This window comes from Xenopus laevis, chromosome 4S (assembly GCF_017654675.1).
Source record: "Xenopus laevis strain J_2021 chromosome 4S, Xenopus_laevis_v10.1, whole genome shotgun sequence".
Taxonomy (NCBI): domain Eukaryota; kingdom Metazoa; phylum Chordata; class Amphibia; order Anura; family Pipidae; genus Xenopus; species Xenopus laevis.
The window spans coordinates 44,328,758-44,387,050 of NC_054378.1; the positions used below are offsets into that span (position 1 = coordinate 44,328,758).

Below are 58,293 nucleotides of genomic sequence, written 5' to 3' on the forward strand. Positions count from 1 at the left end.
CAAGTCAATGTCACGAATCAGGCGTAAAAAATGGGATGTATCTTTAACATATGATTCGCCTGATTGAACAAAAGGCGGTAACACCTTATCCAAAAAGATGGATAAAGGGGATAAGACTGAATTAACACTAGCCACTATGGGGCGCCCCGGTGGGGATTGTAAATTCTTGTGTATCTTGGGAAGGGTGTAGAACACAGGTATGCATGGAAACTCCTTCGTGAGATAATCTTTTAAGTCATCAGTCACTACACCCTGCCCAAGATAACGAGACAGTACCTCAGATATTAACCCCGTGATTTTGTCTGTGGGATCCTTGACAAGAGATACATAGGTATTAGTGTTGCTCAATTGGCTCAATATCTCCTGTATGTAATATTCCTTATCTAGAACTACTAAAGCTCCCCCCTTATCCGCTGGCTTGTATATCACATCCTTATCATCCATTAATGCCTTAAGGGATTCCCGTTCAATTAGTTGTTGGTATACCGCATGTTTCTTAACCCCTTAGGATCTTGTATGAAATGATTGATATCCCTAGACATCAAAGATATAAAGGTCTCAACTGGATGGAAAGAGGTGGGGGGAAGATATTTACTTTTTTTATACAAGTCAAATTGTTCAAACGTAAGAGTCTATAAAACCTTTGCAAATCAATGTCTAATGAAAAGGTATCCAATTTAGTTGACGGACAATAAGATAGACCTTTTTGCAATAGATTCAGTTCAGGTTGTGTCAGTACCTTTTTGGAGATATTAATCACGATTGAAGTCCCTTCTTGGGTGCTGACTTGTGAGTGCCTCTCGTCGGCCGTGGTTTGGTCGCAGCTGTTGCGCCAGATTCTGGGGCGCCCCCTTCGCGTTCCCCGCTGCTTGAAGGAGCGCTGTCGTCGCCTAAAAAAGCCGAAGACCGGGAGGAATCCGAAGCGCGTTGCGAAGACGTCTCCCCTGAACTGCTGCGTCCGGCCTCCTGCCGTACGTCGCGGCGTGCCCCACGTGGCTGTCGCGCCTGCGTCTTGCGGCCCCGAAAGAAGGGAGGAGTAGCGTAGGAACGTCCCGGTATCCACCGGTACACCCGTCCACTGTTGTAATCTTCTGCGTCACGTAAGAACTTATCCCTCTTCCGGGTCTCGAGCTCCAGCCGGAACCTCTCTGAGATACTCTCAATTTGCGACTTGGTTTCCGCCCACTCCTCCTGGCTCGATATCTGCGTCAGTTGCGTTTCAAGTGTACTCACTTGTTCCGACACCGTAAGTAATTCTTTCTGTATCTGCTCAATTGTGAGAGTAATTATGTCCAGGGAACATTTGTTCAAAATGCCCTCAAACTTCTTGCAATACTCCAGATTATCCGAGAACAGGGTAGGTTGCAAATGTACTCGCAGGCCCCTCGGGATTCGTCTCAGCCGATAGTACTCTGCCAAAGTGCAGCCATGTAATTCCAATGATACTGCTTTCTTGGTTAGACGCTCCAGATTCCGGCTGCGTGCCTCTGGATGGGCTGTATGCAAGAAATCCCGTGAACCCCTCGTCAGAGTAGCTATACTTGCAGCTTCCACCTCCGTGTAGGCAAATATGTCAGCCTGTGTACTCGGCAAAGTGGTAGGTTGGGACATGGGTGCCTCCTCTACACTCAATATATCATATATCCAAACAAAATGGAGTGGAGTATGCACCAGTCCGTTACTTTAGTCCAATTAAGGACACAATGTATAGTTATCAAAAAAAGTCCAGACAACTTATCTTTGTGAAGAAAACGAAAATTCTTTATCCAGCATACATATGCATGAATATGCAACGTTTCGAAGCTCCCGCTTCTTTATCAAGCAATCTAAGTTTACAATGATTTCACATCCTTATAACAGGTTACAGCTGTAAACACGCCCCCAAGGGGGTGGTATAAATTACAAGCGTGGTATATGACCTCTTGAAAAAATCTAAATAATAGACCATTAACGTCAAAGTGTATACATAGAAACAACCAATGGATTAATCAATTGTATCATAATGCGAACATAAACCACAAAACATGTGATAGAATCATTTAACACGTTATTACCTCATATATTCTAAGGATGTGGCTGTGTCCCAACCTACCCCTTAACTGCATAGATTAACTAATAGCCTCACTATATGAAATATATATATATATATATATATATCTCAATAAATACCTAAGTAAAAATTGAGGTAAAAAAGTGCAAAAACATAGAGTAATGGTTGATGCCCTCTAACACTGCATAGTCTAGTGACTCGAAATACTGAACTGGCTGATATGGTTACACTCCATGCTGACAGCTGGTGTAATATGTAAACAAAGGCAACAAATCCCAAAAGCAGCAATCAGACACTTTCTTTATACTCCCCACTGACAGCTGTCACCGAAAAGATTAAAGATGCTCGCTGTCCATGACTCCACCCAAATAGAGGCAGCCTCTCATGGCAGCATAATGTTACTGCAGACAAAATATATGATGATTGGCCAAAATAAACATAACTAAAGAAATTGAAATAAAACAATATAAAATACCCCATACAGGTGTAAGTAATATAATTTACATTGGCTTTCAACATTTTCAAATGGTGTCACCATTACTTTTCTCACTTCATGCATATTGTATAGCGCAGTGATCCCCAACCAGTAGCTCGTGAGCAACATGTTGCTCTCCAACCCCTTGGATGTTGCTCTCATGGTCCTAAAAGCAGGTGCTTATTTTTAAATTCCAAGCTTGAAAGCAAGTTTTAATTGCATACAAACGAAGTATAGTGCCAACCAAGTAGAGCCTTTTGCAGGCTGCAAGTCCACATAGAGGCTACCAAATAGCCAATCACAGCCCTTATTTGGCACCCCAAGGGACTTTTTCATGCTTGTGTTGCTCCCCAACTCTTTAAATGTGGCTCACAGGTAAAAAAGGTTGGGGAGCCCTGGTATAGCGTTAGTAAATAAGGTGGCGACATCTAACCTTTACATACAGGACATCCTGGCTATCCCAGGATCAGCTGAGGGATTGTTTTAAGTGCTGCTAAAAACAAAAAGCTTGTTTCATTTGCTCACTCTGTCACTGGGACCTGCTGCACTTTGTTTGTCTAAACGCAGAACTGATCCTGTCAGCAGGGAATGTACTAACAACCAATTATGCAATTATTCATATCAGCCCTCTATGGAGCAGCATATTCTAGAAAACAGAAAAAACTATGACTGGTATGATGCATTTATGATTCAACTATACGACAAAAAATAGGTACCTATAATACAAGCACTATACTCAAAATACTGTATATGTATATAGTTTTGTTCAATATGTCATATATAACACACCCCTATACACCCAACTAGTTTTAATTGCAACATGGGACAGGAATTTCGCTGGAGGATGTCCTAAAATGCGTTCTGTATGGTGAGCCTAAATCTCTTGTGAAGGATGAGAGGTTAAGAAACTAGTGAATTGGTATCGCTGGAGGGGAGAGTAAAAGGGGCTTAGTGAGAAGCCTGAATATTCCAGAGTGTGGAAACCAACCTGTATGTTGAGAACCCCAGTGTTGGGGAAAAGTCTTTGACTGCATGCTGTTAAAGGACAAGGAAAGGCAAAAAAATAAAATCCCATTTTTACTTTCTTAAATGAAAAAGAAACCTATCTCCAATATACTTTAATTACAAAATGTCTACCGTTTTTATAAGAAACCTGACTCTATGCAGTAAATTAATTTACTGCTGTGGATAGGAATTATCAGATGGTCCCTAACTGCTGAGCAGGGAAACAATCATAATTATAAACAGCAGGGGGAGCCCCCGCCTTACTTCCCAGCCATGCAGAACTCAAGCAGCTTTGTTTATGACAATCCCTAAGCAGCCCAGACCACACTGAGCATGTGCAAGGTCAGGGTCAGGAAATATGTTTAACAAAGTTACAAGATGACAGCCCCCTGTGGCCAACTTTGAAAGCATAAATCATTTGTTTGATTAGACTTTGTGGTACAGTAAGTTCATGCTTATGATTAGTATACAAAAATACAGAATTTCTAGCCTTATTCTATTTTAGACTTTCCTTGTCCTTTAATTATATAAATACAGTTCTGTACTTGATAGACAAGAAAGTTCTTTTTACTGCTGTTGCTGAACTCCAGCTCCCAGCACGCTCAGATATAACCGTGGGTGATGCTGTACTGTATGCTGCCTTTATGATGTTGTCCTTGTCTACTGTTATATACCTGTATATGGAGACGTGCTATATATGATATTGTGTTTTAATACATGTATGCATGGGTGTGTCTGTATATTTGTTTGAAAGGGTATTTGTGTGGCAAACAGCATTCAAAGAAATAACAGGAGAGGCAACAAGCACTGCAATTACTGTTGTACCCTATGCACACTAACTAAGGTGCAATAAGTCTGAAGTGGTGCGATAACAATAAATAAACATGGATTGACTTTTCTTAAAATTCAGCCATTTTTTGACCACCCTGGTCCAGGAGGCCCCAAAAAATAATCTGTTTGGCCTATTAACCCCTGAACCAAACCAATCAATGATCCATTTTAGAATCTCTGTAGTCATTGATCTGGAATTACATGGGCACTCACTACCCACAATTCCACCAATCAGATTTAAGAAAGCAATGTAATTTGGCTATTCAACTTGTTTGCACCAGCCCAATCAGGACACTTTATTGGATCTCCTTGGCCCATAGACAAACACATTTGTAAGAGAGTACACAGAGTAATTGGTGTGAGTGTTACTGTTATTGTAAATGTGTTAATGTTATAAATTTGTGGTTAAAACAAAAGTAACGGAAATAATTGTAATGTTTTAGAATGGTGTTATGGTGTTAAAGCAATGTACGTTTAGTTGTAATGTCCACTAGAGTGGGATAGAGTACAATAGGTATATAAGGAGAGGACACACCCAAGGTGGGGTTCTTTTTCTCCTGGACAGGATCAGGTAGAGTGAGGGTCTCTTAGTAAGAAGTATTGGGTACTTCAGTTAGTTAGGGTAATTGCTAGTATGGGTAGCCCAGACCCCAACCAGGAGGTAGTGGCCTAGAGGCCATGTCTAAGCCAAAGAAAGGGCGTACGTTAGAGTTTAGGCCAGAGAAACCATCTTGAAGCGGGGACAAGAAAATTCTTATCTGGAGTAGGGCAAAGAGGTAAAGAGCGTATTTTGGACTGCTAGGAACAGAAGGTGGCACACTGGAAATTTCCTATCCTGAGCAGGGCAGGGGGACGTAGAGTGTATGCTGGGCTGCTAGGACCAGAAGGTGGTGCAAGTTCCTGGACCTTTGATGGTTGATGAGGGTTTTTTTGCTAAAGGGTTGAATTCTCCTTTAAGATTACAGATGTATTAGTGGTTTGAAATTGTGATTCTGATTTCCAGACTGCAGTTTGTCTTCATTAATCTGTACCCTATGAACAAATACTTTACACCAAGCATCTGGCTTTGTTAGAGTTAAGAAATGAATTATCTTAACAGATCACCAAATGTTTTATCCTGCAACAGAAGATGTTTTTCCATCCTGAGAAAACTGGCAGGCTTTGCAAAGTGTGACATTACCAAAAGCTTTCCTTAAAAACCTTCAGATGATCTGTGCAGTTTTTTCTGAGTTATTATGATTGTTTTTTTATTCCATAATCCGAGATGCAATCTGTGTCACTGTGTTGATGACCTGTAGAAAGTAATTCTGCATGCGTGGCTTTATTTATGGATGCCGGGATGCTGCACATTAGTGTGGGTATTCGGCAGCATAATCTAAGTGCAGCATCTGTTGTTGGAGAGCATTGCTATCTGTTAGCTGGAAGACGAAAGTAGAGGAGGCAGTCAGGACATACAAATGGGACTATACTGATTATACATGAAGGCAATGGGAACAGAGGAGCTTTACTTACACCCTCTGTTGTATTACCAATACCAAGCAGGCAAACCTCAGCTCTCTGCTATACTTGTCATCTATACATTGAATCAGGAAGGGAAGGTTCAGAAAAAGAAAATAAAAGCAATAGAAAAAAACCCATATCCCTATTTAAATTATGAGAAATAAAATATTACACTGTACTTCTAGTAACTTCATGGTGAGTTAAACAATGATTGGAAAGACAATCAAAGAAAAGTGCAATAGAGAGCAGTTACTTCAAACAAACAACCTTTCAGCTGAACTACAATTCCCAAACACTGCCCATGGCCACTGAACATATGATCATATAACACACAAATAAACAAAAAATAAACCTTCAGAAGAAAAGTCATTAGTGATGGGCGAATTTCTCGCGTTTCGATTTGTCATAACATTTCCCACGAAACGGCGAAAAATTCTCAAAACTTGAATTTTGATGACCGCAACAATTCACAGCAATGTTGACACCAGAATTAGTCAATATATATATATATATATATAGAATCAGAAGAAAATAATGTGCATTCTTTTTCTTTTGGTGGATGATTTGCTGCTTTTCTTGTTGCCAGATTTGATTAAAATGACAACAAATAGGCACAAAAAGATATTCCCCAGTAGAAATCAAAACATTCTTCTTACATAGAATCCCACTGCTTAGCTGCTTTCATTGGGCTCTGAACCACAGGGGTGGGATAATGTACAATATCAAAGAAAAGTGACAGAAGAACAATATATAAGGAAAGCAGTGAAACTACCCAGGCACAAAAACATTGTCTTAGCATGGGCTTTCAGCAGGGATTTTGTAACCATCCCACAGAAGGAAAGGGAAGAGAAGAACAAATAGGTACCGGAGGGTGGATGATATGAAAGGGGAGGTCAGAAAGTGAGTGAGAACACATGCAGAATCAGAGGGAGGAGATACAAAGGGAGATGTGAGGTGTAGAAACTGCCTTTATTTTGCTTTGAGCAGCCAGTGGACACAGTTTGTGAGTGTTTGAGGAGATGGACATGGATGGTTTGTGCTACTGGATGAAGAGGATACGGCAGGATCCTGTCCCACGATTATGGTGAGTAAACTTTGCAATGCATGAGCTTCTCCTTCCCTTTATTTCCACATTGTATTGTGTATTGTATGCAGCTGCACACCAGTAAAGCAATTTAATTGTGTGCTCTGGAGTGAGTAACAAGGCATGTTGAAGACATACAGCACTTTATCTGACTGAATATAATATCTCCAGCTTTACTAATGCAGGCAAGTTGTGCATGCATCTAGAAAAAGCATCTTAAAATAGAGAATCTCTTCTCTGAACAGCCCATGGTTACAGGCACTGATACAGCATGTATTATCCCTCATCTATCTATCTACAATCTACAAATGTAAGCATGCCTTTGTCTGTTTATTAACCCAACAGCAACCACAAAACCTATTGCAGGACAAATCACACACTCTTACAAATAAAGAACATGCCAAGCAGTAAAAGGGGATTCAGATTCCTCAGGGGCCACCTTAATTAATAGAAAAAATAAATAAATGGCACATATTTTTGTACTTAAAAGATTACTTTACAGAGGGGAATTGCTGAAAAGTAACTCAAGGAACGGTAAAGTTGTAAATAACTTGCATTATTATGTTGATTCCGTTTGACGTTTATAATTCATATGGCTTAATGAACATTTCTAAATATTTTCTTTTTTTAATAACAGATCCAGCTTCTCAAGTGACATACATTGGTCAGCGATGCCTATAATATCTGGAAACAGTGAACAAGACTATAATAACCTAAGCTACTCCTCCAGCAGCACCTTGAACCATTTCTTTCCAGTCGCTGTTGAATCCCAGACACTTAAAGGAGTAAAGTATCAAAGGGCTCAAAGGATCTATAACACAGATGAAGTCTATACAGCCAATCTGAAACGAGAAATTATTATTAATGTAGGAGGCATTAAATACCTCATGCCTTGGAGTACTCTGGATACATTTCCTATGACAAGACTTGGGAAATTAAGGTTTTGCAGCAGCTATGAGGAGATCATCCAGATTTGTGATGACTTTGATGAAGACACCAATGAATTCTTTTTTGACAGGAACCCTTGTGCTTTCAGCATGATTGTCAGCTTCTTGGCAGCAGGGAAGCTGAGGCTCTTGAGGGAAATGTGTGCCTTGTCTTTTCAGGATGAGTTAACTTACTGGGGTATTGAAGAGTCCAATCTGGAGAGATGTTGTCTTAGGAAGCTTTTCCAGAAACTTGAGGAACTTGCTGAGATCAGGAAAGAAGAGGAAGCCCAGAGGAACAGGGAGACCATATGTGTTCTTGAGGACAACTCCAAAGTTGGCCATTGTATGGGCAAACTAAGGGATATGGTAGAAAATCCACAATCAGGGATCCCTGGAAAGGTGTTTGCCTGCCTCTCTATTTTATTTGTGGCCACCACCGCTGTAAACCTATGTATTAGCACCATGCCAGACCTCCGAGCTGAGGAGGACAGGGTAAGTCTGAGAGCTGCGCCTTGTAATCAGCCTAGTCACACCACAGTTTACACCAGCATAAATAATCTTGCTGAAACCTGAATATTAGATGACATTTTTTCAGTGTAACGATAATTTTAGATTCTTTGGCCAGATGCAACTCAATGAGTAAAACGTAATGAGTAAAACGTAAATCATATTGGTTTATCAAATTAAATCTCAGTCTATAGGTTAATTCATTATTGAATTAGAAGAAAAGTTTTTACTCATCAAAGTGAATCTGGCTCTTAATTTGAATTTAGTCTCTCTTTTATATTCAGATTGAACAAAAATTGTTTATTTGGTTAGCAACTTTCTCAGATCTGTCCTTGGATGTTAAGAGGGAATTTACTAAAATTGTTAGGCAGTTGGTGTTTCCCATGTGGCGCTATCCACAGGGTTGAGTCTACACAATGTGTTGCCCTGAGGATCATTTTTTGATGTTGTCTTGCAATAACCCCAGGGGCAATTCTTTACCCTGCTCCATCCCGAGGCACTTTTTGCATTGCTGGCCCCCTTTGCAATGCCATGCTTACCACCAGAGAGGGTCCACGAAGGGACAAATGTCTAGTATAATAACTTGGACTTCAGCTCTTAAAGGATTTGTTCAGTATACAATTTAAAACTGAATAAATATATAGTCTGTGCAAAATAAAAAATGTTTTCAATATAGTTAGTTAGCCAAAAATGTAATGTCCCCTACAATGCCCCTACATTATTACTGAACAAACAGAGAAAGAAAACACTTGCCTTATTCTCTGATCACTACTCTGCATATGTCTAGTCCATATTTCTTATGCAATGGCAAAGATAAAAGATTTGATGCCTACCACGGTGTTGAGATCAGCATGCTTGGTGCCTCTGGTAGGCACCCTGGTACCAGTCAGTTGGGAATCCACACCAGTATTAATGAAACTAATGCTTTTCACAGGGTTGTACAACCACCATGGATTAGGTAGAGACATCATTCACCATCCCTGTCCCAGGTGTTTGTCAGTTGTTGTACACACTTGGACATAATTACAGAGACCAAAGATGGATTCATATTGTCCATATCAGTAACAAAAGAGGCTTTTCAGTATAACCCATCCAATGTATGTATACATTACCAAGCTATAGAACATTACATATTATTCTTGAGATGACAAATGAGGCAGAAAGTGATTTGTTTTTGTGAATAAAATAAAACATGATGACAGTTTTAGGTGCCACCTCCGGGGTTTGCCGTGTGCCCTGTGATGACAGAGACAAAAAAACTTTGCAACTAGTCATACACACTGTAAAATGACAAGAACAATTCAAATTTAAAATATAGGTTGCAAAGGTAATTATCTGCATGGGGAAAACATTAGTCATAGATTGTTTTAGACTTCAGAAGGTTCAACTTTTGGGGCCATGATAAGGAGCCTGCCCTTAAGTACTGTACCTGTGTCCTTCTTGCTTTCTGATTTCTAGAAGGAGAAATCAATCCAGTTTAGTTTAGTATGACAGGTACTTGCGCTAAAAGTGGTGGTTTAATGATAACCAGTTTTCCCAGCAGTTTTACCAAAATCTAGGTATCTTATGACACTTGCTAAAACTAGCTATTCTAAATCAGGTCAGCACAACTGGATGCTGGGGGCTGCATGAAGCCCACAAGCCTTACTTTAAGGCTCCAGGACTGCATCTGAGTTATAAGAACTCATTTTGTATGATATCTCCTATCAATATTTCAACAGAAGATGTCATAATGGGTCTGATAGGTAGTCCTCCACATCAACACAGTTAGACAGCATGGAGTGAAATGCTACATGGCTTATTTACTAATAGAGTGCAATGTGTATGTAAACTCATATGTTATACATGCATTTGATTGAATGGGGGCAAATTGTCATATCCTGTAGACAAGTGGTTCTTTGTTTTTCCCTATAATAATCACTATATTTAACTGTATAAAAAAGTTCATGTTTGTTTAGATGTTTAGAGGGATCATGGAGACCCAACCTAAACAGCATGGAGACCCAGTTTTGGGTTCTTATCTATAAAGATGTGTATGCCACTTTAACTCCACACCTCAATTTCCAGTCTATAACTACTGTACATTCCTGCACTTACTTCTTCTCAAAGTGCCTACTACTTAGGTTTCTCCTTTTGTCATTGCTTACACTTGTGTCCCACATTACAAATCTCAGGGATACAGCAAGTTGGGAACAATTTTAATTAAAAGTTAGCTTTAAAGGAGCATAATTTTTGTTTTGGAGGTATATAGAGCAATGAGAGATATCTTGTTCTTGACCCTTACATCCACTTTAAACATCATGTACTACCACTAGTAATGATTTGCAAGGTCATTAGAACAACTACTGTATACCCTTGGCTTGCACTTCAGTCCCCAAAGACTACTGCTACTTTTATTACCTAAAATATACAACTAAGACCAAGAACTGATGCAGAACCTTTAAGATCATTAATCACAAGGAACATAGCAGTGATACAAAACCCCTGGGATTTTCAGAATCTATTCAGAATTTGCATATTTAGAGTGTGCCCTGCAAGTAATGTGTTGGAGAGATTACTAAGCAATACGAAGCACACTTACATGGAGACTGACTACTTACTTTACTTACAATAAGCTGTTTGATATGCACACAGGTGTCCACAAGTTGGCAAGCAGAGCAAGGGACCCTTCAATTAGGTCAAAGACCCCACAGGCCCAATAATAGTTTATCAACATATACATGAGAATTTACTTAAGCATTTGTGGGACATGAGGTATAGTACAATGAAATGTTGATGTCAAATCTGCATTCCTTCAGCACTTGTTGTATTGGAGTGTAGTATGGTTCAGCAATATCTACAGGTGGGACTTCAGAGTTTAGTTTCTTTTTTGAGGCACAATGAATTATGTGTAATTGGGATCCAGTTATCTGTAATGTGTATAAGATGCACTGCTGACCTGGTATTACAGTAGGGCTCATGGCACTTGAGATATATGGGTGGACGAGTGTCCAGGTAAAGCAGGGCCGGGCCAAGCCATCCTGACGTTTGTCCTACCACTACCAGCTATTTTGAACTGCAGTTTACATTCAACAACTGAAGAACCATGATGTTTGTATCCCTGCTTTAAGGGTGCCATACAAGGGCCAGCACATGCCATAGCCACCTTTTCATTATTAACAGGATCAAACAATTGAAACAGCAGGAAGTGAATAGGAAATGTGGCTCCTCTTCATTTTCTCATCTGTGGATGTACTATACTAGTAGATATGGTGCATTGGCATATAATATTTTGAAAAAGGTCCACTCCCTGAACAGACCAATCTCCATAGGATATTGGTTTGGATCTTGCTCTGAAAATCATACTTTGGTTCATATATTTTTATTAAAGGATGTGGAAGTAAGGAAGTAAAATTCCTTGGGAGGTGTGTAAGATTGTTAGGCACTATCCTGTGAATCTAATCGAAAACTGGGTCCCATTCTTTGTAAAAGAAAATAAAACAACACATACATTAAAGGGCACCTATCATTGATGTCCCCACTGGAGCTGGTGGATCAACTGCTTTCCTATTTGGGGTAGGGTTGCCACCGGTCTGGTTTTGACCTGGAAAGTACAGATTTTAGAGGGGCTGTTTGACTAAAAACTGCCTGCCCAGTTTTCAAAATAAAGAAAACTGGGCAGGATTCCCTGAGATTAATGCGGCAATCAGCCAATCACCAATTGCCACACCATAACTCTGCCTCGATACATCATTGGCCCGCCCATCAATGTCACCGCCCCCTGTCCACAGTTGAGCGCAGCAAAAGGTTCAACCCCAGTTGGGGGAAACAATGGTATTTTGTGAACTCCCCTGCGCACTTCGTGCATGCTTGGGCCCCAACATGGCTGCTTCTTGGTGCAAGCAGTGTAATGCTTCCGAAGATAATTTTCTTTATAAAAACTATTGTATAGTATGAGGTTTATTAGAAATTCTGGTGCGGGAAACAGTTTTTGCATGATGGCTACAAGTTATTTGTCAGTGGTAAATGAGGAAATTTGTCTCTTGAAAATACATTGCCATCAGGCCCAGATTTAGGGCAGGGCCCGGCCGAAAAGGCACGCAAGGCAATCCGGCTGACCACTTGCGTGAGCATGTGTGCAAGCTTGAAAAAAGGAGAGGAGAGAACGACAGAGGGGAGGAGAACATGACAGAGGGATGGGGAGGGAAGGAGAACGCAACAGAGGGGAGGATAAGGTGACAGGAGGGAGTGGAGTAAGGGGTGCGAGCCCGGCAAGGGGTAGGCAGGACAATTTTAGAGGTAGATGTCCAGCACCCCTCTATTATTGCGCCCTAGGCAGCTGCCTCTTCTGTCTATCCATAGTTCCGGCCCTGCCCAGATTTATGGGAAGACCACAAAGGTGCTGGCTTAGGGCGGCATGTTGCCCAGCCGCATATTCTGCCTAATTTCTACATGCACTAAGGACTTGGCATATGACATACAGTATTTCACAGGCAACTTACATTTCTCTGTAGCAAGCAGGGCTGCTATGAGGTTTACACAGGATAAAGTGATACTGTAGTCAGGGCCCATGGCTAAGGGAGGTTTGATTGGTGAGTCACAGAATAGGAAGGGCTTGCACAACAATGGCTTAGGTGAAGCGTGGGTGGGGTTTTGTAATTACTAGGGATTGACCATGCCAAATCAAGGACGTGGCTATGTATGCAAGATTAATTTTTTCCATTTTACTTGGCAGGGTCCACCACCCAGGGGGCCAGGGTGAGAAGTGAGCTTATAATTAGGACCTTCTAGGGGGAGGGCCCTGCTAACTTAGTTATATGGGGCCCCATGATTACTGATGGTAGCCCTGGTAGTAAGCAATATCAGTCGTTAACAAGAAGGGCCAACATTTTATTCTGTATTAAAAAGGGATGTCATACTCCCTCTGCACATGAAGTTTTTTCACTTTCTTATGAATCAGCTAGCAGATTAGGCAGGTTTCCCTTAGGTCGAAACGTTGCACTTCATGGAAGTGTCTCTTTTTTTTTTTTTTTTTTATACTTCATTTACTATACGTATATGGAACTCTTAGTATCATTGGAAGGCAAGATGTGATCAGCTGCATGTGAAATTACTTGCATTTAATATATACTGTCGTTCATTTGGCAAACAGTTACTCTCTCCATCTGCAGGGCGAATTAGCCCCATCTGCATAGAGTATTTCAGATGATGATTGTGCAAGTGACAATACCATGACAAGCCCCACTGGGCCTTTTAAATCTCAAAAGGAATGATTTGCTTTCAGTCATTACTAGCCTAGACATGCACTTGTACATAAATAAGGCAGTGGTAGGAGAGAAAGGTTCATGACAACGTCAGTCAGTATTCCAGTCGAATGATATTTCAGTATTCCAGTCATTTTTGAAACAGGCTATGGACCCAAACATAGGCCTAATGCAAGTGATTGAGAAATACTGTATGATCATAAACAACTCCAGGTTTCTACATTTCAGTCTAGAATATCTCTTCCTTTTTGTATTTATTTGAACTGTAATTATCAGGAATAACCGACACTTGATATACTTGATCTGTTTATGAATCAATGATAAGAAGATATCATTATGACTTGTCTGTGACCCAGGGAACGTACCCATTGTGCTGTGGACTTAATTGTCTCTCAGGCTAATGGAGTGTTTTGTCTACTTTGTTTTTCCATGCTAAAAAAAAATAATACCAATTAAAATTGCCTTCAATTTGTCCCTCCTATGGGAATCATATGAAAATAGCAGTTTGGGTGATTCATATAGGAAGCATTAGTAGGGGGTAGTGGGAAACAATTTCAGGCTTGCACCTGTTTTTGAGCAAGAAGTGCAAGGAAATCATCTGCACAGATATTTCCATGCAATGACACTAGACTGCAAAGTGGGCAGTTGGAGGTGATTTCAAACATTTTGACATTGCAGTTGTACGAAGGACAAAAAACATGATGTGTCCTCTGTGTGCCATTAACCTTAGTATTTCTGCACAGGGGCTAATATAAGAGTACATCCTATCTTCATGTTTTATATTGTATGGTTTTTGATTGAATAGCCTTCATATTCTACTTCTTTCCAGCCTGCAGTGAACAATGCCACCTGGTTCTCAGGGTCACAGATCCCAGCAATAAGCAGATACAGATTGTCAGGCTGAAATTTTAGTCTTACATTTATTTTTTATTTTTCTATACAGCCACTTCAACTTCCATTCCAACTTCCACATTGCTGTAGCAACCAGATAGCGGCCTAAGTTCCAAGGCTGGTATCTGAATAAAGTACCCCTTATTGTAAAATATAAGAATATTTTAAGTCACTGAGGAGTTCCATGACCATATAAAAGCACAAGGCCGAAGGCAGGTCTTGGAACTCTGAAGTTACTTCTAATATCCTCATATTTTCCAACAAGGGGTACTTTATTATAATACACAAGTTTTAGTGAGTCATGTGACAAAAATGACATCACTACTCACCGTTTATAACTGATTACATCACTAATTATCATTTATCGACACCCTCGCAAAATGGCAATCATTGAACATGCTCTGCAGCTCTCAGTGTAGGATGTGAAGGGAACCAGCTGTGGAACAAATATCCATCGCAGCCAAGTTCCCTTCTAAAAATAGAAAGACGATTTCTGTCACCTTTAAAACAGATCTGTCTTTGATGTAATTATTCATTTATGAAGCCGAGATGCTGCAGATATTGCTGATATAGCACATTTCAACGTTACCTTTTTATTCTATATAATAGAGACCAAGCAAAACTCTGCTGCAGAAATGCTCTTCCATCCAGATTATTAATGTGAGACTGTGAGGTTCAGATTTGTAAAATTTGCAGATTTAAATCTGGGGGTCCGGCTGTTATATTAGGAGCTTGTGATGAACATTATTCAAAATAAATAAGACTGTGCTCTGCTTAGTGTACAAATCCAAATCCCCAAGAGTGAATACAGCAGTGCATCAATATATGGTTCATTAAGCACGTTAGTAATGTTAGTAGGATTAGATCAACAGATATCTGATAGGGGTTTGCGTCTAGGTAAATAATAGAGCTCATTTATCAAAGACCCAGTTCCATTATAAAGCTGCATTTACCTCCATTATATGTGGGGATAGAGCTCAAGTGGTTACTTCGTTGTTGAATGGTGTGATTCAGAGGAAGAGCATATATATTGTATATTTGTTTGCAGGGGCTAATTCTCAATGCTTTCACAAGGAGAGTTTTTAATCATTCACTCTTATATTGGAGTACTATTTTGTGGGGGGGGTAATAAAGTACCATTAAACCTTAATTATTCTCTACCTGTTGTGACAACAACCTCAGGTGTGTCGTTATATACAGGCCACCTGAAGATATATCCACTTGGCAATTGCAGTGCCCTATTTCTGCTCATATAAGTATTACATCAGAGGAACACCAAGAGCTTGAGGTTGCTTATGTGTTAATCACAAATGACTAGAATTGTTGGATATTTTTCATGTCTATTTCACAATGACATGTTTGGAGAAGTCCTTCCCTACAGTGATGTGTTGAATGGCAAAAAAGTTGACTGGCACCAACCCACTCCAAACCTGCATCCGGCTCGAACACTACCGGCACTTCTGTTTATAGACCCATGACTGTCCTGCCCATCTCTGGCATCATGAAAGGGGCAAGTGTCTATAAGTAGCAGCTGCCGGTAGCACAATACAGCACAGTGAGGGCTCAGTCACACAAAACATATGTATTTACCTTTCTGAAGCACTTACATAAGGGTCTGCCATCTTTTAAACAATAGTACTAGAATCTACTCAGCAACATTCTCTCACAATTAAATAAATGAACATTTACATAGAAAAGCTTTCATATTGATCAGTACCATATTCACATAAATGCTCAGGCATTGCTGCAGATACCACTATACTGTCATCCTGCATAGGGATGTCGCGGACTGTTCTGCGGCGAACTTGTTCGCGCGAACATCGGCTGTTCGCGTCCGCCGCAAGTTCGCGAACGTCGCGCGACGTTCGCCAATAGGCATTCGCGTCAAAATCGTTCGACCATTTGACCATTCGGTCGCTAAAATCGAACGATTTTCGTTCGATTCGAACGAAAATCGTTCGATTCGAACGAAAATCGTTCGATCGAACGATTAAAATCCTTCGATCGTTCGAATCGAACGATTTTCGGATGTTCGAAGTTCGCGAACTGTTCGCGAACTGTTCGCATTTTTTGCCGGTGTTCGCGAACGGCGTTCGCAAACACATTATCGGCGGTTCGCTACATCCCTAATCCTGCAGAGTTGTTCTGGATGGGCTGTTGGACCAGTTTCATTTTATCTTCTTTGTCGTGCCCTTTTTTTTATTTTTGATATCTTCTTGTTTATTACCTATACTGAAAGTTCGTCTTGCACAGCGTCACTGTAACTGGGAAGTGTGCCAGTTGGGTGAAAAGAGGATGTTTTGGATCGCTGCCCATATACATTGCTTTGTAGTCTCTGAATCTGTACTGCTAGGACTCTGTGAATCTGTACTACTGTGGCCTATGTATATGTAACAGTCTCTGCATCTATATTGAATGGACGATGCAGGTTTTGCATTAGTATAAGGCTAGAACTACATGGGCGACTTCAATGTGTTTTCGGCAGATCCGAAGCATTGCACCAAAAAGCAGATGTCATATCGGATGCAACGGTCATCCGTGTAGTTCTACCCTTACTGAGACAACTGTCAAGTCTACTGCCTAAGCATTATTTTGATTTGAGTCCATGCAGGAATTGTAGTGATAAAGGACTCTACAGGCAGAAGCACTACAAAGTTGCACTCTTTCTAGGAGCAGTACGGTGACAGAAAATTCTTCAATTCTAGGAGCAGTTCATGCTAGCAGACCATTTAACACCAGTGGCACACAACCTCCGCTTTGCCTTTTTATATTACTATTGACAGAAAGGAACCTGTTTTTTCAATGACACACTACAGCTAAAGGATGGAAACTAGTGTTTTCCTTCTTGGAAATCCTATTCAAGTCCTGTTTATCAAACATGTGTCCATAAAGTGAGTGAGACAAAAAGGAGAGGAATAGGAGCGAAGGGTGGGGCAATAGTTATTTGGGAACGAGAGTATGGCTGAAGTCAGAGGAAAACAGGGCAAAGAATCTGGAAGAGGGAGGGTAATTTAGCGTGGAGGTGGCCAGATGAAAGAGAGAGAGAATGAAAGGGAGAGGGAAGATTTGATATTACTTAAAGAGAAAAGTGTTGTGAAAAGGGTCCAGGTTTCTTAATATGATCTATCACATATCGATTGTGTAAATATTTTAATACTACTAATTAATCATATTTTAATACGAACAAAGTCTCAGTTTAATATGTCTGAGAATGAAAACAAAAAAGAATAAATAATAAATAATACATTTTTTTTTTTTTTTTTTTTTTTTTTTGCTGGGGTCACTGGGAAGAGAAGAATAGAAATGATAATAAATTAAACACCACCCACACAACATATGATCTATAACATGCTAAAAGTTCATTTCAAGGTGAACTTTAAATGCTGCCTAGTTTCAAGACAATGTTGTATTATTTGGGTTTCGATGAACTGATTAGTCAGTCAAATTAACCCCCATGGGAAACAATTGCCAGGAATGGAGAAGACATCTTTGTATTTCCAGCTAATTGCATTGCTCCTGGCAGGCTCATTATATCAAACCTGCTATTCTTTCATACCAAACCTTGGCTGACATTGCAGAGTTGTGCAGTTTTGTGAGTGGAGCAGGGGCAAATCAGTATCGCCCACCTGATTAATTCTACCTCTGTGCTTCACTGAGGATATCAAATAACTATGCATAATTGTAGGGAACAATAGGTGGGATTATTGTGATCCCAGAATCCTACATTATAGGCTTTGCACAGTCAGTTTAACATAATTGAATGTAATATACATATATTATATCCAGTATGCACTGTAAATACAAAAAAATATAAATTATGCAATATTGTGAATAAAATCAGTAACAAAGCTGAATACATTAATATAAATCATTATGAATATATTAATAAGAGTAGCGGACAAAGCCCCACCCCTTGCAGCATATGGAAATATTTCCAAGAAATTAGTTTTTTTTGTTTTAAATATTAGATTTTCAGTGATTCTATCCGAGCTTAAAGCAAGAACCCCTATACAGATGGCACATTTTTAAATTTGCTTTCCTTTTTCTTTGTAATTATAAAACTATACCTTGTACTTGATCCAAACAGAGATCTAATTAATCCTTATTGGAAGCAAAATCAGCTAATTGGGTTTATCTCATGTTTACATGATTTTCTACTACATTTAGGAGCAGATTTATCAAGGGTCGAATTTCGAAGTAAAAAATACTTTGAAATTCGACCATCGAATTAAAATACTTCGCATTCGAATATCGAATTCAAACTTTTTTCATCGAAGTTGTGTATTCTGCGAAGTAAAATAGTTCGATTGACCGATGAAATACTTTGAATCGAACGATTTTAACGTACGATCGAATGATTTTACTATGACTTCCAAAAACGTAGAAAATGCTGTAGAAGGTCCCGATAGGCTAACATAGCACTTCGGCAGGTTTAATTTGGCGAAGTATTGAAGTCGAAGTTTTTTTAAAGAGACAGTACTTCGATTATTGAATGGTCGAATAATCGAAGTATTTTACTTCGAATCGAAGTCGTAGTATCCTATTCGATGGTCGAAGTATCCAAAAAATTACTTAGATTTTTTTTACTTCGAAAATTCCCTCGAATTCACCCAATTTACAGAAAAGTCCGTTATCCGTAAAACCCCAGGTCCGAAACATTCTGGATAACAGGTCCCATACCTGTATTAACAAAGTCATGATTACCATTTTGTCAATGTATTATCACATTTAATTATGTCCAAATAAAAACACTTTCATCAATTATTCTCATTTTATATTACTTATAAATTAATTCACTAATAATTATAATATTTATTTATAAGACTCTAATGTTCATAGATCATGTTAAAAGCAGGCATCACGTATAACTTGCTATACAATTTTGCGACATTTCTTCACATGCTGACTTTTGGATTGCGATATAAATGAGCATAAATTTTTTTTGAAGTGGCTAGGTGATAATCCTTTATAATACTTATCCATTTGCTGGCTTAATACAATTTTGTATGTACACTGCTTAAAGGGTTCCACTGCAATATTATTTCCCCCAATGGAGATGCAGGCTAACTAATGTTGCACTCTGATTGGGAGAAACAATAGTATTTTATGGAGAAAAAGTTTTGTGGGAAATACTATAGGTTCCCCCATCTGGAGTGCTGACTCTGTTAGCTCTCACCTCCAGTGGGGGGCATTATTCTGATGATAGATGCCCTTTAAAGGAAATTAACATAGCTGCTGTAGCAGTGGATGAAAACATTACATTGCTATATTTAGTAGAGGTGCGAACACCCCAGAACATCAGTCAGACTTGAGTAACTTGATTATTGGGTGGGTTTCATGCTCCAATACCACCTATCATTAAAATGACCTGAAAATATTTCAACCAAATCTACATTCATGTATAAGAATCTGCATATATTCCTGTTCTTATATTCCCAATTCAGCAAACAAATAGTGTTTCTTATCAGACCAGTTGACTCTCATTCATAAGCTGATAATTGTTTTTTATGCCAAAATTGCCATGTCAAGAGTTAGATTTTCTCTAATGGATTCTTTTTGAGTGCAGAACTACAGGGATTATGTAAAATGTATCACTATAATGCCTTTGGAAACAAAGAAAGCATGTTGTCTTGTTTTTTTAAAGGGGGTCAGAGGTTTAACTGTACAAAGCCAAATTAAAAATTGTCATTTCTAGCATATAATAGTTGCAGGGGATAGAAACAGAATCACAGAGTTACCTTGATTTAAGCATTTTGCCAGAGCCAGCCTTAGGGTAAAATGTATTCTATGAAGAAAATATTATAGTGGATGTCACTCAACAATTGGTAAATCCGCATAAATTATTTATAAAAAATAATATTGTGCCTTTCAGTATTTCAATGCACACCCATCAGCTGATATTTAATAAAACCCACTTTAGTGTGAGTATAGTTGGAAGATAGGGAGGCTTGTGCTTCTCCTTTTATTTACTCCATCTTCTATAGAGTCCATTTCAATTAAATATCTGTACTGTTTTCTTTATGATTTCCTATTTTCTTCTGGAATAATAAAACATTACCTTGTACTTGATCACAATAAAATATAATGAATTCTTATTGGGTGCAAAACAATCCTATTGGGTTTAATTAAAATTATTTGAGTTCTGAAAAACGGGTTTCCAGATAACAGCTCCCATCCTTGTGTATGGCAATCCTAGATTTTACCCCTGATATCCAAGGGGACAAGCCCCATTATATAATTTGTCCCCTTGAATATTAGGGGTAGAAGGTAGGATTTGAAATCGGTTATTTAAAGGGAATAACAAAAATTATTTTTACCTTGTAAAAGGAAACATAATTCTAAGAAACTTTGCAGTATACATTCACTGTAAATTTTCTATGGTTTTTAAGTCATTTATATATGTATTGCAGTATTTGTCCGTTTCTATTCTCTGCTGTAATAGCTCAGACTGTTGAAACAATGTAAGACAAGGCAGCTGATTAGCAGACACATCTTTACTGGGGATCTAAGACTTTTGCAACATTTTTTAAAAAGTATCAGCCAGCAAATTTTCGATAGCAATTGTTTTTACAAACAACTTTAGAAGCACAAGACATTTTGAGGTTGACTTGCCCTTTAATGTTTATTTTCTCCTGGGCTGGGTATTCGTGTTTATCTGGGACTAGGCTTTCGATGTCTTGTGTGTTGGACGTTCTGACAGATGTAGGGTTTGAAGATATTAAACATTTTTATTATAAACAAAAACAGGCTTTTGTTGAATGCCGTTTTTTTTTTACATTTATAGGCTTAAAAACTCCAAGTTCATGTACACAATGCGTGTATATTTTTATTGGCAGTTTGAAAACTCCATTTATAAAAGGATCTTGAGAATAAAGTGATTCCTATAAGAAAGAATCAAGCCACTGACAGTAGCCACCTACTGTTTTCTTTCAGAATCTAGGCAGCTGCAATCACTACTCATGACCAGCACTTCCAGAATTTTCATTCTCAGTTTCATTTAAGAGAAAACTGTTGTAATAATCCTGGACATACAGTGTGTATCTAGATCGATGACAACGCAATGCCTCTTGTTAACCAATTCTGTGCTGGAAAGGCTAAACCAAATTGCTTTTATGTTGACATGCATCCAGTGATAGGGATTTTAGTATGATGGGGTTGCCTCTAGCAAGCATAAATATATTCACATTCCGTGTATAGGAAGCAGAGCCAGGCACGATCAACTGCAAATAATAATAATATAATACAATTATTTGCAGTTGATCGGCGAGTGCCTGGCTCTACTTCCTTTACACTGGGCTTTAAGGCACATTAAGGCATAATTGGAACCAGTATACATATAAAAGATTATATTCACATTCCATTATGTGTTGCACAAAGGCATTTTTTCAATTACAGATTATGACAATATGACGACTTTCTAATTATTTTAAAGGAGAAGGAAAGGTTAAAACTAAGTAAGCCTTATCAGAAAGGCCCATCTAAATATACCAGTAAACCCCAAAAGTAGTGCTGCTCTGAGTCCCCTGTCAAAAGAAACACTGCATTTCTTTTCTTCTATTGTGTACACATGGGCTTCTGTATCAGACTTCCTGCCTTCAGCTTAAACCTCATTGCCCTGGGCAAGAGCATGCTCAGTTTGTTTCTCTTCCCCTGCCCCCTCCCTTCTCTACTGTAATCTGAGCCCAGAGCAGAGAGAGACTCAAGCAGGAAGTGATGTCACACCATGTTAATACTGCAGCTCCTATCCTAAACAAACAGAGAGTTTCTAGAGCTTTTTACTCAGGTATGGTAAAAGATTCTACAGAATAAATATAGCATTCTAGCTTGCACTATTGCAGCTAATCTATTGGCAGTAAACTGCCTCCGTAGCTTTCCTTCTCCTTTAAGAGACAATTAAAACTTGAAAGGTTTGCAGGGTACCAATATCAATATGAGTGTATGGAAGCCAAAATCCAACGCATACTTAACAGCCTGGATGCTTTGCATTGCTCAGCTTTGGGGATTTTATTTTGTTACCCCTTTTCTGCACATGTCCCATATTGTACTGACCAAACCTAGCCAGCTCACCAAAACAGCAAAGAAAACTTTCCCCCACACAATTGGAATTAATATCCACCAACTATTAATGGGAGGGGGGTGAAACATCATCAGTTGGTTCTGTCATGGGTTCAGGGTGTAAATCATAGATTGATGCAAATACACAGGATACACCCTAAGATAATGGTTATAATATATAATGGGTATTGCACATAAATCAGCAAAAAAAAATCACAAACTTCATTCATTAATTATATCAATATCAGGAATGTGTAGTCCCTTCTGCCATATAATAAACAATAGTGTCTCCACTTGTATAGTGTGGCAAAAGATTACCAGCTTCTTTCCACTTGTAAATACTCATCTGTTGATCAGTGATAGGGGAACAGACAATGTTCACATAATAGCAAAATCATCTCACATCACATCATTTTTTTTACATAAAATTGGCACAGTGAAACACAGCATTAATTGGAATATACATTTCTGACTGGCAAGGAAAAGCAGCCTTGATTATCTTCCAAACAACAGGTCTCCTGTGACTACAAGCAATATGCTGTATGATGATATTCAGCATTACATGGCACAGTGACTAAGTTCCAGCAATATATGTCATAGTTCAACACACAGAATTAAATAGTACAACGTCTGGAGCACTAAATGCTGTATGATGCATATCTAGCAAAACCCTCTGAACGTCTTGTCCGTGTACTGTATATACAGGGCAGGTCTCTTTGTGGTTAATTTGCTGTTCTTTATCTCACTGCACCTTGACTGGAGAAGCTAAAAGCTATAATCCTGAGAAAGAGATGCAATCCTAGTGTTTGGGTGTAAAGAGAAGAGTGGTAAATTGTACTTTTGTACAACCACATTGATCAACTATCTGATTAATTGCAGCTCCATCCATTGTTAATCTGGCCCCAAAAGGTGGAGTATTTGTATGTAGGGAACTCCAAGCTTCTCCAATTTGCCTCAGAGGGGAAAATTTCCTTCCTGACTCCACAATGGCAATTGGACCAGTCCCGGGATCACCTTGAACTATGAGCTATCTCCCATAACCCTGTATTCCCTCACTTGCTAAAAAGCCATCCAACCCCTTCTTAAAGCTATCTAATGTACGACCTGTATCCTGTATGACTGATTCATATCTATTATGATAGATAAATGCTATATAAAAAGAATAAGAAGTAACAAACAGAAAAAAAATTCAAATCATTGGCATACTGACCTGTAACATAACCAATTTCATGGTATTGTTATTTAGACAATTAAACACACCTTCTTCCAACATCCTTCCTATAAACATATGTGTAAACGTCTGTGATTTGTTGGATTTGGTTGGTGCAGCAGCCACAGTTAATAATACACAATCATACAGTAATATAGACATGCAAGTAGACTCATACTCAGTTGCTCTCACTCCCAAACCCCTACAGGTTCAATCTTTCTCACCTTCATAGACGCAAAACCAGTGTTAAACATAAGGTGCCTTTCACACATCACCATGTCAGGAGGCTGTGCCTCAGGCTGGCACTGGATGACAAGAAAGAAAGTAACAATAATCAGAATGCTTATTGCCTGATACGGAAATACTGAAATGTCAATATGAAAGAGGGTATGGGGTCCTTATCCATCTCTGTGGGTAAACAGTGAGGGAAATGCCTTGACCCCCAACTGTGGATGTCTGTAGCAGGCCCGGACTGGCAATCTGTGGGTTCTGGCAAATGCCAGAGGGGCTGCTGTAAGGTCCATAGAAAGTCAGTATTTAGTATTTAGGGCTGGTAGGGGCTGTGTTGGGCCTCTGTGTGGGCTGATTGGGCCTCTGTGTACCTGAAATGCCAGGGCCTATTTTAATTCTCAGTCCGGACCTGGTCTGTAGCCATAAGCTCAGTGACATACAGTAACTAAGCAACAAAAGTGAATAAAGTCATTCTGTAAGTGTGAAAAATATATATATATATATATATATATATATATATATATATATATATATATATATATATATATATTATAACAAACAAGGGAAAGTTGTGCTCACCACTATTTTTTAAAACCATTAGGCGGGGGTGCAATGAGGCTGTGACCACAAAATACATATAGTCAAATACAAGAGTCCTCTGCACTCAACCCATTATCCCAGCTATAGTCAGGTGATCCCACTGGTGTCTAATAAAAGGGCAGCCAAGTATGGAGGTTTACTTTGAAAGCAGCAAGTTAAGTTGCAGGTAATACCTAGTCCCTTTGTAAAATGTATAATGAAGCAATAGAATTCTTAATGAATCAGATAAAATTGAGCATAGGACTGGCCAGATATGGGATGACTTTGACGTAGTTGGCCAGCTTAAATATATTGCAATATATGGACAAACAATCCCTGTTTTGTTTAAAGGGTAAGGCATTTTTTAGTAGCAGTATGCACAAAATGTCGCTGTCTTAAATATATTGATAATGGGTTGAGTGCAGAGGACTCTTGTATTTGACTATATATATATATATATATATATATATATATATATATATATATATATATATATATATATACGAAATCCAAAGGTGCACTCCGTTAACTCGGTAGAGACCTGGGTGCCAGCCAAAGTAAATAGATATTTGCAGAAAGAAGCGACACTCACAGGATGTTTTCAATGCAGGATAGTTGTGTATTTATTCCACTCAACGTTTCGATCCCCCCACAGGGATCTTCGTCAGGAGATTACAAACAAACAGCCAGACCCAGTCCCAACCCAGAATTTAAACCCCCTGGCCGTTTATTGGCGCCAAAAACCGTTGCTAAGCAACCACCAAACCGTGTGGGGAAGTGTAGGGATCAGCATAGATCAGTGTGGGACGTGAGAACATCATAAAAGCATAGATAGTGTTGGCAAGTGTAGCCATGTGAAACAAAGTAAATAGATAAAGTAGCAAGAAAGTTGCGAATAAGGGGAAGTGCCACCTTGTCCGTTTAAAGCTAATCGTATAGACAAGGGCCAACAGCCAATCGTAGCGCATCTCTGTGTGAGTCGTCCAATCATCGCGCAGTGTAGAGGTGGGCGTGCGCGTTAGCGCACCAGGACTGCTACAGTTACAGGGGCAACCGGATAACGCTGCTACACGCTGGTCTGACAGAGGGAGCCGTGTAGGTTTCCTTGTAAGTGGCCAGCCAGTAATTTCAAAGTGACGCTGGGATCACTCAGCTACACGTTGCTTCACAGGCTTACTGCAAGGGCCAAAGGAACACTATAAAGGCAGATAATATCACGCTTCTCCGCTCATAGGGGCCAATGTTACCCATCCGTCTTAGCTGACCAGGTCAGCGTATTTCAGATATGACACGGGTATTTTCGTCACTTCCCACATAACACTGCATCATGGCACATACACCTTCTCACGTAGGCTGAAATCAAACAACTGACACGTACGGGGCACAATGAAAGAAGGGGGAGAATAGAGAGAGGGATAAGAGCAGTTGGTTAAAAGCAAGTTGCAGGAGCAAAAGAAAGGTGGACAGAGCTAAAGTAGTTATGATCTAGTAACCTATGAGAGGCCGTCTTCTATTTCTATGGGCAGTGTCGGACTGGCCCGGCGGGACACCGGGAAAATACCCGGTGGGCCCCGACCCTCATGGGCCCCCGCCGGGCCAGAACCCCTCTCTAAATATTTATATTTAAAAAAAAAAAAAAAAATTATCGGCGCTGAGCAGCGCCGCCTGCGCATGCGCGCCAAGCGGCGCTGTTGCGCATGCGCACCGAGTGGCTTCCTTGCTCGTCCCCGGCGCGTCACAGTGGGAGGACGGGTGGCCGGAGGGGGGTCCTCGGCAACAGTCCCGGTGGGCCCCGGTCCCCCCAGTCCGACCCTGTCTATGGGGCCCCTAGTGTATAGATATACCACTACTAGTGGGAATTCTGTAAATAGATCACATCAAGTAAAATGACAGAGAATATCTAATACTTTTAGATGTTAAAGGCAAGAACAGGAAAATATCTACACATGTGGTCCGGCAAAGGGAAAAGGGATGCATATCACAAAAGTTCAATAAGTCATAATAAATTGTTATCACAAGGAATGGATTTAGTCCTTGGTATTTCACAGGAAGCAGCCCAGCGGTAGTGTTTCGTTGAGTCCACGGGGGGGGGGGGGTAACTGTGTCCAACCGTTGGGTCCATCTTGCTTCTCTCCTGAGAAGGGCCAAGTCTGTGTTCCCACCACGGGTCAGTGGTGGTTGGTGGTCTATCGCCATACAACGGAAGGTGGGCAAGCCGTGTCCCATCTGTAGGAAATGCCTAGCTACCGGTTGTTTGGCTGAATTCTCTTTGAGCGCCTTACTGATGGCTGATCTATGATTAGCGATCCTTTCTCGTAGAGGGGTGGTGGTTTTCCCTATATAGTAGAGGCCACATGGGCAAGTCACAATGTAGACCACAAAAGACGTGGTACACGAAAGTCTATGCTGAATCTTGAAGCGCTTGCCCGTGTGTGGGTGAGGGAAGTCCTTCCCTATAAGTAAGGACCTGCAGGTTGTACAGTCTGGGCACCGATAGCAGCCGAGATTCTGTTGCCCACTTAGCCAATTGGGGGTTGTCCTGGATTTATCAATAAAGTCTGTTTTTACCAGGATATCCTTGAGGTTGTGGTTTTTACCATGACCTAAGGTGGGTGGTGGGGCTTCAAATAAGGATAGGCCATTGTCCATAGCAATGATAGGCCAATTTTTTTGTATGCTGCTCCTCAAGTGTTTAGAGACATGTGAGTACTTACATGTGAAGATCATCTGTGATGTCAGAGGCGTGTCTTTAGGTCTTCTGGTAATCAGATCAGTTTGTTTGAATTGTAAGGCTCTCTGAAGTTGTTGGGTCAGTAATTCCTTCTTATAGCCTCTGTCCAGGAATCTAGTGAAGGTTTCCATTAACTGTTGCTGTGAATTCTTAGGGTCACTGTTGTTGCGGATTGTTCGTAAAAATTGCGAGTATGGGGTTTTTAGGGGTCAGCACAAGGTCCCGGCTGGACAGAACAAAAGGAGAAGGAACCACACCAGACGGGGGAGATACAAGAGTAAAAAACAAACCTCCGAGGGGGAGGCGAATGTGATCTTCAATCTCAGCAAACATACCCTGTCTCCTGGAGAACTATCACTTTTGAACAAGGGTTTATCCTTCATCCCCAGCAAGACCCCCGAACCAATAGAAATCCTGAGCGATATACATAAATTCCAACGAAAACTAAAACTACGTGAACATTTTAGGCACAAACCCAGGGAAACCATTCCCTTATTCAGACCTACCAGTAAATTTGATCCACCAAATACCCCGGCATCAATCCGAACTTTCAGCAATTTATTATCTTAAGAGACATTGTCCACTATGCACAGCATCAAACCACATCGGAACCTTTCGGCGGATGAGAGACAAGCTATTACAACTTTGAAACAAGATAAGGATCTGGTGATACGCCCAGCTGATAAGGGTGGGGGCATAGTTCTCCTTAGCTATGAATATTACAAACAAGAACTGCTTGACCAACTCTCAGCAACATCCACATACCGGGCACTCCCTGGGGACCCCACAATGATATTTAAAAGGGAGTTGGACTCTAAACTTCACAATGCCCTCTTGGCTGGCTGGTTGGATCAGGGGACTTTCCAATTTTTGACTTCTGAGTATCCTAGAGTGCCCATCATTTACACGCTCCCTAAGATTCATAAGTCCCAGTCTGCGCCCCCAGGGAGACCTATCATATCAGCGGTGGGTTCCTTATTTCAACCAATAGCCACCTTTGTGGACTCTTTCTTACAACCACTTGTTACCAACATGCCCTCCTATACACGTGATGCCACCCATGTCATCCAGATCCTCAACGGGCTTGATAGACTACCAGAACATTGCTTACTAACGACCATGGATGTCAGCAGCCTTTATACTGTGATACCCCATGACCAAGGGATAATGGCCTGCAGGGAAGCATTGGAAACACGAGCAGATAAGTCTGTCCCTACCGAATTCCTCATAGATCACCTGGAGCTGGCCCTGACCAAGAACTATTTTCGATTCGAGAACTCTTTTTATTTGCAGATATCTGGCACAGCGATGGGCAGTGCCCTGGCACCTTCTTATGCAAACCTCTTTGTTACGCTATGAACAGAATTACATTATGAGGGGAGCTGCAGACAAATTGGTTGCTTATCTGAGATATATCGATGACCTGCTATTGATATGGGATGGGGACGCTGCTTCATTGATTGAATTCTTTAACATGCTCAACTCCATGGACACCCCAATTAGATTTACCATGAAGTATGACACAGAGAGCATAGAGTTTCTTGATTTGCTGATCTACAAGACAAAATATGGTTTGGGGACAAGTCTTTACAGGAAACCGACTGATCGGAATACCATTTTACACGCGGCAAGCGATCACCCACCCTCTACTATTCGGGCGATTCCATACTCGCAATTTTTACGAACAATCCGCAACAACAGTGACCCTGAGAATTCACAGCAACAGTTAATGGAAACCTTCACTAGATTCCTGGACAGAGGCTATAAGAAGGAATTACTGACCCAACAACTTCAGAGAGCCTTACAATTCAAACAAACTGATCTGATTACCAGAAGACCTAAAGACACGCCTCTAACATCACAGATGATCTTCACATCTAAGTACTCACATGTCTCTAAACACTTGAGGAGCAGCATACAAAAAAATTGGCCTATCATTGCTATGGACGATGGCCTATCCTTATTTGAAGCCCCACCACCCACCTTCGGTCATGGTAAAAACCACAACCTCAAGGATATCCTGGTAAAAACAGACTTTATTGATAAATCCAGGACAACCCCCAATTGGCTAAGTGGGCAACAGAAACTCGGCTGCTATCGGTGCCCAGACTGTACAACCTGCAGGTCCTTACTTATAGGGAAGGACTTCCATCACCCACACACGGGCAAGCGCTTCAAGATTCAGCATAAACTTTCGTGTACCACGTCTTTTGTGGTCTACATTGTGACTTGCCCATGTGGCCTCTACTATGTAGGGAAAACCACCACCCCTCTACGAGAAAGGATCGCTAATCATAGATCAGCCATCAGTAAGGCACTCAAAGAGAATTCAGCCAAACAACCGGTAGCTAGGCATTTCCTACAGATGGGACACGGCTTGCCCACCTTCCGTTGTATGGCGATAGACCACCAACCACCACTGACCCGTGGTGGGAACACAGACTTGGCCCTTCTCAGGAGAGAAGCAAGATGGATCCAACGGTTGGACACAGTTACCCCCCCGTGGACTCAACGAAACACTACCGCTGGGCTGCTTCCTGTGAAATACCAAGGACTATATCCATTCCTTGTGATAACAATTTATTATGACTTATTGAACTTTGGGATATGCATCCCTTTTCCCTTTGCCGGACCACATGTGTAGATATTTTCCTTTGTTCTTGCCTTTAACATCTAAAAGTATTAGATATTCTCTGTCATTTTACTTGATGTGATCTATTTACAGAATTCCCACTAGTAGTGGTATATCTATACACTAGGGGCCCCATAGAAATAGAAGACGGCCTCTCATAGGTTACTAGATCATAACTACTTTAGCTCTGTCCTCCTTTCTTTTGCTCCTGCAACTTGCTTTTAACCAACTGCTCTTATCCCTCTCTCTATTCTCCCCGTTCTTTCATTGTGCCCCGTACGTGTCAGTTGTTTGATTTCAGCCTACGTGAGAAGGTGTATGTGCCATGATGCAGTGTTATGTGGGAAGTGACGAAAATACCCGTGTCATATCTGAAATACGCTGACCTGGTCAGCTAAGACGGATGGGTAACATTGGCCCCTATGAGCGGAGAAGCGTGATATTATCTGCCTTTATAGTGTTCCTTTGGCCCTTGCAGTAAGCCTGTGAAGCAACGTGTAGCTGAGTGATCCCAGCGTCACTTTGAAATTACTGGCTGGCCACTTACAAGGAAACCTACACGGCTCCCTCTGTCAGACCAGCGTGTAGCAGCGTTATCCGGTTGCCTCCGGTAACCCCAGCAAATGAGAGGATCGGTATATAGCAGTCCTGGTGCACTAACGCGCACGCCCACCTCTACACTGCGCGATGATTGGACGACTCACACAGAGATGCGCTACGATTGGCTGTTGGCCCTTGTCTATACGATTAGCTTTAAACGGACACGGTGGCACTTCCCCTTATTCGCAACTTTCTTGCTACTTTATCTATTTACTTTGTTTCACATGGCTACACTTGCCAACACTATCTATGCTTTTATGATGTTCTCACGTCCCACACTGATCTATGCTGATCCCTACACTTCCCCACACTGTTTGGTGGTTGCTTAGCAACGGTTTTTGGTGCCAATAAACGGCCAGGGGGTTTAAATTCTGGGTTGGGACTGGGTCTGGCTGTTTGTTTGTAATCTCCTGACGAAGATCCCTGTGGGGGATCGAAACGTTGAGTGGAATAAATACACAACTATCCTGCATTGAAAACATCCTGTGAGTGTCGCTTATATATATATATAATTGTGGCCACCTTGTTCCTTCCAAATCCTTTTGCCAATCTGCAGCTAAAAGTTGTTTAAGACATACGTATGGAAAAAGAGTGGATATATGATTTTACCCTAAAAGAAAGTGATGAACTTTGCTGGTTCATCACTACTCTGGAGTGCTCCCTACCAACATTAGTGCTTTGGCATAGCATACTGGAATATTGCTAGGTAACTGTAGGGACCCTGAGGCGTAAGTTCCCCTTTTCATTTGGAGCCTCATAGTGGATACAGGACTTCTGGATTGGAGGATTCCTACTATCACTTTTGTGTAGGAGGTGAACAGAACTCATGCAAAGATGTAAGGGGTTAAAAGGGAGTTTGATAGCCCTGTGGGCTGATGCAGGGTACTCCAAAAGCCTGGAAACCCCAACCATGCAGGCTTGGAGTTTTGCTAGACATCTTTTGTGCTAATGGGTTACATTACTACTACCATTTTTGATTATGAACATGATGGGAAACTATCACAAAAATAATTTGAGTTATCGGTACTCCCAAACCTTTCAAGTTTAGTGTAGAATCAAAACAAGTACATTCAATTAGTGGCACAGACCTTGGCTTACAATGAAGCAATGCAGGTGAATTATCAAATTGCAGGGGTCAGCTAGGAAGCACTATATTTGAAAAGAGCACAGCAATTACACCATGCAGAATAAAATGTGAACCTATAGGGTACAGATTTAAAAGAAAAAATCTGTATCTTAATAAGGAAGAATGAATACATAAATGAATATACAGCTTACCACATAGAGAATGCTGCTCACGTTGCCACTGATATTTGCTCAGACGAGACAGAACAATGTATATTTAATGGAGGTGCAGCATATATAAGCAAGGAAAGAAAAACCTTGCTGGGCTCATCAGCCATCAAAGGGGGCCATCGATCTATGTTATAAATCCTCTACTTCCACCGGAATGAAGCTATTCTTTCAGTTTTTTTGTCAATAAATATGCCTAGGGTGCCTTATGAAACTTAAAAAGTATACTGCATATTAAAGAACCCTGTTCCTATAGTTGATCATTAGGTTTACATAATATGACTCATTTGTTTATCAAATAAAATAAGATAAAATTAAATAAGCCAAATAAGATTGTTTTGCCACCAATAAGGATTAATTCTATTTTAGTTGGGATCAAGTACAATGTACTGGACACCAATGACCCGTAGGGAATTGTAGGGAAGCAGAAACTTGACGGGGCAAGGAGGGGTACCCCCCCTTCTTGCTTGCGAGGGAGGGCTGCGATTGGTTGATTGATGTTTCCTGGGCTTTGCAGGGAGAGGCAGAGCAATGCAGGGTAACGTGGGGGGCTTACCTTTCAGCCTCTGCAGGACATTGGAAGGAGCAGCAGCTCGCAGTATCCCACCCTCCCTCCCTATAAGATAGCATGTGTTTTTTGTCACATTTTGGCAGAAAGTACCTTTACATGGTCCCAGGGGGAGTTAAAATGGGGTTTTTGACAAGGAGTGGAAGGAGCCTTGCAGGCCTGGGGTCTTGACAGGAAGGTAGGCAGCTGGTTTAGAGCTGGAGAGAAAAAAAGGCAAGAACCATGCTTTGTAGTTGGGAGTAGGGTCAGTCCTCTTGGGGCGAATAACACAAGGTTGTGGGTTGCTAATGTTATTCATGTTAATTTATGATTACTGGTTTGGTATATATATACCTGGGTGTTTGTGTTTCATTGGGGATAGTAGATACAGGGTTGGGTTAAATGGGGAGGGGTGCAGTCTTGACGCTGATTTATTATTATAGAAAAAAAGGAAATATGTTTTACATTTTTTAATTATTTAATTAAGATGGAGTCTATGGGAAAAGACCTTCCTGTTATTCTTATCTATCTATCTATCTATCTATCTATCTATCTATCTATCTATCTATCTATGTCTGTCTGTATCTATAAAATAAATTACAAAAAGCTACCCATATAATAGTGACTGTGAGTGACTGTATAACTTGCTCTTGGTTTCAAAGTTTTTACTGGACATGTTGAATGGTTGGAAAATAAAAGGATCTTTATTTATGAAAATGTTTAAGGAAAAGCTTTGCCTGTTTCATACCTCCCAACTGTCCCATTTTCTACGGGACAGTCCACTAAACGCCTGCACTTCAATACATTTGTAACAATTTAAGATAAGCAGAGATAGAATTGTAACAATTTAAAATAAGCAGACTCTTGGGGAAACTCACTCATAGCTTAAAGGGCAATTTCAGCTTCAATAGCAATATGTTATAACACATAAAAACATGGCACTCAAATTCCCAGAAATTTGTTAAAACTTTCATAACCTGCCAAATTTTGTAAAATGGACATAGTAATTATGGGGTGTAGCCATAAAGTGGGCATGGTCAAAAATGACACTGCGTGTAGCGCGGCCTTTTGTCCCTCTTTCTTTTTTTCAAATGTTGGGAGGTACATACGCTGTTCTCCCAATATAGGATTCTTTTTCTCTTGTTGTATCCAGTCAGACCTTTTGTAGAGTTGTTGCATTCATAATTTATTGGTAAGCAGACAAAGCTCTCATAATGCACATAATAAATCATCCTATTAATGTTATACTCAGTACATTGAACCCAAGTGCCAAAGGACAGATATTTTGTGACTTGCAAGGAAAACTAGTATTATCTGAATGTTCCGTATTATCTTTCAAACTCAAAATATATTTCCACTGAATAATGAGTACAATTCTGTAGGTTTTAAGTCAGAAGTAGTCTATTCTATATCTGTATTTTGTACATTTAGGGCCGGATTTACATAGTGGGTGCTCCTAGGCCCACTGTCATTCGTCAACCTGGTCCCCTTTTATTTGCTCAAATTTTCATCATTGGGACTGGAGCAATGGGGATTGGCACACGGGAAATTAAAAAACTATCGTATCTCCTGCACATCCCCAGTGTTTCTGAATCGATGTGGGTGTGGTTGGGCAGCATGTCGCCCCCTAAAATCCTGCTGCCCTAGGCCCGGGCCTTGGTGACCTTTCCACAAATCCGGGCCTGTGTACATGGAACAATTCCTATGACATACATTGCCCCTTTTGGGTATTGGAATAGTTAAAAGCTCTTTCTCCAGAAAAAACTTGTATATACTGATGCAATCATTCTCCCTGAAATGCCTTACTACTGGCAAGAATGTGATTCGCCGGTTGGATGGTATTCACGTTGCTTTAGTTTTCTGAAGTTGCCCAAAATTGCTTCACAAGGAACACAAAACTCCAAGAATCAAGAATAATTTTATAGCACACTTTATAGTCGAGTGTTATATGGAGCAGTAGATATATTTTATGTATGCTTTTGAAGGGATCAAGGGCCCATTCGGAGACTATTATTTATAGTCACACGTGCAGAATGCCCAAGAGACCTGTCATGGGTTCTTGGATCACCTTTCTACACAAATAAATGCTTTAACCCGGATGTCCTTTTCCGAGAAAGAATGGTGATTCTGAAGCCATGCTCTAACCTCAGGCATATTTTTTTTACCCTCAAAAAACTTTTTCTTGTAATGTTTTTATTAGTACATATGGGAGAGTGACCTTTACTGACACAGAAGTAGATCATCAAAGCAATTCTGAAAGTCACACTGTGACCATTGTAAGTTATAACCCAGTGCCTGCCATGAGCAATATCACAGCAGTTTTTATTACAACGCCACCAAAAACAAGTTAATTAATAAGGCTGACTATTACTCAGCTTGAGTTTATGCTTAGGGAATCGTTAAATTGATTTTCCCTTTCCTCTGGCATAAATCTTGATCATTTTGTGTTCATCCTCTGTCTCAGCACATTTTCCTGAATATTTAATATGTAGCTTAAACAAATTCATAATAATGTGATGTAATTAGGATTCCTTATTTCAAAACATATCAGATTAGAAGTTTATCATTTTGTTACAATACCAACTCACCAATTTTATTCAATCTTCAATGCTATTCCATCATTATTATGTTTGTTTTAAGGATTTTGTACAAGACGAGTCTGAAAATTAGACCCCAGAGTAAAAAGTGTGTGATTTAAAAAAATGATCCTATTTGTTAAAGTGGTAGTGATTGAGAAGCATCAACCAATAGCAAACTTTTTTCCTACATAGGGTCAGATATATCAATCTTCGCTCCCTCATAGTCATGCTGCCAAAAGAGATATAAAAAATAAAAAGCTTGCCATAATAGACTGGAATATGAATAGGAGAGGACCTGAATAGAAACATGAGTAATTAAAAGTAGCAATAACAATACATTTGTAGCCTTACAGAGCATTTATTCTTTAGATGAGGTCAGTGATCCTCATTTGAAAGCTGAAAAAAGTCAGGAGGCAAATAATTAAAAAATTATAAAAAAAAAAGAAAGACTGAAGACCAATTGAAAAGTTACTTAGAATGAGCCATTCTGTGCCATACTAAACGTTAATGTAAAGGAATATTTAGAGGGCCTTTAGCCTGCATTAAATAGGACAGTGCTTGCCTGTGCTAAATAAAGATGTCACACAATGAAACCTTATGAGCCCTTCAGCATGCTGGGAGCCAAAACAAACACCTGAAGGGTAAAATTCAGCAGATACAACATTTGAAGTGATATATAATCATTACTCTCTAGTAAACGCAATAATTCCAGAATACAGCATTCCCAAAGTAATAAATCCTCTACTGTAAGTTCTGTCCTACTTATATTGCATAGTAACATACATAGTAAGTTAGGTTGAAAAAATACATACGTCCATCAAGTTCAACCTTTTAACTTTTTTTAATCTGCCTAACTGTAAGTTGATCCAGAGGAAAGCAAACAAAACCATCTGAAGCCTCTCCAATTTGCCTCAGAGGGGGAAAAAAATCCTTTGTGACTCCAAAATGGCAATCGGACTATTCACATATTCTAGATGGGGCCTTACCAGTGCTCTATAAAGTGGAAGAATGACCGCTTCCTGCTGTGAATCAATGCTCCTTTAATACAGCTCAAGACCTTGTCCAAATAGATCACAGCGCCTGCCCCTCCCCCACTATCCAGCATCTTAAACTGGATTCTACTGGAATGTATTAAACTAAACCAAAACTGAATCAATAAAAGCAAAATACATCTTTAAAAATAAAGGGGTTCTAATGTTGGATGTAGCCGAGAGCTCAGACGCATAGTAGATAACCCAAGATACAAAAGGATACTTATTGGCCAGTTCTGGAACCTTACAGTATACAGGATTGGATGGATGACACCTTATTTATGCAGCCATGCCATTATGTATCATTCTAGTAAAAAGGCTGCACGTTAAAAACATACATTTGGAAAATGACGTGGAGCCTATTTTAATCATCACATTTCCTAGCAGTGGAGGAATTATGATTAATTGCTGCACTAATTGCTGTTATATCTATGTTACTCCCCAGAGGAGCCTGTGTTTCTAGTCAGCTAAATAGCTTCTAAGGATAGATGGCTGGAGGCAGTCTGATGTATCCACAGGAGCCGGTGCTCAGCTCAACCTTTCCATTTCCTCTCTTGACAAACATGAACATATTGTTTTTCGTGAGAACTGCATGTAATGAGTGTGGTTGGCAGGTTGTGATAACACAAACACTATCATGCTCAGCAGGGTTAATAACATTCACAAACTCTACTACGAGCTGCCATTGAAGCTCACAGGTGCCGTTTTTTAGTATGGTCGTTGGAAATGTTTTCCCCTCACACTGGTAAGAAAACAAAGTGATTTAAGCTGGAGCAGGGATATTAATTATATTTGTTTCACATAAATGTGAAATTGACATAATATAAATGAGAGGTATAAAATTTAATGCCATAGCACCCAAACCCATATAGTAAACACTCTTTGCAAAAAATTACATTTACTTATTTGGTTGTTCAACTATATACATGTCAAATTATTGGTATCACTAAGTGCCCAGATGCCCTTTTTTGGGTTAGAACATGGGTTACACTGGGCTTCTTACTCCCAGTTACACAACTCCTTTATCAATGGTAAAAATACTCCAACACTGGAGAAGAATGCATTTCTTTGTGCAACTGGCAGGGGTGCTACGCCAATGTGCAGGGGTGGCAGCGCTCCCTCCAAAGGTGAACTGTAGTAGAATTACAGGCTACTGTGCTTAAAGGGGACCCGTCACCCAAACAAAACTATCCAAATCCTATTTTATCATGTTAGTCAAGCAAAATGAACTTTAATTACACTGTATAAATTATTTGAATATTGTTTCCATCAGTCTGGGAACTCATAATTATAGCAACCAGGAAGGAGCCATTTTGTGGATACTGTTATTAAGGCAAGCCTTGTATCATCTCAGAATCTTGTTTGTGCACCACGGAACAGGGACCAAATGTCCATCCCCATGCCCTGGTTACACAATTAAATCGTTAAGAGAGCTGGGGGAATGTAGGGAGAGCGGTGACATCTAGGAAGTGCTGAATGGAAAGTGAAAGTAATTGCTTGCCCTGCCTCTATGCCTAGGCATAGAGGAGGGGTAGGCAATACTTTATTGACAGCTGATATTTTTAAATGAGTTTACAACAGCTATGAATGCTTTAATAAAATAAGAAATTGGATTTCATATTTAATTTAAGAAGGACTTTTATTATACAGATTTTTATGTCTGGGTGACGGGTCCACTTTAAAAATAAAAATAAAGATGCCAGGAAGTTCTCACAACAAACAATGTTTATTGTCAAAGACAATGTCTAAAAGGTTAATCCTCACAAATCCAGAGAGGCAGTGCACAATGTCATGCTTGGTGTTTCAATGCCCCATGTAGTGCAGTTCCCATACAGCAGAAATGTATGAGGGAGAAGACTATTATGGCTGAATCCCTCTTCAATAGTGCAGTCCCTTCACTTAGGCAAAACAGAGAACTACTCCCTGCTATCAACCCTTATTTGAGCACAGGCTACTCTAAATCTGACTCTCTCAATTTCCTAAAAACTGCTATTACATGGAATAACCTGTCACTGATTAAAACCTTGTTCATTGGTCCCTGCTTCCTGATTTTCTCTACAACGGATTTCCATCTAGCGCAGCACAGCTTTATTGGGACCTTGTTGATCCCTGAAACAAATCCAGCTTGGTCAGAAACCTATGGGACCCTACAGCATGAGTCAAAACGTTTTCAAATCACTTCAGTACTTTCCTGTTGTATTTCTTAAATCTGTATGTCTAAGTTTAGGTGTCTGAACACTAACCAGTTACATAGGAAAAGGTGCTTATTATGCATATTTGGTTTGGGAGAATATTTGAAGACAGAACTCTAGGTACATTTATTGATACCTTTCTGTTGTAAATTATGTTTATGTTCTCGTAGGATATTATTGACAATTCACATTTTGGTCTATATCAGACCCTAACTTACATGACTATGCACAGTTACCAATTGTATTGTATATGGAAGGACAGCCTGTAAAACAGATTTACAGATTTCTCAAGGGTTCTATACACATATTTTGTATGATGCCATATTTTTATATATAATCTGAATTAACTGGGGGGGGGTGGAAGCACTCTAAAGGCTAAGTTATAGTATATTTAAGTATAATGGAAGTGCTAGTTTTAATGCACATTCCCTGGTCCCCTGTTTCAAAAATAAGTTTACACAACAGGGGTTTTAATTTACAAAGTTATGATCATAAAGTTGAAAAGCCACCATACCACGTCAATGTAAACCCCATATGGCGGTCCCTAACTTGTTTACCTCTGGCCATAGTATAAAAAGTCTAACTTCTCTGCATAGTAGCATTATCTGTAATCAGTGTCTGTTGAACCTTGGTTTCAGTATCTATCTTTTAAATATGGGCGCTGGTTTGGACAATTCCTCTCCCTTAAAAGCCGCATACTGGCGGGGGAGGATAGATCGTTCATACTGAAACCAAGGTTCAACAGACACTGATTAATGATAATGCTACTATGCAGAGAAGTAAGACTAGTGATGGGCGAATTTGGGGCGTTTAGCTTCGCTGAAAAATTCGCGAATTTCCCGCAAAATTCCTGAATTTTTGGCAAAATTGTGCCGGCGTCCATTTTTTTTTTTACGCCAGCGAATTTTCACGGCGGTTTCGCAAATTTATTTGACAGCAGCGAATCGCAGGAATTCGCCGCTAATTTGCGCCTGCCGAATAAATTTGCCCATCACTAAGTAAGACTTTTTTTACTATGGCCAGAGGCAAACAAGTTAGGGACCGCCATATGGGGTTTAGCTTGATGTGGTATGGTGGCTTTTCAACTTTATGATCATAACTTTGTAACTAAAAACCCCTGTTTTGTAAGCTTACTTTTGAGACAGCAGACCAGGGAATGTGCATTAAAACTAGCACTTCCATTATACTTAAATATACTATAACTTAGCCTTTAGAGTGCTTCCACACACCCCCATTTATGTACATTATAATCTGAATCACAAACATGCTTTGCCAAGCAATTAGGCTTCTATTTGTAATTGTACTAATACTGTCATAGGGTTATCACACAAGGCATAGTTGATAGGAAGGGAAAATTTAAATAAAGGCTTTGGCAGGCAAGACAGAATCTACTCAAGTATCTAGAAAAATCTCAACAGAAACAAGTGAAACCCCCACTACATGGATATCCTTAGAATATTCCTATAAGACAAATACTAAGAGACAACAGTTTACATAGTCGATATGTGTACTTATTAGTGAAATTTTGTAAGGCTATCTCTGGATTTAGAAAAAACACGATCACGATTACATATTATAGACTACCGTATATACTCGAGTATAAGCAGAGTTTTTCAGCCCCCAAAATATGCTGAAAAACTCTACCTCGGTTTATACTCTGGTCAAGCGCAAAAACGGTCGCCGGCGTCTGAGAATAGTCGCCAGCATCCAAGAATAGTCTCCAAGAATATTCGCTGGCGTCCAAGAATGGTCGCCGGCATCCAAAAACGAGACGCCGGCACCTCCAATGGGAGCAGAAACCCTCAATTTTTTGATTGAAACTTACCAGAAGCTGCTGCATTTCTCACCCTAGGCTTATACTCGAGTCAATAAGCTTTCCCAGTTTTTGGAGGTAAAATTAGGTACCTCGGCTTATACTCGGGACGGCTTATACTCGAGTATATACGGTAGGTGCTATGTTCATATTTTTAGGATTTTCTTCTTTTTAATGTCTTTTCTTCTTGAGTTATCCCATGGAGTTTATTTTAAGTTTAGTGTTATAAAATAAAATAATCATATGATGCAATTATTTGGAGGGCTTACCTTATACTCACACACCCAAAGATATCTCAAGATACCTGAGTAAGGGATCCTTTAGTAATTTGGATCTCCATACCTTCAGTGTACTAAAAAATCATTTGAACATTAATTAAACCCAATAGGATTGTATTGTCTCCAATAATTATTCATTATATCTCAGTCTGGATCAAGTACAAGGTACTGTTTTATTATTACATAGAAAATTAAAACAATTTTTTACTCAATTAAAATGGAGTCTGTGGGAGATGGCCTTCTGTAACTCAGAGCTTTCTGGATAATGGGTTTCCTGATAACAGATTCCATACCTGTAACTGCATATGATAGAAATATTTTGGAAGAGACATCGTCTTTAAACATATGGGTCTCATAAATTGGGCAGTTAAGCAAATTGGGTGTCTTCTATTCATTCTTACCTCAAACATAGAAAGTACTGCAAGGTACAAATGATTAATATATTAAGATGTATAAAATGAGTATTATGCTCCTTACAATGCTCTCTTTAGTTGCCCGAGTCTCCCCTAGTCATGTATCAGTGTAACAACTGTTTCTGAGTCTGTCAGTTCCCAGTGAGAGATAAAAAGAACATAGAGATCCTAGGTGAAACATTTCTAAAATAGTAACAACTGTTCTGCTTTCTTGTTATTATTACATTTTAGGGATACTGCTGCCTCTGTATACATTATTTTAAAACAGATATAAGTGCATTTTGCAAATGAAAGATGTGTCTTAGTGAAATGTTAAAAGCTCGGCAGTTGGAAATTATTTGCATTTGATGCCTCAAAGAAGCACAAGGAAATACCAAGATTATTTGTATATTTTATATTTATTGCAAATGAAAAAAGAGTAAGTATACCTTAATTTACATTTTTTTCTACAAGTTTGACTAATGTAAATAATAAATATATAATATATATACTTAGCTTGTCTCTATTTATTGCGACTTTGTCAATATTTTATAAAGCTAGCATATAAACATTAACATTGATGAAAATGTGTTTCACCTTTAAGTTAACTTTTAGTATGTTACAAAATGGCTAATTCTAGGCAACTTTTCAATTTGCCTTCATTTTTTCGTTATAGTTTTAAATTATTTGCATTCTCTTCTTCTTCTTCTTCTTCTTCTGACTCTTTCTATCTTTCACATAGGGGTCACTAGGCCCATCTAAAAAACAAATGGTCTGTAAGGCTACAGATTTATTGTTATTGCTACATTTATTACTCATCTTTCTATTCAGGCCTCTCCAATTCATATTCCAGTCTCTTATTCCAATCAATGCATGACTGCTTGGGTAATTAGGACCCTAGCAACCATATTGCTGAAATTGAAAACTGGAGAGCTGCTGAATAAGAATCTAAATAACTAAAAAAACACAAATAATAAAAAATGAAAGCCAACTGCAAATTGTCTCAGAATATCACTCTCTACATCATACATCATGTAACTTGATTGACAAGGAGTATCCCTACCAGGTGATCATTTAGAACTGTCAGTTAAGATTCCTTATACCACATATCTGTTTTAGAACAAATACATTTAAACGTAGATGGAAAGAGTTTAAAAAACATCAGAAATAGCCTGAAGATAGAAAAAATGTAGTAAACACTGTTCATTACAAAATATTTGATTGGTGAATGAAGGTCTATTGTGCATTTAATGTGACAGTAAACTTAGATACAAAACAGGAAAGAATTGAGGTATTCTCCTATCATTTCTATGTAATATTTTGTAAGGCATTTATCTCCTAGCGCCTCTGGCAAAAAAAATGCAATTATAAGCTCTGTGGGCAAGGATTAGCTGTGTCTGAATAATTCTCTGTATAGCACAGCATAAAATCTGTAGACCTATATATCACAAGAAACCATGTTTATATAAGAAAAGTTTACTGCTCTGTAACAGCAATACTGAAAGTGCTTTGATTTGAGCCTGATGGGCTACAGTACTTAAAGGGATACTGTCATGGGAAAATGTGTTTTTTCCAAAACGCATCAGTTAATAGTGCTGCTCCAGCAGCATTCTGCACTGAAATCCATTTCTCAAAAGAGCAAACAGATTTTTGTCCCTCCTGCACTTCCTCCTGAGCATTGGGCACTTGCTGGTGTGACTCCCGAGACTGAAATAGCTCGTTCCACCTTGGGACAAGCCCTGAGGATATTGTGCCAGGCCTCAGGGCATTTGCGGTGTGAGTGCCCCAAAGCCATTCACAGGTTAAAGCGGATTCGGTTACACTCTTTACTCACATGGCCCTGGGCCCCACACAATGCACATACTTTAACTTTACAGTGATTTGCCAAATGTTCCCTTGAGCCGCACCGGAAGCACTGGCGGGGCTGCCTTGGGTAAAAACAGGAGCCTCTCTCTTTCCCTATGAAGAAGGAAGTTGGGAGATGCCTGTGATGTTATTCTGTACCTGCAGCTTCACCTGCACCTGCCACCCAAAAGCCTTCCTCATCATACACCTTTCTCAGGGGGGGGTCAGAACAGTACATTGTTTCCTAAGCCAGACCAGAACATCCTGGGGTGGAACGGACTCATGTTTGAACATTACAGTGACCAGCTTAGTGTCAAGCTCAGGGTCAGACCTGGAGACAGGAACAGCTCTGAACCCCTCCCAGTCCGACTCTCCTTTCTTCTGATCATTCAGAACCCAGAACATCTCCAGCCCCTGGGGCAGATTAAAACTGAAATCAAATTCTATGTCAGACTGGGCAATAAAGGCAAATACATCCTGAGGGGTAAAGCCCATGGATTATTTAATGAGGTTCCTCTCTACAAACTTCCTCCCTGGTACCTTGGCCCTTTCCCCTTCCCACTGGAACCTGACCGCATTCCTCCTTTTAAATACAGGGCCATCCTGTGCCCCTCTGTCCTGCCTCTCACTTACAAAAAGTGCACATTCTCCCCAGACACCTTGTGCTCACCCACCACCTCATTTTCACTCTGTGCCAGCCCACCCCCCCCACACCCTTCCCATCAGTCACCACAGACCTTTCTTCCTCCATACTTGCCCCCCACCACCACTCTCATCCGTCTCATTCATTCCACTCACAGCATTATCACATGGCATTTTATCAGGGGCAGTAACTAGAACGTCATCATAAGAGGCATTTTGACTCAAGTTCTTAATCATGTGACTCAGAGTCCCACATGGCAGTTCTTTATTGCCCCCCCATCTCCTTAAACCTGTCCTTATGGACATAGAATTCCTCCCAGGGCTTTATCTGCTCCATTGTCTCCAGCTCATGTCCTCCAGTTCTTTATTTAAAGCCGCAGCCTTCTTGATGCCCTGGGCCCTTATAGAGCCACTTGCAAAAGTCACATTCTTTATCTCCCTCATGATCTCCTGACTCAGTGTCACTCTCCTGCTTTGCAGCAACTCCATACTCCTAAGGGTAAGGCCACTCGAGGAGATTCGGGGAGATTTTGTCGCCTGGCGACTAATCGCCTCGTCTTTTGATCGACTATCTCCCCAAACTGCCTCAGCAATTTTCCCCATATGTTGCAATGAAAAGTCGCCTGCGCTAATGCACACGCAGCGATGCGTTTTCTATAGTCGCCCGAAGTTGCCTCACTGAGTCTCTTATGTGATCGGAATGGTTAGTGGCAGGTCTGGAGATGGGGAAGTCCGATTGTACGTTGATTCGTACGATCGGATCTTTGCGTCTGTGGCCAGCTTAAGTATGAGGGTATGTTGTCTTGTGTTAAGGAGCTGCTATATGGTTTCCTTCCCATTGGTCTGTTGTTAGGCTGCTGGGGGGGGATAACACTCCAACTTGCAATACAGCAGTAAATAGTGACTGAAGTTCATCAGAGCACAAGTCACATGCCTGGGGGCAGCTGGGAAACTGACAATATGTCTAGCCCCATGCCAGATTTCAAAATTAAATATAACAATAATATAAGAATTCTGCTGGAGCAGCAACATTAACGGAGGTGTTTTGAAAAAAAACATGTTTTCCCATGACAGTATCCCTTTAAAATGGCAGGATTATGAAAGACCCCCGAGTACATTGAATTGCAGCAGTATACAAAATTTTTAGCTGTAGATAAATTAAAAGCAAAAATCTGTTTCTGTGCAATGTGTTACAATATTTACACTGTAGACCCACAATACTTAGACCTACAACATGTATCAACCTGTCTCAAGGATTGACTCCAATTTATTAGAAAAATTGTTGCAAAGCCTGGCACAATAATTAGAATTTTGATTTAGAAAACTGATATTGGTCTGTGCTTTTGTGCAGATGTTCCTAGTGTAATGATGAGTTAGATGGCAATAGCCACCCATTCTAATGAAAAAGGTGACAGATGTTTGCAGCCCCACTGTAAGCCTCTTCTTAAAGGAATAGTTCAGTGTGAAAATGAAAACTGGGTAAATAGATAGACTGTGCAAAATAAAAAATGTTTCTAATATAGTTAGTCAGCCAAAAATGTAATGTATAAAGACTGGAGTGAACAGATGTCTAATAAAACAGCCAGAATCCAACTTCCTGCTTTCCAGCTATAACTCTGAGTTAGTCAGCGACTTGAAGGGGGGCCACATGGTACATTTCTGTTCAGTGAGTTTGTAATTGATCCTCAGCATTCAGCTCAGATTCAAAAGCATCAGATATGACCCATGTGGCCCCCCCTCAAGTCTCTGATTGGTTACTGCCTGGTAGCCAGGGTTACCAGTCAGTGTAAACCAAGAGAGCTGAAAAGCAGGAAGTAGAGTCTGACTGACATGTTATTCATAGAATCACGCCAGCCTTTATACATTACATTTTTGGCTAACTAACTATATTAGAAACATTTTTTATTTTGCACAGCCTATCTATTTACCCAATTTTTATTTTTACACTGAACAATTCCTTTAAGTCTGTATTCCTGCCGCTGTGAAATACAGCTGTATAACCTACAGAATTAAGATGCGATTAAAATGTAACCTAATACAGTATCATTGCAAAACTAAAGGGCTAAGCAATATCATCCAAATTGTTGGGTTTAAAGGGGTGGTTCACCTTTAGGTTTGCTTTTGGCATTTTATAGAATAGCCAGTTTTGAGCAACTTTTCAAATAGCCTTCATTTTATTTATTGAATTTTTGCATTATTCTTCTTTCCAGCTTTCAAATGGGCGTCATTGAGCCTATTTAAAAATGCTCTGTAAGGCTGCAAATTTAGGAGATTATTTATTATTAAGTCTGAATGCTAAAAACTCGAAAAAGTTCAGATTGAAATCGAATTCTTCGAATCTTTCGATATTTATTATACCCCGAGGCTGCAAAAAGTCAGAATCCGAAAATCCGCCATCTCAGACTTGCCGAGGATGTATATAAGTCAATAGTAGAGATCTCTATCCTATTTGGAAGTTTCTCTGGTCTGCGCTGGAAATAGCCTGGAAATCCGACTATTTCGGGCTTTTCATGCAAAAAAATACGGAAAATGCGTCCTTTGCGAGAAAGATTCATGAAAAAAATCCAAAACAATCGTACAATTTGGGTTTTTGCTCAATTTTTAGAGAGTTTTTCCCCAATCTGGCTAACTGGAGCTTTTAAAATAATAAATAAGGTCAACTCTTGGATTCTAATTTGGTCTAACTTTTTTTTATGAAATAATCAGAAAAATGTGTATTTTGATAAATAACCCACGTGTTATTGACTGTCATGTGATTGTTATGTGACTTTGGTTACAGGCCCTAGTGCATGTTGTCTATAATAAAGCAGCTAGCTTGCTATTTGGCACACATATAGCGGTTGCTGCAATTTCAGTACCGACAGCAACAAAAAAAGGCAAGAAGGTATTGTGCAATACTTTAAGTCTCTGTAGTTGTGCTCATTTAAAGACAGTTTTCCTCAGCTCCTCTAGAATGTCATTAAACTGAGAGAAAAATACTTTTAATAAAGCAGAATGAGAACGTTTCCATAAAAACTCCTAGCAGCAATGTTAGTAAGTGACCTTAAACAATTTCAGATCCGATCTGTTTGTATTACAGGCTTTAGGTCTGCCTATGATTAAAACTGGAAAAAAGAAGCCTCCTGTGTAGTATAGGCATGTTCTACAATTAATTGGAGACTGAGCCCCAGGTAATAGTCCTGCTGTTGGCTCAAACAGCTAAGCAGAGAGATATTTAGAAATGATATAAAATAACAGAAAAGAACACAGCAATAAAACAAAGAAAAAACAGGTTTTATAGAAAAGAGAATAAAAAATAATTAAAGAAAAAAAATGGCACTGTACAAAAACACATTATTTTCTTTCCTTACAATAGTCTAATGTCAATGCTTTGTAAATTAAATATATGAAAAACTATACATTAAAATAAATGCCTGCTAGCTTGCCTTAAATGTTCCCGCACACATTACACTATACAGGCGTAGTACTTATTAACCAGAATGCTCAGAACCTGGGGTTTTCCAGATAAAGGTTTGTTATGTAATTTGGGTCTCCTAAAAATAATTTTAACATAATTATACCGGATCAGATATGTTGGCCTATAATAAGGATTAATTGCGTCTTTAAGAACAAGTACAGAAATGGGACCTGTTATCCAGAATGCTCCGGACCTGGGGTTTTCCCGAATAAAGGATCTTTTCGTAATTTGGATCTCCGTACCATAAGTGCACAAAAAGACCATATAAACATTGAATACACCCAATAAGGATGATTTGCTTCCAATAAAGATTAACCCTACCTTAATTGGCATCAAGTACAAGGTTTGGTCTTATTATTACAGAGAAAAGGTAAATAATATTTTTTTTAAAATGTGATCATTTGGAGTCCACTGAAGATCCTTCAAGTAATTCAGAGCTTTCTGGATAATGTTTTTCTGGATTAAAGATACTTACAAGCTACTGTTATTTATTATGTGGCGCATTCTGGATAAGTGAGTTCAGAAACAACAATTTCAAGACTCCATTAACTTTTTGAAACCTGTTAGCAAGTACAGGTATCCAGAATGCTTGGGACCTGGGGTTTTCTGGATAATGGATCTTTCCGTAATTTGGGTCTTCATGCCTTAAGTCTACTAGAAATTCATTTAAACATTAAATAAACCCAATAGGCTGGTTTTGCCGCTAATAAGGATTAATTATATCTTAGTTGGGATCAAGTACAAGCTACTGTTTTTTTATTATTACAGAGAAAAAAGAAATCATTTTTAAAAATTTGGATTATTTAGATAAAATTGAGTCCATGGGAGCTTTCTGGATATCGGGTTTCCGGATAAGGGATCCTATATCTGTAGTTTTAACATACCCACATTAGTAGAAATACTTGGGAATATTATGGTAATAATTGAAATAGGCTACAGTGGAAGGCATTCAGCATATTCTAGTAGTTCACAGAATGACTGTATCTAAGCTATTAGATAGTAATAATATCATTAGATAGAATAAGCAAAGCTTATGGCTGGCACTCAGCCTCAGAATCTTGCAGCAGTTTCTCCTAAAGCTGGCCATAGATGCAAAGATCCGATCGTACGAATCAGCGTACGATCGGACTTTCCCATCTCCCGACCCGCCACTAACCATTCAGATCAAAGTCTTACCAGTCAGATTAGTTAAAGAACAGATCACCCAATGTTCTGCCCCTGACAGCAATCGTACGATATCTATGTCCAACCAAAGCTAGTGACAGTCTCCCACTGAAAATCGTACGATCGGCAATACACGCAGAGATATTATCGGCAGCCGACAGAAATTTTCTAACCTGTCCGATCGACCAAACGACCGATCTCCGCCGGACGAAAAATGTCGGGACTCTCCACACACGTTCCGAAAATTGTACGAATCCTCGATTCGTACGATCAGATCTTTGCGTCTTTGGCCAGCTTTAATTAGAAGTTACAGGGCCCCACAGCTAAATCAATTTAAGGCCCCTAAACTTAGTATTGGACATTTCACATAAAAATATATTAAAACCACTAAAACAGTTAGTACCCCCCATACCTTTCCAAACCCCCTCAGTAGTTGTAGAGTCGAATTCCTCTATCATTACACTACTGGGGATCTTCTGTGGCCCTGATTTAGGGCCGGGCCAAGGTAGTTTGGCACCCTAGGCAAGAGCTTCAGCCCCCTGTCCTGCATTACCGGTTTCCACCTTACCATGACGGTTTTTAAATAAAGAAAGCAAGAACGCATACAACACATCCCCTCCCTCTAGTACATGTGCCAGCAAGCCCAGCAGCCATCAAATTGCCCCCAATCTTTACCTGTGCCAGCAGGAGCAGCCAAAAATAAATCAGATCATATTGCCCCCAAGTATTTATGCACCTTTGCCAGAAGCAACAGCAATAATATGGCTCTAAAATCTGTACCTGTGCCAGCAGGAAGCATCACATTACAAGCCCAGGTGGGGTTTTTTTCGCTTCTGTTGGAATTTGGAAAGAATGTCTTCAGTGCGAGGCTGTGAGCAAATAGCCACACCAAGGTGAGGTGAGGGAGGTGGATTCCGCCTGACTCTGAGTGCCACGATTATGGCGCCCTAGGCAGCTGCCTACTCTATACAAGAACTCTGGAATTTGTGTTAAAATGGTTACAAATACTGCAATACAGTATTTTGCCAGGAATCCCTAATGGCATTTATTAGAAGTACCTTCACTGTACCTTCACTTATACATGTCTAGCCACTCTCATTATTTTTGGAGAGAGGATAAGAATATTGCGTTTTCTATGTTAAACTTATTCTCATTGTTCTACAGGGCATTGTTCCACATAAGCATTTGTGCAGACAAGACTTATTCAGCATTTGCCTGTTGTGGCATTTTCCATTCAGAACAATTTTCTGATTGCTCTTACTGGTTGCACTTGACTCTTCATTGTAGAGTACTGGCCTTGCCAACAGCTTCAGCAATGAAAGACTCATTTTTTGTGGTAATGAAGGCATCTCATTTATAAAACTGACATTGGTATGATGAAGTATCTTCCATTTTTTATACCTCTTATTCAGCACTTCTTAAAATAACCTTAGAACTTCAGCAGCATCATTATTTTTCTTGTCTCTGGCTTCGAGACAAGAGACATGTCACCTCATCTGTACCAGGCAGGCCCCATTTATATTTCACTTTAGCATCTCAGACACTCTTCCATTCTCCATGCTTACTCGATCAGAAAAAAAGTGGGATATGTCATTTATGTTTTTCATTGAAAGCCATACTGCATCATAATGAATATTCCTTTTATATGAAGAGAAAGGGAATCAATTGCATAGTGGAGAAGCACAATATGCAATATTTAGTCCCGTCCTCCACTCCTAATAGTGTGCTCTGCTATAAGAAAAATACTAGTTCAAACATTTTCTGAATTGTTGGGTTCCGTCCCTCCCTTTGTTGTCCATACTTTGGTCAGACACACAATTAGCTCACAATGGGATCCATAAAAACACATTACAGCCATTGTCTGATTTTTAAAGGAGTATCCAGATCAGTAAAAAAATAGTATGACACCTGCTATCCAGAATGCAGTGGACCTGGGCCTTGCTGTATAAGGGGTCTTTCTGTAATTTGGATCTCCATACTTTTTCTGCTAAAAATAAGTTAAACATTTATTAACGCAATAGTATTGTTTTGCCTTATTATATTTTAGTTGGGATAAAGTACAAGGGATTATTACAGGGAAAAAGGAAATATGCTTTAAAATTTTGAATTATTTGATTAAAATGAAGCCTATAGGAGATGGCCTTCCAGTAATTGTGAGCCTTCTGGATAATGGACTTCCAGATAATGGATCCCATACCTGTATTCCCCTAAATCTCATCTTAAACAACACCAGGTTTGGCACCCTATCCACAGTTTGGGACTCTCTAGAGGACCATTCCCATAGTTCTGAAGCCTCAGCATTACGTGCTGGACTTAGTTCTAAAACCTGAAAAACATTTGAATGTCATTTTTATACATTTCTGTTTGTTTGTTTTGTAGTCTTGGCATTGACCACTTAAATGATTTGTCAAATTTAAAGGGTAGCAGTGTTGCTGAAATATGACTTTATAACCACATTATTTCCATTATTTACTGGAGCCACATTCTCAACCCGTTTCTTTCTACTTTCTACTATATAATATACTTGAACTTTTTGTGGTTAGTCTAAGCCTCTGCTGCAATCCGCTCCTCATTTTCTATCTTTGCCTTCCGGATTGCTTTGCAAAATTGTTATATTATTTATATTTTTATAAATTAACTTCTTTATTTCTGAATTGAACAGTAATGATTTAATATCATTTTAAATGATAACCATTTGTGGTCTGTGTTTTTAGCAGAAAACATAATGTCCCAACTAACTATGCTCTGAAAAAACCTATGATGATCTAGTAGTAGAAGGATATAGTGATATTCAGCGTGCCTAGTATGCTGCAGATTGAAGAAATTGTTAAAATTGTAAACCAAGCAATTTAGCATATTCGCTTTGTATTGATTATAGATTTCACTGGGTTTAGCAGGTTATAGGGGTCCAAGCAAAAGTATTATTATTGAGAGTATGGGATATTTCTCTCACTTTGAAAACAAACTAATAGCATATAGTAGAAATTATGAGAAAATGTGCACTTTGCACAAAAACTGCAGAATTCACCAATAAGATGAGCTGTGTACCCCAGCATGCCTTGTGTTAATAACATGCAATGTGGTGGCTTGCAATTGGCATTTACCGAACTAAGGTATTGATATTTCTTTAAAAAGGTAACTGACACTAAAGGTGAAAAATACTCAAATACAGTATAATGCAATGCAATTAATTAATAACCAAATTTTATCTGTTTGATTTATTATTGAAATTTGAATGAAATCCAGGAATGAATTTGATTTTTACTGCTGTAACTGTGAATGTAGAAGTTAGAATTAAACATGTTTACTATATTTTGCTTGATATTTCAATACTGGTGCTAGATTTTCATAGAACATATTACATTGTAAAATGCATTCTTTTAATTGTATGTATATCTGTATGTTTTTCAATAGGGTGAATGCTCCCTGAAGTGTTATAACATCTTCATCATTGAGACCATTTGTGTAGCCTGGTTTTCACTGGAGTTCTTTTTACGTTTTATTCAAGCGAAGAGCAAATGCCAGTTTTTCAAGGAACCTCTAAATATTATTGATGTATTGGCCATTTTGCCGTATTACGTTTCACTAATAGTGGAGGATGAGCAAAAAACTGTGGATAAACCTGGCAGCAATTCCTACCTGGAGAAGATAGGGCTGGTTCTGCGTGTTTTACGTGCCTTGAGAATATTATATGTAATGCGACTTGCAAGGCACTCACTCGGCCTGCAGACTCTGGGACTTACAATTCGAAGATGCACAAGAGAATTTGGACTTCTCTTACTCTTCCTCTGTGTGGCTGTAACATTATTTGCTCCTTTGGTTCACTTAGCTGAAAATGAAATGGGCATATGCCAAGAATTCACAAGTGTACCTGCTTCATATTGGTGGGCTATTATCTCCATGACCACAGTTGGATATGGAGATATGGTACCCAGAAGCATTCCAGGTCAAGTGGTAGCTCTGAGCAGCATTCTTAGTGGAATTCTAATCATGGCCTTTCCTGCAACATCAATATTCCATACCTTCTCCCGCTGTTATTCCGAACTCAAGAGAGAACAGGAAAGACTGCAGAGTCGTTTGATGAGGTCAAAAGATGCCAATCAGTCTGGTGAAAGTGATACATTTAATGATACAGACAGTTTGGTTTCGGAGGACAATTACGAATATTTTTACAATGGCAAATAAACTCTAGTTAAAGGACGATGGAACCATTATGTGGACAACATCTGCATCGTTATGGGTATTTTTAGAGAAAGAGTGACGATGACATATTGTTTTTTGAATGGGACTTTTTTTCCCGAAGATAAACCAACATTGCGTGCTTACAAAAACTGGATAAAATAAATATATTGTGGCTGATATATATATTTTATATTGTGTTACCCAAAAAAATGTATGAAGGAGAACCATGGAATTTAGAAACAATATTTACTATTTTTTTCAAACAGAAACTTTGAAATACAGTATATTAGTTATATTTTCTTTATTTTACTTTACCAGCATTTTTTTTACCCAACAAGCTCAAGTGAGACAAATTAAAATAACGATCTAGCACATGAAACCTTTGATTATTTTTAATACAGATGAATGCATTATTAGGCAAAGCTAGAGACATATATACAATTGATATGTCAGAGAATGTCAGTATGGCTGGTAAATGGGCTGCTGACATGGGCTGAATATAGTGCCTGCACCAGATGGAGCAGTGGAGGCATAATGTTGCTCCATCTCACAAAGGTACATTGCTCACTTGTCATCTACAACTTATTACCTCTCCATCCTCCATGACACTTCCTGTGAACAAATAAAGCTACAGTGCCCAATGGGGGATGTCACAAATCATGTAAGATGTATACATATTTGTGTACTCTAGGTTCAGTCACTCATATATTGGGGCTTCGCATTAGCACCACATGGAAACTATTCATATATATAATTTTTATGAAAATTATTGAGTGAGCATCTGCTTTATTATACATTGCTAGTGATGGGCAATTCAATTTGTCAGACATGAATTTGCGGTGAATTTCCACGTTTTGCCACAAGCAAATTAATTTGTGAAACTGCGGCGACAATACGCCTGCAAAAAATCTGTCGCGTCATAAAAAATTGACACGCATTAAAATTGTCACACGTCAAAATTATTCGGACGTCCATTGACTTTAATGCATTTGGACCAAATAGTCGTGTGTATAAAAATTGTCACTTCCATCAAAATTGATTTGACGCCCATTAACTTCAATGCATTCCGTGAATTTTCTGCCGTTTCGTGAGTTTCGCTGTAATTCGCAAATTCTTTGTCAAAGCAAAACTGCACAGATTCGCCCATCACTATACGTTGCACTTCTCTCTGAGCACAGGGGAGAAACCAAATTATTATGGAACTTTTTCTCCCATCATCTTATTGTTTCAGCATTGACTATTTGCCTTTTTTGTGAGTTATTCAATGTGATCTTTTTGCTTTGCCTTTTTAGCTATATTCATTTGCATATGAATATATTTTGTATTAAATTCTACAATAAGATTGTTACATACTTTTGTTAATGCATTTTCCTTCTGTTTCTTTTTTTTTTGTATTATTGCTGGATTTATTATTTACTTAGGATTCAGTCAAGTTTATTATTTTACTATAGTCACAAAAGGGATTATTTACAAACAACCCAGACAGAAGTGCAAGAACAAAATGAATTCTGGTTCTCAGTACTTGCTCATTATAAGGAAATTACAGGGAGACAAGTACTTACCTAGATTCAATGAAAAAGGTTTCCTCATAAAATTAATAATGGCCATGAAATTAATCGGAGATACCAAAAAAATCCAATGAGAGGGGAATTATATAAAATAGAGCTTTGATTGATGGAAGAGATAACACACACATTTAATAAACATGAAGCATACGCAGCTACATCTTTTTCTGGTCATAATTTGTGAACAATAAACAATAAAATTCTTAACACTACAGATGAGATGCTCACTCTATTCACATATAATGCAGACTTGAAATAAAAGCAGTCCTTGCAGCAATGCAGAATCCATCCTATGTTCCGTCTTAATGTGCTATTTGAAATACATTGCTGTGTGAAACAACAAATTCTTATTGGATAATCTTTCTGGATAATATGTAACTTCTTACATTACTTATACAACACATTTATTGTAATGTTTATAATTAAAGCAAAATAACAGGAGAGTCTTTTTTTAGATAAACATTCGCTATACATATTGTCAATCTTTTCTGTGTTAGATTTTTGTAATATAGTGGTGCCTGTCAATCCTGCAGTGTTTTTCAAAAACAACAATAAGGGGCAGATTTATCAAGGGTCGAATTTCAAAGTAAAAAATACTTCGAAATTCGACCATCGAATTGAAATACTTCGGCTTCGAATATCGAACGATTTAAGCGTACAATCGAACGATTTTACTTCGATGTGTGAAGACTTAGAAAATGGTTGTAGAAGGTCCCCATAGGCTAACATAGCACTTCGGCAGGTTTAATTTGGCAAAGTATTGACTTTTTCTAAAGAGACAGTTTGATTATCGAATGGTCGAATATTCAAACTATTTTTACTTCGAATCGAAGTCGAAGTAAATTCGAAGTCATAGTATTCTATTCGGTGGTCAACGTATCCAAAAAATTACTTTGAATTTCACATTTTTTACTTCGAAAATCCCCTCGAATTCACTTCGACCCTTGATAAATCTGCCCCTAAATCAGTGTTAAAGGAACAGTAACATCAAAAATGAAAGTGTTTTTAAGTAATGAATAAATAATATACCATTGCCCTGCACTGAGTTTATCTGTTATCTGCTGTGTATCCTGTGCCTTTTCTCCTTTTTCAGCTTTGAATGGCTGCCCCCATGGCTACAAAGAAGCTTGTTTATATAAACTAAAGTATAGTTCCTGAAGCAAACACAGAAGTTTTTTACAAGTGCAGGACAATAGTACATTATATTTTAATTACTCTAAAACACTCATTTTCTAGTGTAACTGTTCCTTTAATAAGAAAGCAGCTGCAATGTAAAAATATAAATGTACTTAAGCCATGTAAGAGAGGCATATAGTCTTTCTAACAAGAGAGAAAGTGAAAAGGAGCAGCCACGCAATTATAAAAAAAAAAAAAACTTTCTGAGGCCATTTGCCTTGTCTTTGTTAGTCCTATTTGACTGCTCACAAGCATGGTTTTCTCCCACTCAACTGAAATCAGACTACTACTTAGATTCTATCTTTCCAAGAGACCATTCCTTATCTAAAGCTGGCCATAGATGTTGAGATTTTTGAAAGATCCGATCCTCATCGTGAGACCACGATTTTCTCTGAACGATCGTATGATCGTACGAATTGACCATCAACTAAAAAGACCAATTTGCCAGGAAAACAAAGGGGAGCTGCCTGCTTGGCCCTGCAAACATAGATAGATTGCACTGGGACCAACAAAGATTTTTTGACCTGGCCGATCAATTTCCTGACAGATGTCGGCCGAAAAATCGTAAGATGTACGATCGTTCGAATCCCACTAACCGCACGATAATTTCGAAGGATCGGTCGTTCGGCAAGAAGAATCATCGCGTCTATGGGGAGCTTAACATTTTAAAGGAAAGGTTTACTCCCTTGTTCAACATGAGCTCAGTGAATAAGACGTATGCTGAACTTTCCCCCGAAAACTAGGAATTGTTCGGAGTTTTCCGCAAAAACTAAGATTTTTTTTTTTGGAGTTTTTTGCACCAAAACCCCGAAATCATCAGATATCGGTATGGACATCAGCGAAGACACTGGGACCTTCCCCATTGACTTATACAGGACCTCGAGAGCTTTTAGATGCTGGGGTTTTGGATCCTGAGTTTTTAGACCATCGGACTTTAAAAAATCTCGAAAAATGCTTGGTTTTTTTGTGCTCCAAAAACTATGAATTATTCAAGGTTCGTATATTCGGAGCTTGATAAACAACCCACTTCATGTTTGATCCTTCAAGGTGGATAATTAGGTCACCTGTCTACATCTCCCTCACTTCACACTTGTTGCAACAATTTTGTTAGCAAGAGGGGACTGTGCACTGGTAAAATCCAACCAGGAAGTAGATCAATTTCTTTTTTTCCTGTTTAATTCAAGAAATAATTAAATGATTAAAGGAGAACCCCACTGGATAACTTAGCAAATACAGATTCACCCCTAAATTTGACCCGACTAGGCTTTGTGCTAGACACTTTCACAGATACATTGAAAAACCCTAGGGGGCAAATTCACTAACCGGCGAAAATTCGCCAACGCTAACAATACTAATTCACGAAGATTCGAAGTTGCGCACAGGGTACCGAACGCTGGAAAAGTTGTGCTAGTGAAAATACGCTCAGCAGTTCAAAGTTACACTAGCGTTGGCTAATTTGCATACGGCATGCAATTAAAGAACAATGGCCGTATATGCTGCAGCAAATACATTACACTACACAAGGCCAGGGAACCTTAATAAAATTATATAGAGGTGTTATTTTGCCCTACACATGTGTCCACAGTTTAGTTTAGGTGCCATATGTTATCAAATGTAGGGGGGAAGGAGGGTACCCCCAAAAAAATGTTGCTCAGTAAAATCAAAAACTTAGTGAATTTGCGCAGTAGGCTCTTTCGCCAGAGCGAAAATTCGCCTGGCGTTAGAGTGCGAAGTTGCGCCAGAGTCTATCTAATAGAAAAACGGCGAAGTGCCGAAATTATGTTATACTGATAAATTTTCGCCAGCGTTAGCCAATTTCGCCCTTTAGTAAATTTCCCCCGGGTGTTCATTTTGGTAACATTAGTTGTATCTTATTATCTAGCTATTACTCTATATTTAAATAAGGATCCACCCCAAACCAAGGTTTTATTTGTATATCAGTCTACATCTATCTATTAAACTATATATCTACATCATCATCATCATCATCTATCATCTGCTATTTTTATTTATAGACTATCCTTTGGAACAACTGTAATTTGATTTTCTTCTTTTATCTATAAATTGTCTTCTGCTATGCCCTTATCTACTGTTACGTTTACTGTCTAACCTTCTGTATTCTGCTTTTTTCATTATTTATCACCATTTATTATTTTTAATAATTTATTATCACCATTTATTATTTTTTTTTGTCTCACCTTATTTATTTTGTTTTAACTATTTCCTTGCTCATGTATCTATCTTATTTTATTCACCATCATAAAGAATATGGAGACATGTTATGGTATTACAGCAGATGATGTGGCACCATGCCGATGCTAAGATCAGCATATAGGACAAAAATAGTGGAATTCTGAAATCCCTATGGGAAGAGGTGGTATGTATATTGCAAGGATTTTTTAAAAGCCAAAGAGATTTTACAATCTGTTATAAACCAAAGTGTTCAATGCAGGATCAGACAAGTGGCAACACGTCAAAAGGAGAGATCTAGTAGTCAAGTATAAAATATTTAAACCCTACTGAACCCAAGGAGAAAGGTAACATACTGTACATAAACCAGGCACAGAGCTCTACAGATAATTGGTTCACTATAAAAAATAGTGTCCAAACTCTTATATCATTCAGTTCTGTGTGGCACAATTTTTCTTTGAGTCGTCCCTTCCTTATAACAGTGAACAGCTGGGGTTGTTAGCACTAAACTAACACTAATATCACTAATCATAACACAGGTAAGGATAATTTGTTGAACGTGCACAGGTTCACAAGTATATAAAGGCAATAATGATGGGGGGGGATTGAGGACAAGGAAAAGTGCATCCAGGGATGAGGAATATATACAGGCACCATGAATATAGAAATACAGATTTGATGATAAAGGTTAGAAAAAAGGTTACAAATGGTAAAAGAAATCCTGTGTAAAGCCATAAAGAGAAAAAAACAAACTACATAATGCAAATATATAAAAAGTAGGAAAGTGGAGGTAATAGTTGCAATAAGAAAGGACACTTGCTTTTTATAGTAAAAAAAACTAGAATTTTTCGAGTTTTGGCATTCGGACTTCTATAAATAACCCCCATAATGTCATATAATTAAATGTGTCTTGTTTTTTTTTTTATTAAACTGTTGAATTAAAGTATAAAACAGTTTAATAAAATAATAATAAAATAATACAGCTGCCAGGTGCAGTAATACATTTGTGTACTGCTAGAGAACAATCCCCTACATAACTTTCTTACACAATAAAATACTGCTTTACTGCTACTACTGTAGACTTTTAAAGCTTATTATTCACAAAATGTAAACCTTTCAACATTCGTATGGCTCTGTGCCCATTCCCTAGTTCTTGTGGTGAAGAGGATAGCATTTCCCTGTTCTCTGTTGCCAATACAGTCCATTTACTAAATTGATTATATTTATATTAGTTTCACCCAATTCATTTTTTTAGGAACCGATTCATGGAATCAACAGAGAAAATGTACTTTCTTATTGTCTACTTGTTCGGTAGTTTAAGTTGAAAGATTGCATTTTTTATTCTCTATTTCTTTCTAAACTGTGGAGGGGTGGATAGGTAAGACAGGCAGACA

The 58,293-nt window shown here is 39.1% G+C and overlaps 2 protein-coding genes across 2 annotated transcripts in view; one reads left to right on the plus strand and one right to left on the minus strand.

The window, feature by feature from the left end:
• Positions 1 to 2,124, minus strand: part of LOC121393250 — a 2,775-nt gene extending 651 nt beyond the window's left edge. The window contains exon 1 of the mRNA XM_041561186.1: positions 740 to 2,124. Within this exon, the coding sequence (XP_041417120.1) occupies positions 757 to 1,611 (855 nt within the window). The 5' untranslated portion in view covers positions 1,612 to 2,124 and the 3' untranslated portion in view covers positions 740 to 756. The remainder of the gene's footprint in view (positions 1 to 739) is intronic.
• Positions 2,125 to 6,534: 4,410 nt separating this feature from the next.
• Positions 6,535 to 54,096, plus strand: LOC108715436 (potassium voltage-gated channel subfamily G member 4). Its single transcript, XM_018260583.2, has 3 exons — positions 6,535 to 6,945; positions 7,583 to 8,366; positions 51,201 to 54,096. The coding sequence occupies exons 2-3, from the start codon at positions 7,617 to 7,619 to the stop codon at positions 51,969 to 51,971; spliced, it is 1,521 nt and encodes a 506-aa protein (XP_018116072.1). The 5' UTR covers positions 6,535 to 6,945; positions 7,583 to 7,616; the 3' UTR covers positions 51,972 to 54,096.
• The last annotated feature ends 4,197 nt before the right edge of the window (positions 54,097 to 58,293 follow it).

Excerpts from the sequence above, each read along its gene's own strand:
- LOC108715436 (XM_018260583.2), top strand. The coding sequence starts at position 7,617 with ATGCCTATAATATCTGGAAACAGTGAACAAGACTATAATAACCTAAGC. Across the intron at positions 8,367-51,200 it reads TCCGAGCTGAGGAGGACAGG|GGTGAATGCTCCCTGAAGTG; the intron begins GTAAGTCTGAGA and ends GTTTTTCAATAG.